Consider the following 71,738-nt stretch of genomic DNA (forward strand, 5'->3'; position numbering starts at 1 on the left):
CTCAACTTTTCAGTGATGTAAGGAACTATTAGCTTTTGGAAAGATGCATGACTATACATTTTTATAACAAGAGAGGGCACTCCCACTTGGAGCATAAATCAATCTGCTTTAATTATGGTCAGAAATAGAGTTTATAATCAGGAAAAGACCATGGCCTGCAGTGGGCAGCAATGTCCAGAGACGGGGGTCTCTAGCAAATTATTGATATTATCAGTGTCTCACAACAATTAAAACATTAAACAATTTTTGAAACTTTAAATGGCATGCTCATGCAATAGTGCAGACCTCGAAAAAGGTCACATTTTTGATTTTATTAGCGTATGTCATTCAGACAAGCTCAGTTTGGAGCCTTCCTTCCTTCGTGCTAATGAATGAGCCAGGTCTACATGTGGCTATATACTGCTCTGAAGTGTTTTTGTTGCCAATGGGTGGGAGAAGCCATACATTACTTTCCTGGCATTGTCCAATATGACAATTTGAAGCTGGGAGGCCCGAATCCTACACTGAAGCTTTCACATTGTAATTCAGGAAGGATTCATGCATCCAGTTGGCTGCATAGTGGCCCAATTCTGTAATATGGCAAAGAACAGCCCTTGCTTTGCTTTAAACTTTTCCAGGATATCTAAGAAACTCGTAGAAGAGTGAGAGTTTTCCAGAGTCAGGAAAACCAAGCACCTTGCACCAGCTCCAGGCACTAAGGAGCTGTGTAAACCAGCCTTGTACTACCAAAGGATTCTTACGCGTTAGTGGTGTACTGCATCTCCAAGTGGTATAGCTTTTCTAAACCGGTAAGATGCATATCATATAGCCTAAGTGCATCCTACACAACAGCTACAACGGGAAAGCCTTTTAAAAGCAACTCCTGGTACTGAGTAAACACCGCCCTGATCAGTTAGTCTCATCCTGTATTTAGAAGCCCTTTGCGTTCATTATTCATGAATGCAATATGGTATGAGTGATCTTTACAGACAATAAATTCTGAACTCCCTGAATGAGAATATTTCACAAAGAAACCTGATTTTGAGAGCTGAACTCCTCCATTTGGGGAAGGCCCACAGAAATATTCTCTCCTTTCTAGCTGCAGCTCTGACAGTCAGAGAGCTTGTTTACCTAATCTGAATATTCAACCTTTATACTTTTTGGAAATGGTATTTTTTACTCTTAATTATGTGGAAGGAACACTTCCTTTCAGAGCTCTGATGGACTTCTCTATAAATAGCTACTTACGTAGCAGAACTTCACACTGAAGCCTTCAGCAAAGTCAGCATCCCTAGGACTTTTTAAGCCTGAGATGGGAACCACGTGGAGTTTAATCATTAATCACCAGTCTTTAATTAACAGCTCTGGGCTTTGAACAAAAGGTGCTTACAGCAAGGCTGCTGAGGGGCTCTGAACTCTTCAGTGTATTTTCATTCAGAGGACCCAGTGGCCTTCAGAAGGGGGCTGGTGGAGCAACCTACTCCTCGTGTTAAGGGTCGCACTTCTAAGGAAGAGCAGATGTTTGTGGCCTCATCTTCATTTTCACAACTGTCCTGTTGGCTGCCTGCAGGTCTGAGCTACTCAACTCAGGGAGGCTGCCAGCTCCCCGCAGCAGGCAGCCCGCAGCAGCCGTGTCGCGCTCAGCCATGGCCTAGTTTGCTCTTGAAAGGACTCAAGCCTCTCCAGAGCTCTATTGCCTCCATCGGTTGAGGTGAGTCTTAAATGGACAAAGGAGGGAAGTTGCTCCAGGCTTGGAAAATTTTATAGGGGAGTGTTCAGAATTGAGCACTCGGGAGAGAAAGAAAAGATTGCTATAAAAGTTGACTCAGCCAATACTTTTCTGCATTCCTGCTGCTGTGATTGAAGATATTTGTTTTTAATATAGGTTTCTCCTATTTGTAGTCTGGCTTTCCTGTAGTAAAAACTAAAGGGCTCAGATACTCAGCTGATATAAATTGGCTCCACTGAGGTTAATAGAGCCGTGCTGGTTTGTACCAGCTGAGGGATCTGGCTCTTGCTGTAGTGTTCGATACCCTCTTTATATTGCTACGATTATGATGTTAATTCGATAAAATGGCTTCACAGTGTAGTAAAACCATCCCAGAGAATAGGGGATGAAAAGGTTCATTCTCCAACCAACATGGTATTTTTCAACAAGGTATTTATTTTCTTTTTTGCTAGAGAATGCTCTAAACCAAAACTCTTTAGAGCAAACGTTATCAGCTCTGACAAAACTTTCCCCAGAAAAGGCTTCTTGGCTTCAGTGTGGAAGTCTGCTCGCGTGCAGAAAACGCGCTTGGCATACTCAATGGCCTGGGGTCAGGGCCCACGGAGGCTTGTGCAAGAAAAAGAATTTGATCTTCAGAGGGCGGGGGTGTTACTACAGAGCGGTTAAAACCCTGAGCTAACCTTGACTCCTGAGAAATAGGAGTTATCATAGTAGCGGGTAGAACATTGATCATTTTACTCATTCTCTGCCCTGTCTACTTATTCTTCACCTCTCTGAGGCAGTAGAAACAGCTAGTGGACTTGTGTAAAGCTGTATCTTTCCTGGTCCCAAGGGTAAATGACGGTGGTGGTTTACCTCCTTGTGATCTGCTCTTTAGCAAACAGCAGAAGATGCCGCGCAAGAGGAGCGGAGAGTTTGATAAGCTGTGCAGCCTTATTGCTTGGAGCTGTTGAACACCGAAGGGAATAAAAAGACACAAAGGCCTAAATAAAGGCAGATAGATGCATAGCTAGATCCCTGGGATGAAATGTGGTGTTTGCCATCGCACTGCTGAACTGCACACAGGTTTTTCTGTGCCAGGAGGGATTTTTACAGGGACATTGCTAAATGGAGGCAGTAAATTTAACTTTAGAGGCCCATGAATTGAAGCTTTTGGCTAAAAGCTGAAATGCTGTTACTCTTTACTGGGCCCTTTTAACTTCGCTTGGAACAGGATAGTATATCTTACTTCTAAGGCCTTTGGAAGTTGAAGGCCCTGCCTGTGGCAGGTCTCGTTCAGCTCCGTGGGAGCTGGGACTTTGTGAAACAGCAGTTGAATGCTGCAGTGGACCTTTCAAGGTGAATATGAACCAGTCCAGCTTATATGGGTAAGGGTGAGACACAAAAGGCTCTCAGGAAAGGGCTCAAGAGAGTTGTGGGTTAAATATCTACCTGCTAGGTGGGAGGCTGTGCCATTGCAAGATTAAATATTGGTAAAATTTTAAGTGCTGGAATAGCTGAAGGGCCACGTAAACAGAACAACCAGAGTCCAAAGGTTGTTCACCTGAGCTGGCAAGTTCTGTTGACTCCTGCTTTCAGACCTATGCTGGTCCCTGAGCAGTAGTCATGCTACTGCTTATTCAAAGAACAGTTTTCCTACGTATTCAATGCTCTGAAACAAACTGAACCATTTCTGACTTTTTGACCCTTCCAGTGAGATGATCCAATTTTAGTCTATCTCTATCTTCGTTTTCTTTTAAAGAAAAATTTGTTTTGCCCTAAGCTCTATTAGAACAAGCAAAACTTTTTCTTGCTCAGATCTAGTAGCAACTCACTGCAGCAGTCTTTAAACTTTGTGTACTATATTCAAATTATGCCTGATACTGGGCTAGTCAGTATGTACATGACAAATTGCAAGTCCCTGTTAAAGGTGGGATTTGGCTGCCTTTAGCAGCCACATTCTTCTCTTCCAAGCTTTAATGAAAGATTAGAAATTCTTGCATTTGGCATAGGCTGACTGTGGAAGACGTTCTGGCTGTCTGCTTAAAGGGAACCCCTTGGACAGAGAGCGAACTGTTTCTCATATCACGAGAATCATCTTTCTGGGAGCTGCATGGCACAGCAAGGGGAGGCTCTGGTTCCCTGAAGAGATGGGGGATCTCATGCTGGCAGCTGGCATTTACAAGGAGGTCTTTTATTACTTTATCAAGGAGGCAAGTACATGGAGGCAGAAAAGATTTTAGTTTTATTAGAGAGTTTTGGATTTTCAGGGCTCACGAGTAAGCAGGATGAGGGGATAGGGGTATGCATGCAGGTCTTCCTTTTGCGGTAAATGAGTCTATTTCTTGCATTGAGGGAAGGACGGTTTGTTTGGAGACCTTTGGAAAACCCATGTGTGTCTGATTCCATAGCCAAAGATGTCTGTGGCCAAGTGACTACCTAGAGGCCCTGAAGGACCTTAGTGCTCCTGAGCTTTAGTGCCCCGTCTCTGAGAAGAGGAGGCAGAGCCTATCACCACAACTACAGCAGTGGGGTGAAGAAAGACATTGCTAGATCTGGTCAAACAAAGAAAAGCTTTGGAGCATATGGACCCCAATGTGTGGTCCAAGTACAACAGCTTGGTGAGTGTCCTGCAGGGAGACTTTTACTAGCGCTGCAACAACAATTCATCATTGCCTGAAGGTTTGATGGCTCTGGTACTCCTTGTCTTAATTGACCTCGGCTGGAGACCTGCATTTAAGTCCAGCTTAGTCACAAAGGACTTGGTCTGTACTTGGGGCTTAAAGAGGATATTTATCAGAAAGTCACATGATTAATGGAACTGAATGGTCTCTGTTCAGGAGTGGCCAGGAATTGAATTAACAGAACAGGGATTTTGGCAGGTGTGGAGTGCTGGCAAAGCTGAGACCTAAGCCTGGGGAGTTAGAGCCGGAGTGAGGTGCACTGCTAGGATGTGGGTGGCTGTGGGGGCTGGACTGGCAGGGCATGCTGGGGGTCAGGGAGGAGGCAGTTGGCTGGCAGAACGGCAAGGCACAAAAATGTGCTGGGCTTATGTCTGGATAAACCAGTGTGCATATTATTAACCCTTCACACACCAGTGCCAAAATAAGGATTGCTAACTGTCCTCTGGTAGAAAGGGCAAAAGTAAACAGGAGGTTAACAGAAGCTGATATCCCCAAGTAAATTGTGATAGAGGTGAAGATTTAATGAACCAGTAAATAGAAAATCATCACATATTTTCCTTTTTGCTTGCTTTTTCCCCATTCTTGCTTCTTTTTTCCCTCCATGTCAACCCCAGACAAGACAGGACTAAAATTAATGGGGAAAGCAGCAATTAGCAAATTAGGTTAGCGGCGTGTTGCAGTGTGCCATGGCTGCCAGGTGTGAGGGGCTCTGGCAGTATATTTATTAATGGCTGTCAGAAAAGTGACACTTTGATGAATGAAGCTGGGTAATCGGCACCCTCCGACAGTAAGCACTGAGAGGCCTCAACATGCTAAACTGCAACATCAAACCTTTTTTTTTTTAACCCCCATACAAAAATACAACAACAAAAATCACTGCACGAAGAGCGTATTTTTTCCATGAGGAACTGGAATTCACGTTCTCCTCTAAATACCTCTTTCCTGTAACTTACTGGGGAAGAGTTGTCTGCTTTGAAGATTTTTTTCCGTTCTTTAAGATATGGAATACAAAAATTCATAAATTCAGGCAGCTTAAAAATGCATGGCCTGCTTGTTGTTTTGCCTACATCCTAGCAGCACTATCAAAGCCAATGGTGCATGCGCACACCTTCGTGGGTTTAGCCCTTTAGATATAGTGGTGTTAATAATCCATAGACTGAGCTTGTGAACTAATTCACCATATAAGATATTAATATCTCTTTTGACTGGTGGTCAGCAATTACACTGCTCATAATTAATACCTCTGACATGTGACTTCTAGGAGCCCACGTTGCGTATAGGAACAGATAATTAATCTACGAGTCTGTAAGGTGGAACATGTCTGACACAAAGTTTCACCAGCCGCGTTGTTGCATGGTGACGTTTCCACTCTTTGTAATTTTAGCTTTGAATGAGCCCCTTCTGATGAATGTGTCGTTACGGTCGGAAATCAATTATGGTAGTGATCATTTAGGAGCTAAGCAATAATTGATAGGCATTCAGAACATGGTGCAAGCGCATGGATAGACTGCTAATTCTGCACTGTAGATGGGTATGTAAATTCAGTGCTCTGAACTCTTAGCCAATATTAAGTGAGTTTAAGGGAAGTTTTCTTTTTAAAAAAAAAAAAAATATTTCAGGACTGAAGTGCTTGAGGAGATAAATCTAGCTGCTGGGATAGCATCTGGATAAAAGATTGCTCTGCAAAATGGCAGAGTACATGGAATTTTTTTCCAAGGTTTTAGACTTTGTGTTGCGCACGGCTGGTAAGTTTTGTGCAGCACTTCAATAGCTCAGCGCAGGGTTGGTCAAATCCCCCGGTTCCGTGGAGAAACTGGATACATTTTTATAAAAGCCTAGTTCTGGTTTTGGCCGGCTAAAAGAACTGTGTAAGTTTTGATTAAAAACATGAGAATAAATGTAAATCATATCCCAGGCACTCATCTGTTCTTCTAGTTTGAAATGAAGCTGAATGATCTTTCTGGAATTATTCTTCAGGAACTGTGGGCTTGTTAAATTTGGATTGGCACTTGCAGCAAATCTGAAATTGTTCTCTTATGCTTCAATAATTGTATTTAGTTTCCTAATTTGGCTGGTAAGTTTATCAGAAGATAATTGAACTTTTAAAAGCATAATCTGACCAGACTGCAGGAAATACTTCAGAATAAACTTTCTTTCTGAAACTTTGCTCTGTTCTTGCTCGCTCTCTAGTGAAAACAGCCTGCGCGCACGGCTCCAACCTGCATAGGTGCACGTTCCTAAACCAAACAACTCCTGAACTGAACCTAGTTATTCCCTTTATGTGGTAGAAATCGGCAGATCTCTGCCAAGAAAAATCAGCGGAGCCACCGAGCGCTGTCGGCTACTGGTGTGGGCTGGTGGCGCCAGCCCAGCTCCAGCGCCCTCCAGCTGGCCAGCCTCTGCCACGACCGAGCTGCGGCCACCCAACGCCGCTAGTGCTGTTGTTCAGGGCCTGGCGGTTCCCGCAGGGTGCTCCTGTCGGTGGCCTGGCCTCCAGGACTGGTAGGCACAGCTTCGCTGGTAGGAGCCCCGCTCTGCCCCCTCTGCAGGGATGAGTGCTGCCATGGCTTTGGACACCAAAGGCTGAAAGCATTTTTTTGTGATTTCAGGGCAAGGTGGTTCTTTAAGTCAGGTATTGCTCTGAGCAGCTCTAAAAGCAAAAAAATATTGCTTGTATGCCAGTGAACTGGCATAATTATGCCAGGTGAAACTGTTCTCAAATTGCTTTGGTTTCTTAATGCAACTTTTATTGTTGTTAAGGGGTGCGTGAGGGACTTGCTCCCTTGTGCACAGGAGGACTGAGCAAGCGGAAACAGGCTCTTTCTTGTTTTACTAACTCCAGCCAGCAGCTCACTGACCTCCAGGCCTGTCAGCTATGCACCAGCTCCTCCAGGTTCCTGCTGACTGCCTGCTCTCGTCCGCTCTCGTTCCCCCTCTCCGTGGGCAGACGTGCAAACGTACCTTGTGCTCAGGCACCGCCTAGCTATGTCCATCCGTTGGGTATCTCATATTCCAAGCTGGTTCGCACACGCTGTTGTTTCAGGTGACTCTGAGTTTTCCTGCCTTCTACAATTAGCTTCAATGAAGTGAGCATGTTTCCCAGTTTCAGTGAGATTTAGTCTAACTCCTAAAGTTCCTATAAGTCGTCCCTCAGTTCTGGGGTAAGTACAGCTCTCCTGTTTCACTGATGGAGTGTAGAAGTTTATGGGTCCGTTGCAGACCTGTAAACTCGGGTTTTCAAAGTCCTACATTAGTATGTGAGCCACCAGACTGTTCCCACGCAGGCACTCACACCATAGTTTCCTTCCAATTTGGGAGAGGATTTCTCTCCATGTTCTCCATTATATGGATTTGCAAAGTCTTCTGTCACTGTGAAAGCATGCACCAAATATTTTTCTCACTTATTTCAGTGCTTATGGTTTATATTTACTCAATATTGACTGCACAGGAGTCAGCAAAGGGAAGACCTCTGACTCTCCTGTTAGCCTTGTGTCTTGATTGGGAAGCCTCCCAGCTCCAGTAATCAATCATCCTGCACTGATGGAAACTCATCGCCTAAGCAAAGATAAGTGGCTTGTCCAGGTTGGGCTTGTCCTGGCTTTAAAAGGGGAAATGTTACTAGAAATCCTCTCTGCGTGTGTTGGCCTGGTGTGACAGGACAGTGCCTTTACCCATTGCTTACTCTCCATTTGCTGTGGCTCTGCTGCAGAAGTGGACCGTTAGCATCAGCGTTATTCCCACTCCTCACTGGGCTCTGGTTATCCTTGCCTGTATTAAGATGAGCATTTCTTCATGAGAGTGTGCTTCGGTATCCACCTACCCAAGTTGCTTTCTGTTTTCTTTTTACTGTCAGCTCCAATAGTGCTGTCATTTTCCAGATGCATGCTGCATAAATAATGAGAGTGTCATTTCCACGTTGTTTTCAAAGACTAGATTGAGAGCCTGAGAAATTATTTCAGTGAATACTTAGGTTTTTTTTTTCCCCCCCATTAGTTGCTTGGTTTGAGGATACTTCTGGAGGGAAATAACTGAAATAACTGTGTAGTGCAGCTATACTTGTGTTTAAGGAGCAGCCAGACTTGCCGTTTGCTCTGAAGCAGAGCACAGGGCACATGCTACAGGCCAGGAAGGTCACGGTGGGGTGCATGTGCCAGGGCAGGGGCTGACTGGCTCTTTCCCAAATTGTGGCAATACAGGTAATACTCCACCTTGCTTGCAGACGATCATGCTGTGCTGGTGCCGAGAGGGTTGTGGGGCAGGATCGGACCCATAGAGCCAAAGGAGTAGAAGGATGCGATGGGAATTGGCCTGAAGGCCTGGAGTCCTCCTCGCTGCTCCTCACTGCCCGTAAGGGCCTGCTGGGCAGAGGTGTTGGCTGGGATATTATGTATTTTATTATACCTGTTATTTCTTTCACAGGAGTAATAAGTCTGCTTTATGGGAGACCCTGAGACCCTGTAAGGAGCACAGAGATTGGTTTTAGCCACCTTTGCTCCCCAGGACATTTCTGTCCCAAAGGCAGGGAAAGCGTGCCCGAGGCTCAGCCTCTGATGATGCATAGCACAGTGGTGGGTGCAGAGGGGCTGTAGCAAGGATTACTGCTCTTCCTGAAGACCTGCTTTTGGGCTTGTTCTAGGGTTGCTAATCTTAGCTATTCTTCTCCTGAGCGAATATCCCCACGTATCTCCACTGAGCCTTGTGTTACTATATATTTTAATTTCCCTTTGTTATTTGCGAAAGCGAAGGGGGGAAGGGAAGGGCTCTCGGGCAGCAAATGCTTCTCTTTGCCTCCTTTTTGCCTCAGTTCTCTAAAACTGTCAGCCTGATTCCCTGCACTGAGTGTACGCCCACGAACTACAGCGCTGCTATTTTGCAGTAAGGGTCCCTCACTGGTTGGGGCGTATGGGCCAGCCCGGGCAAGGGTGGCTTTCCTACACAACGGTGTCCCAATTCGTGCTTTTAGGCTGCTGCCTTTGTCTGGGAAGGTGGCACATTCTGCCTTATCCTTTCCAAATATTGGCAGTGTTTAGGTTTTGATTTTTAGAGAGGATGAATATTGGGAGGGGAAGAGGAGAAATTACTTTTGCTTCAGTGGATTTTCTGAGCGTTGGGAATGTTTTGTTCCCAACAGTCTGCAGGTGCCTGTTGGGTGGGTGAAATGCGTGCAAAGCTTCGTACGTGTATGTATACGTGTCTCCTGTGATATACGGACCTCTAGCTCTGCAGCTGCCATTAGTGTTAATGGGCTAAAACCCTTCACATCAAGCTGAGAATATACTCCTGCTAATTGTGTACTAGCTGTCCTCCGGGACCTTCGAGAGAATGATGCATCCGAGGAGAGGCGCTTCCAGCGATACAATGCTTTGGGCTAAATAAATAAGGGGCTAAAGTTAGACACTGGTTCAGTGAGGCTGATTCAGTGCCAGCATTATTACACTGGGAAATCAGATAGCAATGATGCCAACCTTTATCCTCTTGGTCCTGGCCTAGTCCAGTCCTGCACGGTACCATCTTCGGAGTAATACATCACCGCTCGGTCTCACCTTGATGATGTATGATGCCCATAGATCCTTATAGCGGGAGTGCACTCTGATGTATTGCGCCAATACATCATGGACAGAGTTCGCCCGGGTGATGTATTAGTGCCCTGAGAATGTATTACTCAAACGGAGGTATTGTTCAGGGATAAAGCCAAGCGAAGGAGTGGATTCAATTTAATTACAGTGCAAATGATAGTCCAGCGCCAGCAGCACTTTGATGCTGAGACACTGGCACCCTGTGGAAATATGAGCTGTGGCTCCGGTGCTGTTGAGTTACATCACAATGTACCAGGAGAAGATGTGCCATATTTTACAGGAATGGTCATTTTTCAGGGAAATATAGGAGGACAGTTGTGAGAACTCTGTAAAGAGCAGTATCACAATGTGCAAAGGCCTACTGAGCAGACTGCGCTGGAGGGCAACAGTAGAAACAAGTCACTTCTCACTGTCTATGAACAGTCAGCTCTCTCAATGGGTGAGGAGTGGTTCAGCTTTTTAGGAAGTGTGAGGCAAAGCGATTTTTCTTTCTTTTTTTTTTTTTTTTTTTGAGTTTCTTTTAACACTAAATTTGCTGCCCCTCAAGAACTGGATCCCTCCTAGTGGTGTGAAGTCCACCCAAACAAAACTCTCTTCCCCAACAAGGAGACAGGCTTTGAATCAAACCTCGTGTACAAACATTTTCTCCTGTTGCTAGTAGGATGTTTTGTCAACAAATTTCATGAGAGGATTCTGCAGTTCTCTTGGGATCTCCTATGCAGATTTGATCAAAAACTTGAGGAGAAAACACTTAAATCCTTAGTCTTTCATAGGCTAGGCTATCCTTGGTGGGAAACCACCAAGAGATAGTGTCAAAAGAGGAGTAGCATTGTAAGCAGTCCAAAAGTAAGAAAATAAACCTTGTGAAAATTTACTTTGGATATTTGTCTCTCATTAACTGTCCCCTCCTATTTGCATCTCTTTCCATCTCTCAATATTCAGATAAAAATGTACGTCTGTTTTCAATCAACTTTACTCCCAAATAAGCCTTTGTAAGATTGTCCCGTTGTCCTGTAATTTTTTGATATGAAAAAGACGTGCGTGTATTGTATCTGCTTGTCCAAGAATGGCATGTCTTAAACCAGCCCCTTTTTATAACATCCTTGCATATAATGGAAGGCACTTTGGAAATATGTAGACACATGAGATTTGAGTTGAAGTTTTAGAAATGATCAGTTTAGTGCACCGAGTGTACCATGTTCCTCTGAAGGCTCAAATCGATGTTATTTTCACTTTTAACAGGATAGGGAAATGCCTTCTTTTTGGATACAAAGGTTAAAATCCTACTCCCATTGAAGTCAAGAGGATCTCTGTGCAGTTGGGATTGGATCCAGTCCCTCCCAGGAGGGTTTCTGATTGTTCTCTATTAGAAATATTAGATTATTCTTCCAGAGAAGTGTTTACACTGAACTAGGGGTAGAAAGGTGGCAGCAATACTTGGCTCTTATTCAGTGTTTTCTATCTATAAATGCAAGCGTTTTCCAAGGAATGTAAATATAGGTTTGCAGATGAGAAGTTTGCAGCACAAACAGAGAAGGTGACTTGTGCAAGGTCATGTAGCAAGGCGGTGGCAGAGCTTGGAGCAGAATCTGGTTGGTCTGGCTCACCCCTTATCTGACACCTTGTCACTATTTCACTCCTGCTATTACTTTTGACTCATTTGCTGCATTGTTTCAAGTTGAATCTGCTGCTACCTTCCTATAGTGTGCAGCTCTGAGGCTGCAGGTTTTGGTGCTAGTGTAACAGAGAGATAAAAGTGTCTCCCCCTCACCTAACAGTTTCACTGTACCTTTAAAACTCAGTGCTGTTTTCTTTTTTTTTTTTTTTATTTTTGTTTTGTTTTGGGTCACAGAATAGGGAAGGCTCAGTGAGATAAACAGGAACACTGGATGCACCCAAGAAAACAACTTTTTTGCACAGCAGTACGAGAGTCCCTCTCGTAGCTTTTGGACTTTTCCTCCCTAGCCAGGCCAGCAAGCAAAATGGCACAGATACTCTTCTGTTTGGTTGTTGCTTAAAATATGAAAGAGAGGTGGCATGGCTCAGGACAGCAGGTATTTACACTGCCCCTTGGAGCTCTTGGGCACGCTGTCTTCGGAGCATGCAGTGCTCCTGGGTATGTTCCTTCAGGGCTAGCCCTCTGCTGTCCCACAGGAACACACTGGTGCCCCAGTCTGTGCATGACCCTTGAAGCGGTTTGTCCCTTCTGTGTTGCCTCCTCCCGCGACTCGTTCATCGCCATGCCACTCCTCAGTGGAGCCTATGGTTTGTAGTGATCCCTATCTTCTTGTGATAACCGTTGTAAAAGTTTCTATAAATAGAATTTCCTCTTGCCCATGTCTTCTTGCTAACTCAGCTGTTTTATTTTTAACAGAAAGGCATGTTGATGCTAAGCAGAAATAATTTTTTTTTTTTTAATCTCTCTATTAAACATAAAAAGATGCTGTGTCTGAATAAAAAGGAAAGGTGCCCCTTGGATATTTTTAAAGTTTCTAAAAATAGTCTCAAATCTGTGACAAAGCTTAGCGAGCTGGAATAGTTGTAGGCAGCACTGTGCAATGGGAAGGATTATGCCTCCTAGTGCTTCTGGCTGGGATCTGCCGGAAGGGAGACCAGTTGGATAAAGCCCTCTAAAAGGAATTAAGTGAGGGTTGCTCTTTCGAAGGCTAAACAGCAGCAGTTCCCAAATAGTTTTGCTGGTGACCTCATATCTGTTTTGTCTTCTGGGCTTGCAGCTGCCCTTGAGGTTGGGAGCCCATTTCTGCGATCAAATCTTTGTTGGAGACCTGCATCCCCGCTGCGAGAACCGCTGCCATGCAGCGAAGGGGTAATGAGAAAAGGCAGCGAGTTCTCCTTCTAGTGTTTTAAGGTATAGCGAGAGGAGGAGGATTGTTAACTTTGCCTTGTAAGCACAAATGATATTTGGTTTGAAAAAAAGTAAAACTTGGTTATTGTTTGGGCTCTACACCCCTCCACTCGCTGGGTCAGAGCACAACCATATATGCAGTTGATTCAGCCTCCAGCACAACTGAGGAGGCAGAAATTTTGGCGGGGAGGAGGAAAGCAGATGGGAGTGGGACTCTCCAAGGGGATACTGTTTTACATGGTTCCCAACACTTTTTCTGCCCCCTGTAGTGGAGGGTTTTGTCTCCTTGCTTGTGGCAAATGCTAGATCAACTGTTTGTGTGTTCACGCCTAGCGAGAGGAGAAGGAAGTCTCCAGAGAAATTCTAAAAATCGTAAAAAATAAACTGATTATTATTAAAATTGCTAATTGGTAAACTGGTGACAGCTGAGCAGCTTATATGGAGAAGAAAAGAGAGTGTTATAAAAGCAGAGGGAGACCTGTTATTTACAGTTAGAAAAAAATAGATTCAGAAGCAGTAAATATTAGCTTGTTTCAATCCCAAAATGACTGATTAGCTATGCTAAAACAGCCTGCATGTACATTCAAGTTTAATGCTTATTGCAGGTGAATTTCTGCCCATGTGAATGTAGGGTTTTCAGAGGAATGTAACCAGTTTTGCTCTCCCTTGTGGCAGGGAGGTGAGAGGTTGGTCCTTTTTGTACTGCGTCGGTTTTCTTAGCAGAAGGGGATTGGGCAATGGCTTATAATTTGAGGTTCAGTTCTTGTTTCTCCTCTAGATATCTTGAATGCCCTCAAGAAAACTGATTTATTACTTTCTGCCTTGATTCTTCCTCACCTGTAAAAGGGAGGGAAATATTTCCTTTGCTCTCCATTTATTTATATGAACACCTCTTTCAAGGTGGATAGATGCTCTTACAATCTGTCTGATACTGCGCGTGGTGCAGCGAGGTCTGGTTCATTTCTCGGCACTCTGTAGAAGGGTTTATACTGTGGCAAGCCTCATAACTATCAATGTAATACAATTACTAGAGACGGACCTAACCTGTCTGAAATGTTGGTGCTTTAGACAAAATCTGAATGTAAAGCTTGCCTGGGTTTGGTGGCTGTCCTCTGCCCGTAGCTGTCAACATGCACCAGTGACTGTCAGGATGAATGACGGATTAACAAACCGGTAATGATTTAGTCCCTCTCTAGGAACAAGCAATACCGCCCGGGTGACATGCATTCCAGGTATGCAGACAAGAGGGATGAGTGGCATTGTCTCATTCAATAACGGGGGCTCTGGCAACTGGAGAAAGCAACGTTTTTCACTCGTTACAGTGCGCATGTACATGCGGACCCTAGAAAACGTGAACCGGAGAAGAGGGTTTGGTTTTTATTAGTTTTTAATCCAAGGCTCTGCTTTGGCAGGAGGATATGAAACTTCCAAGCGGAAAGGCTTAGTGCTCTGTTTTTTCCAGAGGATGTTAGTGAGGGACCGGCTGGGCTCACTGGACTCCATGAGGTACTTTTGTTTATGGATGAAGCCATGCAGATGGGGATCAAAGGTTGCGTATAGCTGCTGTAGAGCACACTGGGGCTGAGAGAGGTCAGCCACTGGAGATTAATTTCTTGGCTGGTTAGAGCCAAGGTTTAATAGCAGACTTGGAAAGGACAGTGATTGAGTTTACCGCTAGCAGAACCTATAGTTCAGGTCAAGTAAAAAGAAGGAGCTAAGGGGCTCTGTGTGTTGGTTGCAGGAAAAAGTCTAATGGCTTAACAATATGTGGCCTCCGAAAGACATATTACAGTTGCTGCCACTAGTGAGCCCTGCGCTGCTGTGCTGGGGTAGGGGGTAGAGTGAGGAGACGCACCCCTTGCTTCTGGCGCATCACCTTTAACAAACCATGCCTTTCTGGGGCTAGGCTGACGCTCGCAGCGAGGCAAAGCAAACACACAAAGGAAGCCTTGTTAGTTCTGAAGGCGAGCGAGAGGAAGTGGAAGACATCAGTGTTTTCTAAACAGGCAAAATGATGTGTTGGGGAGGCAATCGGGTGGGGATGTATTTTCTTCATAGGTTTGTATGTTTTTTTGGGTTTGTTTTCTGTTTTTTAAACAGCATACTTTCCCAGGATCTGGGCTCAGTGACCTATTTTGGCTAAAACAAGAAATGATTCTGAAGCTGAGATTAACTGATTTGAAGCTGAGGTGCTCTGAACTCTTACTTTTCATGCTGTTATCCCATTACGCTTTAGTTTCCAAGTAAGTTGTCAGATATTTTTTTTTAAATAATTTTTCCTTTATTTAACTAATTTAATAGTTACCTAACCACTCTGATTTTCCCCTCCTTGCCTTCAAAAATTATTTCAGATTTTATTTCCTTTTAAATTATATATTAAGAAAAGGTGACCAGGAGAATTTGCTGTTAGTTTTCATATTTTATTTTCAGTGAGGCAGTATGTTGTTAAAAATACATTGCCTTTCAAGGCCACGAATCTTGCAGATGGTTTTAGGCTGTTATCAATGGAGGGAGCCTGGCTGTATGCAGGAGAGACTTCATGCAGGTGGTCACCCCCACCATGGTCCCGCAGAAAAATCTACACACAGAAAATTTCTTTCACCTGTGATTTGTCCTGGATTCCCAGGGAACAGGAAGGTTGGGAGCACATCACAGGCAGGACACGGCCATGACGCGTGTAGTACTGTCAGAGTTTGTCTCAGCTGTGCAGAAAGCATTACTTGGACCCCAGTTTGGAAATCCTCATTCTGCAGCTCCAAGTCAAGCATCTATTGGATTTGCTTTCCTAAGTAGTCCTGCCTTTTGTTCTGTTTCTTGGAAGTGTCCTAGACCATGTAAAGTTTTGCCCTTGTTCACCTAAGTATGCTTTTTTTCTCAGGAAGGTGACAGAAACTGCATCAAATGTGAAACAGAGTGACATGGATTTGCTGATTAGGCACAGAGGGGATTTCCCTCCCCAAGTGCTCCTGTGTTGTCTCCATTCATTAAACTAGCTATGAAAGCTATTGACATGACTCTGCAGTCTCTCCTGTTAGAGTTATTCTACTCTTTTTAGTGCAAAGAATGACCCTATAATGTAGCAATTAGGATCACCCCTGGAGATTTGGACCTCTGCTGCAAGTCAAGTGGGGAGGGGTCTTTCATGTCTCAGGCAAGAGCTGTGATGAATTCATGGTGACTTGCAGATCTCTTGGAATATTCTTCTGAACAGTCTTTGGTTTTGATCTTGTGTAAAGTGAGGACAATGCTGTTTTTTGCTGTTTTTTTGCTTGTTTTGTTTGTTTGTTTTGAAATTCATTTAAAAGATGTTTTGTCCGGCTCAACTTAGCAAGATACAAGCACCTAGGATGCTTGTGTGGAAGCCATTAATATAACATTAACTCTTGAAAAAAATTTTGGAGAGGATTTTAAATCTTGTGAAGCAGAGCTTGAAACAGTCCCTGACCTTATCTTGTACCAAGGGGAGGGCAAATTATCACAGAGTAGCCCACTGGCTGCTTTGTTCCTCCTCCTCCAGAGCATCCTGTGCTAGCTGCTATCAAAGAAAGGACAGTGGCATGACTGGAGCCAGGTCTGATCCATGCAAACTCTGATTTTTCAGGGCTTTCAGTGTGACATGTCATCTTCAACAGCATTTTTCTTTCCTTCTTCTTTGCCTAGAACCTGTGTTTCAACTGAGTTAACCTAACAGAGATGCCACCGTGCTTTTTCACTAGAACTGTGTGAAACCTCTGAGTCTGTAGGAGCAGGAGGAGCCCTGTCTCGGAGGCAAACAGGCTCGCTATTTCTCTACTTTGCTGTTCACCAACATGTGGTCAGCTGTTCTTCCTTGGATTTTTCACTTTCACCTTGTTTAATTATTACTGAGTCATCTATGCTTTCTGCTTTGCATTTTGTTTTGTGGGTTTCTTTTTTCCCGTGGGGTAAAGTTATACAAGGGGGGTGAAAGATCCTGCACACGCCACTCAAGGTGCTGCCAGGCTCTGCCCTGGGCTTGCGAGAGCATAGCATACAGCCTGGCTGCTGCTTGAACCCTGCATCCTTCCCTAGGCTAACATAGTTATAATAGTACTTAAGAAACTCAAACTATATGAGAAAAGGAATTGAGTTTATCCATAATTTTACCAACATAAGTGCCGAGAACGGCACTGCTGTAAAAAGTTAGATCCCTAGCTAAAGCTGTCAGTGGACCTGATCCTACTGAAAGATGGAGATAGCAGCTTTCTGATCTTGGTGCTAAACCACTTCTCAACCCAAAAGTCGGCCCAGCTTTGTCAGTTTTCTAGCCCCATCCGAGTTAGGCTTTTATTTGATCTGAATTGTGTAGTATTGGCTGCCTCTAAACAAGATAACGCAAGCAGAATTGCACAGTATAAGGCAGAATCAATGTTTTTTTGAAATGAGATAGCTTGCTCTCACTGCCCTGCGGGTTACTGTGCATGTTCTCCCTCTGCCTGCCGATCACCTACTTTCGTGAGCAGGACTCCAAGCTTGGGATTCAGCCCCTTCGCTAAAGTTTTTGGCCACATGAGCGGACTCATTACGGTGCCTCCCTGCAAATTCTCCTCTAATTACTCCAAGTACTGTGGCCATGAAGCAGAAATCCAGGTGGTAAAGTCTGCAGCTTGTGGACAACTTTTCTTGCCAACCATGCATTACGAAGGGCTAATTGTAAAAGTGGTGCACCTGCTGGCTCCCTTGGTGGCTGGAGCCAACAAGAAAAAAAATAGTAATTTATTAATGATCGAGTCACAAATAGTAATGAAAACAATAGGAGCATCTGAAGGAAGCGCTGCCGGGGGCAGAGGTGCAGGTGCTCTGTGCCCTGAACAGTCTTGTCGGCATTTTTATAAAGCTACTTTACAGCCCTTATCAATTTCCTACTGCTTTCTGTGTACCCCCTGCCCCTTTGCAAATGTTTTGCCTGCACAACAGGATCAGCATTTCTTGTTGTAGGTGATAAAATAGCTGTCACCCTGTGGAGGAAGAAAAGAGGCAAAAAAAAAAAAAAGTTAGGTCCAACAAAACAAAGCAGAGCAATGCTTTTTAGAGGAAACAAACGAGTGATAATGGAGCCGCTGAGTCGGCACAGGGAGAGAGAGACAATATGATCTTAGCTGAGAAATGCTGAAAGATTTGGGGTAACAAATGCTGGAGGCCAAGAGAGACTCGTTGCTTAAACTGGGGCAGCACTCTGTGCATAGCCTTGGATTTCAAAGGTGACCGGCACGCATACACACCTCATCCAACATCGTCTGCAAGGAGTTTGGGATCTAGTGTATGCCTCTGAAAATCTCAGCCATAGTTTAAATCACTGCATTACTTTGGCTAGCCCAAGACATTTTTTAAGTAGGCGAAACAGAAGGCAGGTGGACAATGCCAATTTTCACAACTTTCTTCTATGATTTGAGTGTTTTACATAGTCACGCATGGTCATGCAGTCTCTCAAAACATAGTGTCTCTTGAAATATGGAGATATTATGACTTGTAAAATGTTTGAGAAAACAATATGGTGACCTAAAGAATTAACTTACTCATAGTCAGCTTTTGCCATGTAGCGCAGCAATGCAATGTCTATAAACAGGGCAGCTGATCACAGCTTGCAGAAGGACAAAAAAGATAATCAGGTCATGGTAGACTCTCATGATGCCCAGGTGCTAGGTCAGAGATAGTGTGATGTGTGTAACCCTAATGTTTGCATTTCTTCTGTTCTGACCATCAGACACATGGCTTTAACATGTTACTTTTCCCTCAGAAATTGTATTAGCGCTAATAGAAAGCATTAAGGCAGATAGCAGCATGACATATTTTGTTCTGTTGAGTGGTAGATAGTGTGTTGCAGCACTCTTCCAGCGTACATCTGTTACTAGTAGAACTTAATTCAGCTTGCAATGAAGGAAAGCTGAACTAAGTTGAAAATTCTTGTATTGCCATGCAGTTTTCAGGCATGGACACTTACCATGGCTTAGTTTGTATTTGGAAGCCTTTTAGACTGTGGGAATGTGTGTGTCTGCCTGAGCCCGTGAACTGTTTACTGTAGTCTGCAGGTCTCAAAATTATAAGTTCTCAAAATGTTGCAGGTGTAGATCTCTCAGCAGAAAGGGATCAAACTGATTCAGCCTGGATCTTTACCAAATGAGCGTGGGCCCCATGTCCTGCATTTACTGATATCACAAGGCTTAGCTAACACACTGCAGGCATCGTGGAGTGGCTGTAACTGCCCAACCGGTGAGCACAGTAGGCCAAAACTTCCAAAAGAGTCACTGCGTTTCTGTACTCAGGGGAAAAAGAAAACTAATTTTTTTCTTTTAACTTCATTTTAATGAAAACAAGAAAAAATATCTGTAAGATAAAATAATGTGTCTCCCCTTCTATGAGCCAGATGCAATTCTCTCAGTTGAGTGCTGTGCTTGGTGTGTGGGACCTTCTGAGTTAAAGCACTAAAAGCATCGTAGCTCTCTGCACTAGGTTCCTTTGCCTTCTTGGTGTTATTGTTGTTGCTGTTCCTGTGCTTTCATTCCGGAGCAATTCCTCCCTTAAGTACTAAAAAAAAAAATACTCCTTTTCTTCTTTTTCCTCCTCTTCTCCCTTTCCCTTCTCATTCACAGGGACAAAGCTTCACCCTTATACTTTTTTTCCCTAAGGAACTAGGAAGCTTTCTCCGTAAGGTCATCTGAAATTCTTGTGGATTAACATGAATCCAGGAGCTATGCTTTTTAAGTGCTATGTCTTATACTGTGTCTAATACAGTGTTTTGGGCTAATTATTGCCCAAACATTTGAGGAGGGACCAGCATGAAGCGTGGATGCGTTAACATAACTGTGAGGGCAGATAGCATAATACACGAGGAAAGGTGAAGGCAAGGCTGATGTATCCTGTAACTAAGAAAGCATATTCCTCTCTCTAATAACTTACAAACATTCACCTTTTGCCATCTACAAAATTAACCACTCATCTCCTCCGGCCTGCTGACCAGGTGCATAGATATAGGATTTTGAGATTCCCTATTGAAAAATGTCACTGCAAAGCTGTCCATCAGAGCTCCTGCCGCTTTCTGGAGAGTAGTATTAATAAAGTTCTCCATAACAGAAATGGGACCCTTTTAGAGCGCAGATAAGGGTGTGTGTGTCTTCCCCACCCCCCAAGGTTAACCAGCTGGGCTGTTTGGCTGTGGACAAATGCAGTGATGAATGACGGGTCAAGGATGGAGCAGGCTGATTTCTCTCCAAGCTTGACCTTGTCTCTGGTCTGACATCTGAAATGACAGGTGCATTAAACAGTTATTTATTTGGGTGAGCTGCAGTGTGTTGTCCCCTTCGCAAGGCAGCACCTAGTTTTGCAAGGCTGCTGGAATTAAGGCTGCCTGAGCCACCCCTCTCCAGCTGCTGCTGCACGTACTGCCAGCTTCACGTGAGCAGCTGCTGTGAAAACAGGCAGACAAGTTCTGTGCGTTCGTCGGGGAGCGGGAGACAGCGTGTGAATTGAACAGCAAAAAAAGGAGCGGGGTCCTAACACAGTGAATATCCTGCATGTCTGCAAATCTCCCACCTATGGAAAGGCGTTAACTGAGTATGAAAATGCACCTGAGGGTTTCTGTGTGGTTAAAGGCCTAATGTTCTGGATAAAATGAAGCACTGAGGATTAAATGATTTCTGCTGTTCAAGTTCTTCTGGCATCAGTGCTCTCAGGAGACCTTCTCTTTTCTGACTTCCAGCTTCTTTGTAACTAGATGCACTGCAGCCCACTTCAGCGGGCTTCACTTCCCTATAGCTGAAAACTATAGGAACAGCTTTAATTTTTACCTTCATGTTGTAGGGCATGCTGGAGGAATGGTAGCCAAGCTGCATCTTGTGAGCAGCCACACTTCAGTTTTGGGAAATCTTGCTCAATAGCAAGAGACCACAGCCTAAATCTCCAGAAAAAATGCATGCATAATCCATCATGCCTATACATTGATTTGTCTAACCTTCTGCTGCAATTATAAAAGCTGTTGGTATTTTCAAAACCAGACCTTTATTTAGAAAAACAACTTGGCCTATGGTGATGAAAAATAAGAATTAAATGGAAATAATGAGAAAATCCCAGCAAAGAGATGAGACAGAGTGGGGTGAGGGGTGGGGATGAAAAAGTGAAGGAGGCAGTAAACTCCCCACAAGCCCTTACACAGTGAGAACAGTTGTCCCTGTCAGTAGTAAGAAATGCTAGTGTGTGGCCAAGTGGAGATGCTATGTTCTCCTGACAAGAGCGTGTGGATTAATTTGTAGAGCAAGGTTCATGGAAGTGACCATATGCCATGATCTCTGTATCCTTTTGGAGTGTTGATAGAGATCAGATTAGTGAGCAACATGGGAATACCCAAGATCTGTCATGGAGAAACATCGTAACTCTGTTGACCTCAGTCAAGTTACAGCAATTGATATCAGCTCAGAATATAGCCTGTCTGTCTTTGCCATCTCTTCCCCACCCCCCCCCCCAAAAAAAAAAAAAAACACCTTTGAAACAACTGCAATAGCAATTGTAAAATATATGCGATAGCCTGTTTGCATGGTGGGACTGTTGGAAGAGCTGGATGTTGGTGTGTATCCAGCTCATGTTAACTTCAGTGTCAGACTACAGCCATATCTGAATGACTTTGCAAGTCCTTTCTATGACTGTCAATTAAAATTAAAAAAGAGTACTTTATCTCTCTTTTACTTTCAGGGTTTTAGCATGGTATGGTGGATGAAGCTTGCTTGAAGATAGCATCTACAAGGTCTTTTAGCAGGAAAAAATCAATGATCTGGTATAGTGAATGATTTTATATAATATCAAAGGAAAAGAGTATCTGTTGTTAACTTCATATACAGTTCTGATTGCAAGTACGCTTTTACACTTGTTCAGTGGTGTAATACCGAAAATTACAGCCAACATTAGGTGGGCTTAGATTCACAGCTCTCTAATATAGATGTGATTCCCATCGTCTTCAAAGGGCGTTGGATGAGGCTGTAAATAGTGGAAAATCAAACCTGGACTTCTGAGTTCTGTAAGTGCTTTGCCCCAGATGCTCCTCGTTCTTCCAGTGTAATAGGGGAGTGCTGAGCGAAGCAGGAGCTGCTCAGGCCTAGCAACATCTCCATGTGCTTTGACTTAATTGGAGTGGACTCAGGAGTTTGCTTGTGGCTTGGAAAGGCAATTGGAGAAGTCCTGTTTCTGGTCCACTTCTCAAAGGTCTGTGATCTTTGCAACTTCTGGTGATTTAGGGGAACCTGGTGTAAACAGTAGACTTGGGTTACAGTCTCAGCCTAGCCCAATAAACCTGGGTTACCATCTTGTTCCGGCACAACAAAGAAGGGAGGTGGGGGAGGGGAGAGGAGGGCCAAGGTGTATTTTCACAATGGCCTGTTTAAAACATTATGAGCTCCCTCTCTTCCATCATGAGTCCTAGTTTAAAACTACTGCCCTGGGGCATAAAAATCAACTCCTAACAACTTCCAGTGGGATCACTATTCCATCAGTGTTCCCATCAAATGTTGATTCCATGATTAATATTCACCCTCTTTCTTCGTTAATCATCAGTCTTCATTCATTTTTTGTAACCTCCCGCTGACAGGGGTAGTGTTCGTAGCGCAGCTGGTAGGGAAAAAGGAAAGAGCTGAACTGCTGTACACAAGCTGCAAAGGGAAAAAGCCACCTCACTGCACTGTGTCAGCTCAAAATGATTCCAAAGGATGCCTTTTTTTTTTTTTCCCCTAATAGTAGTCCTACAACCAATGGGGCTGCATTTTCAATAGTGAGATGAGACCTTAAAACAATACCTGATTACTGCTGCACTGTTTTACCTTGACTGTCACTGGACCCAGTAATTTCGAGTAGGATCTACGGTAATGAAGAACAAACTGCCAGAACTCGGCTCATCAAATTAAATCTGTACATGACGTTAAAGACAGTTTCGCAATTAACACTTGCACTATAATTTGTGAATTGGAGATCCACTCCCAGCTTTGCCGTTGTCTTCCTGAATGACCTTGGGCATGAGGACCTCTTCCTTATTGCCCCACCTATAAATTGAGAAGAGTTACTATTTTTTCCTTTGTTCTGTCTCTCTAGGCAGCTGAAATTGTCCATCCTGCAGAAGAGGAACTCCCTGATGTTTGTCTGAGATGCTGTATAAACATGTGAGTCCAGTAAGCACGGGGGTTAATATGTACCCCTTAAAAAGATGGTGCATGTGAATCTACTTCCTAGAAAGCATTCCTGCAATTTCTGTGATCCCTCTCAACTCTAGTAACTTCATACAGCGATGCAGAGGCTGCGTTCCTGGACTTAAGGTGGTTTATCCTTTGAGATGCTTTGTTATGTGTTTTCATTTTTTTGATAGAAATGCTGGATGAGATTCTGTCACTGCCTTATCGTTATGATCATAGTAATATAAGCAACAAAGAAGCATCCAAAAGGGACAGACTTGAGCTATAAAATCTAGATCTTGGCTTGGTTTATCTTGCTCAGACACATCAGAAATTCTGCATGAATGAATATTTAGGACAATGAGTTGAACTGTGAGTCAACAAAGTCAAAATTCACAGGAGAGGCTTGCATGTGAGAGTTGTGTTATACTTTTTTTTCTACTGAGTGCTGGCACGTGTCTAAGCAGGTCCCTCCGTGTGGGTTTGCAGGATGTGCAGCTAATAGCTGTGGGACATGGGCTGCTTGAGGACAGCCAACAGGACTTCCCTGGCAGTCTGGCTTCCCCTCCTTTTCCAAGGGAGGAGGACCTGCTTTGACTTCGACTTTTTCCTATTATTTCCCTTTATTTCATCAGCAGTTTTCTGCCTGTTTCCCGTGAATAGCATACTTTCCACACTGGTATCATGAACAGGCTCAGGAGCTGCACTGGAGGATAGTGTCTTGTTAGAGCATATTTCTCTTTTACTTCAGGTAAGCATGGATAGCCCTTGGTTTGGCCAGCATATTTACTTAACATCCACACTTGAAAAATTCTGGTCCCACATGGCTGCAGATGTTTGCGTATTTCCAGATAGGGCAGCATCGAATGCAACTTTTTGAGGGGGGGGAAAAAAGGAGAAGTTATCGGTTCTCTACAGCTAAGGAAACATATTGCTTGAGTGCAGGTCTTGTACTCATTTGCTTGTTTTCTGCCAACTTTTTTAAGGTAATTCTTTATCATAAAAAAAAAAGGATTATGAGAAATAAAGACTTGTTCTAGTGTAAATTACATCTTCTGCAACACAGATGAATGAAGAAATGATTGACTGTGGTAGAGATCTGATGTCATTTGAGAAAGAGTGATAGAGTCAGGAAGGATAAACAAATAGATAGCAGAATGATAGGTGGGTGCATTGCAGAGTTGACTAAGGGGTCCTGTAACTTTTGCTACTAGAGTGAAAGTACTACTACTGTTGCTACTTATGTAGCAACAAACTACTTCTGTTGCACAAAACTTTGATGTTTTGTGGAAATGTTGTTAGAAGGGCAGAAATAATTTCAAAATGGAGATCCATTGTGGCCATGATATTTTTAAACATTTAAATTATTAACTTTTTCAGCTTCAGTGAAAATGTTCACATTTCAGTAAGCCAAAATTTTGCTAGGATGTCCGTTACTTGTTTTTTCTTTTCTTCTGGGGAGAACTCTCCAAAGCAGCAAAAGTCACTATTTTAAGTTTTTAAAAACACTCTCTTTTCACTTTCCCAATATTTTGGCCCCAACTGGCAGTTCTGCAGGTAGTATTTCATATTTGTCTTCCTGGCTTTTCAAGTCTGTTCTTTCACCAATATCTTTCAAAACTTCAACTTTTTGAAACCCCTTTTGGCATAAGAAGAAATGGGGCAGTAAAAAAAAAAAATTGAAACATTTGGATATCATTTTGTCTGAGGGAAAAGGTAATACCTAGGACAGGATTCACTTCACTGCATTTGATGAAGTAAAAGAAAAGATATGAAACACTCAGTATTCAGAAAAAGAATTTTAAAACTTGATGTCAGAAACTTTACATTATTGGTTGAAAGCATTGAAAAGGAAGTAATTTGGGGTTTGTTTTTTTGTTTGTATAAATATGGGTTTTGTATCTTGTATTTTTTTTTAATTCCTACTTCTCAACTGATTACAGCATCAGATGATCTTCCTCTGGCATCCTTCACTTTCCTGTCAATTTTTTATCTTGATGGTTTCAGTTTTCAAAACCAAGACAGGCAAGTTATCTGATATAACAGATGTTCTAGCACATCTCCAGCTCTCTGTATGATCTTCATGAAACCCTTCCTCTTGCCCAGGACAGTGGGACCTTTCTGCGTGGTGCCGCACGGTCTCCGAGTGCACGCAATCACAGCTTTGGATGTGACAGCTGACATCCAGCCACCCTCCTGCTGGCCAGCGCGCGGGGAGCCCGCGTCACGCGACGTGGCGAGCACCTCACAGCCCTGTAGGAACCAGGACCGTGAATCTCGCTAGAGAAGATAGCTCAACGATGGGCACGGCTTTTTGGCTGACAGGACTTTTTGTTCCTCCTGGCACCCTGGGCCTTCCCAAGAAGGTAGTGCACTGGCTAAAGGGTTACTAGGGAGGAAACATGCTCAAGTCAATAAAAGTGATAAGGGAATTAGTAATGATTTTTGTTGGGTATTTATTTTTGGAGCACTGGGCTGTTCCCCACCAAGCTCCTTAAGAAGGGTGGAAAAAAAAAAAAGCCGGTAAATACTTCCTTATCACCAAGAACTGTGAATACAGAACACAACACATCAATGCTCATCAGGCAAGGGCAAGACCTTTGTGTCAATGTTCATTAATGGAACAAAAGTGCTGTGGTATCCTCCCCGGGGTTGTAAAATCCTCATTGTGCTAATGCAGGAAGGGCCGCTGCCCAAGGGGTCTGGGCGGTCTTAATGGGAAACCTGGAGTAGTGTAAATAGAGCCAGCCCATTCCTTCCTCCTCTCCAATCACGCGTTTTCAGAAAACCCAAATACTGCCTAAATATACTGTCTAAATACCATAGTAGAGGCAATCTGGTTGATCACCTGGCACTTCTTACGCTGCTCCTTGCATGCACGCGGGGCAGCAGGAAGAGGGGACGTAGCCCCACTGCAGATGTGGATCGCAGGGTTTGCGGCAGTGGTGCTTTCGGTGGCAGAACCAAGAAACGCAGAGATGCCAAAGGGCAGCAATCCCACCTAGCTGCCTTCGCAGCCGCAGGCCTGAGCGAGCTGGGGAGTGAGTCAGCAGTGTTTCAGCTACATGGATGCTCCTACTTGGGGCAGAGTGGGCTGACGGCAGGAGTGAGGAACCCCTGAGCAAATTCAGCGTAGCCCGGAGAAAGAGCACGCAACCTGCAGTCACTGCGGTTTCGGGGTACCCATCCTTCTGTCTGGGGCAGAGCATCAGGTTATTTTGCTGCTAAACTGCTTTGATCCCAGGTTGCTGCGAGACTGGGAAGCTCTCGTGTTTATCAACATTAAACAAGAAGCAATAAGCTCTTGGCTGCACCATGAAGAGCTTTCCTTTCCTGGGTAGTAAATCTGCAGTAACGCGCTTTTACAGTTTTATTGAGGGTTATCAAGTGTTTATTCAAAAGGCATTTCCTTGCATTCAAGGCTCTTCTAATTGGGCAGTGAGTGGTAATGTTCTCTCCGGACAGACTATTATTGCTGTGGTAAAATTTGTTGCATCTAGTCGATAGACTGTCCACTCTGTTAATTTGCTGGGTGGAGAGAGGAAGTAGGACCGGCCTGGCATATGGTTTCCAATGAATGGAGTTTGAACTGTGCCTTTTATAGATTCGGTTTCCCACCAAACGCTTGTAACACATCCTGCATCGTCTCGAAAACCACACTAAGACAAGAAAACCTGCGTTAGCAACACATCTCCTGCAAAGAGCTCCTGCGTTGCAGCTGTGCAATGTGCAAGGAGCCACGCTGGCGCCCTTCTTGCATGAGATGGATGAATTTCTGCCCTGCTCTCTAGTCCTCAAATAACAGGAACTCCAGAGGACCCCCTTTGCCCAAGCTGGCTCCCACTGCCTGCCGGCCCCCTGTGGCATGAGCACGGGCTGAGGCTGCCGTCGCAGGAGGGTTTAAACACGATCTCTGTAGTCTGGATTCAAAACAGCAATGTTCAATTAACAGGGTTGTTTGGGATGCAGTCCCTTGCTAGGGACATCTGAAAACCTGCAACAGGAACTGGGGGAAGTGTGTGTGGGATAGGTGACCTCTGAGGTTGGCTTGCGTTTTTTGGAGAAAAGTTCATTTTATGTTTTTTCTGCCTCTACTTTTAGCTGCTGGTTGCTGTCATGGAGAAATCAGAAATGAGGTGGCAAAAAATAAAAAAAAGAGCTGGAGAAGGAGTCACCTAAACTCATTCTCCTATTACAGCAAATCACATTGGCAGTGGTGTGAAGCAGGCTCACGTCCGGGTGAGGTGTGACCTAGCAGTGGCTGCGCCCCGCTCACCTCTGCGGGGATCACGCGCCTCCCCACCGTTGAGGCCGTCCGCGCGTGCAGGGTGTCCCTGCTCCCTCCTCGGAGGGAGGCGGGAGGAGGGCTCAGCCGTGCTGATCCGGCGCGTACCTGGGCAGCTGGTGCGTCTCACGGTGCCTTCATTTTAAAGCTATCCATCATGCTCGGGAGACTGCGTCCAGGCCCTGAATTGCAGAACTGGCACCTTGGGAAGTGTTCAGCTGTGAAAACTGACTTGGTAGGACAGCTTCACTGCGGTTTTTTTTTTTTTTTTTTAAAAAAAAAAAAAAAGCTTCAGCTCTCTTATTTTTAAAAGGCAGGGTAAATGGAAGAGGCTGAGTCGACTCGCAGTGCGTTCAGCAGATCTGTGCGTCTCCTGTGCCGTGGTGAGTCTGACCGAAGTAAAGAGATTTTGCTCAAGTGGGACTGGGCAGACCATTGCACCCGCCAGCTGGCCTGTCTGGAGAGTTGTCCGTCAGCACCGCCTTGGGCTTCAGCCTCCCACTGGTGTGAATGAGGGAAAGGAAGCGCAGACTCCTAGGCCTGAGCTGCAGGCTTTGGGGCTGAGGTTTTGGCTACAGTGGGGTACTACCGTGCCCTCAGACGGGAAGTTTGGGTTCGTCTTTTATTGGACACAGTAGGTCTAATTCCTAAATTGTCTGAATGCAGTGATTTGGGATCTGCACTGCCCATTCAGGTGAGGACATCTTTTTGAGGTACCTGCTGGCTTCAACCTGGTGGTTTGGAAGTGAACTGAAGTTGGATCAAGGAATAGTTGGTGAATTTTCCCAGGTTTTATTCCCTGTGCTTCAATTTGCATCAATTTACTAATTTGCAGGAGGAATGGATTGCATAGCTACAACATGAGGCTTAATTAGTGTGCCAAGTGCTTTGAGATCCTTGACAAAAGGTGAAATAGATGCAGAGAGTTATCTCTCCTCCTCCTCAGAGGCTGTATTTCAGTAATGGTTGAAGTGACCCCTAAAATATAATATTAATTCTGCAAAGCACTTGGGGGTTCTTCTGAATCAAAGGTGCTATGCAAATATAGTCTCACTCTCCCTTTGAGCCATCCAGTCCACCATTAGTGGTGATTCCCATTTAATCAGAATTCAGCCTTCAAATTTTCTGCAAGTCCATAGATAAATAAAGCAGCAGCCGTAGTTGATCATTTATTTATAAATCTATTTATAATCTATGTTTTGCATATTAATCAAAACCACTCCATGTGGCAATTCCTGATTAAGAACCATTTTTATGTCTAGTCTCTCTTGCCCCTAGATAATATGCAAAGAATTAGATTAGAAATAGTTTTTATAAATAAATTATGATAAACTCCTGCTTTATTTATATAGCCAGACAAAGGTGCTGCTCTTTCAAGCACTGGATTTCTTCCTCCTTCCCCTCATACTTCCATCTCCCTGCTGCATGGTAAACTGCATTGGTTGTGGCACTCAAAGTCCTTGCTTTTGGATGGAAAAGCACTGCTTCCCACCTAGGTGAGACAGCCTGAGGCCTCACCCAAGGCTGCCATTGTCAGAAGGAGTTGAGGAGTTCAAGGTGCTTTTTGTGCACACAAAAAATAAATGAACTAAAGTTTATACATTCAGGAAGCATCTTGCAAGGTTTCGGGCTGCGCAGTGTGACCCAACCTGCAGCTGGGAGAGAGAAGGAAAAGCACTGGCAACCAGATGGAGAAAAGCAGCTGTGAAAAATCAGGAACTGTCTGAATCTGCACCTGTGCAACAGGACTAAATGCAAATGGTCAGGCTGCAAATGGGCATAAACTGAGCATAAAACAGGTGTAAATCAAGCCGCCTGTGCTTGGGCAGCATGCCCTGCAGCTGGGGCTGTCGCCTGTTCGTGAGGATGTGGCTGGTGGCGCAAAAGTGTCGCTCTTCAGCTGTGTCCTCATGGCGTGGTCGGGCTGGGCAGCAGATTGTGACCTGGGGACGTTTGGGACCTCTCTGGCACTGGTTGAGAGTAAGGAACCATTGAAAGTCCTGAGTAGGAAGGGTTGAGTCCTTGCTAAACAATGCCTTGATGTCATGTAGGTAATTGGATCAGCAAAATAGTTATTATCTCTAAATGTCTTCTCCTAAGGGCTCTGGTTAGGTCTATTAAAGTGTTTGAATTTGAGAAATAGGTGCTAGCACACTTTCTTGTGGACTATGATTACATGTTGATAATATTGCATGTGTAGCATATTTCATGGGACTACTCAAATGTTTAAATAGTTTTAATTTAATCTAAGGGTTTTTTTTATCTAGGGATTTTGGTTCTGTGCATGTTACCTGTCCTGTAAGCATTTTAGAGCATTACAGAAGGCAAACGTGGTGCTGCAACAAGTTGGCAGGTCTGGAGAGAAGTTGTCAGATAGTGTGAGCTCCTGGAGTCGTGTGTATTTGTGATTTAAACTACGTTTCTAGCCTTAAGGGCTGAATGGAAAAGTTTTAAAACAAAAGCTAAGTACATTTTGAGGACAGGAAGAGAAAGAAACAAAGAAAAAAAAATCCCCAAATTTCCTAGGTCATGATGAAAGAGGTCAGGCATTAGAGTATAACTGGGGCTGGGAGGCTTGGCTTCACTTCCCATTCCTGCCACACGCTTTCTGTGCCACTTTGAACAAGACAACTGTCTTTGTCTCTGTAAAGTGGGAATAATAACCATTTCCTATGTTATGGCAGTGTAAGACATTTACATATTGCAGTGAAAACCATAGTTAATTAAGAGGGAATTTCAGACACAAGTGGATGATTTGGAAGATTTTTACTATGCATCGAAGACCTTCCCAATTAGCAGTGAAATGCAGCAGCCTCTGGAGTGGGATATGACTTGCCCAGTCATCCGAGCTCTCACGCTGTAGGGTAAATGTTTCCTAGAGTTTATGGATAGTTTGTGCAACTGCAGCTTGCCTAAAGAAAACAACTAAATGATTTCTATGTACATGCTTGTAGGCACTGACTTGTAAATACATAGTTTTGAGGTGCATGTTGTATGTTTTGTTTCTGTTTTGTTGCTGTTTTTGAATGCCGAAATTTTTGTGTAGTTACCCCTTTGGGAAGTGGAAGCAATACTGTGATAGCTAGTCAGAATTTAGCAGGTTTCTAATATAGAGGAGCAAATACTTGCCGAGAGTCATTCTTCAATCAGCCTAGAATTCATTTATGCAAAACATTGGAATAGAATAATTCCGGGCAGTAAACTTAGGGTAATAAATTTCGTTTTGAATTATTTGTTCAGCTCTAGCTCAGCCAATGCTGAACTTTTATTTTAAATAGGGGTTGTTTTAGAGGAGTGGCGAAATACTGCAATCTGGGCCTTCCACTCATTACTGCTCTGTTCTTCTGGCTTGCAGCCTTCAGCCATGCTACGTGCAGCAGTGCGGCGTTAGCCCTGCAGTACATGATATTGTGCAGGGCAGAGCGGATAGGCCCAGGAATGCATGCCCTGCTGTGCTTTATCTTGCTTAATGAATCCTGCTCTCTTCAGTAACTTTATTGCCCTCTCTGCATTCCAGCCGCCTTAATTACTTTCTGCTTGGCAGCCAGGATCCTTTTATTTATTTTTTATTTATATTTTTAAATATTACCAGGTTCCCAAACCATCCCTATCCTCAGGCAGAACGTCATAATAATCGAACCACAAACAAGGCGTATGAAGACAAAAGGATGAACTTAAAGTCAACCCTTCTTTCACCTCCAAAAAGAAAGAAGTTTAGAACTGGAGGCTCCGCTATATTTTCCTGTTACCTTTAGAAGAAGGACATGAGACATTTCCACATCTGCTGACTGTGTGCACAAGGCCTGTGGGTGCAGACAAAAGGCCAAAGCTGGAGTCTAAATCAAGGCTTGGTGTGAGATTAAACTGCTTGGTTGTAGTTAGGGCCTTTGGCAATAAGATTTGTCTTGAATTATCCTCTCTTAGTAAAAATGTTTCCCCTCTGTTTTGATTGCTAGGTTGCTTCTTAGTTTACCCGTGATGACAATGTTCTCTTCTCTGCTTTTGTGGCCTAGTTTTTACCACCTAAAGCAAACATTCAAATTCAAAACTCAATTGCACCATTGAACTTCCAAGCCAGCCGAGGCAGGTTTCCTCACCAGGCTCAGGACACTTCTTCGTTTTTTGTACGCGTCTGCAGGAACTTCTAGTTTGTTGGGAACTTCTTGCCAAAGTAGAAACAGTCTTGAGTTTCTGCATGCAAAATGTTAACATAAATAAATAATTACTGTGCTTAACCAGGAGGCTAAGTTAAGTGTGTGCACACAGTATTTATTCACTGTATCCGTATGATAGAAGTGTTCATGCTTTAGGTTCATGACTGCACCTCTGGGTCTTCTGTCCTTCTGCAAAACTTGGCCTTCCTCTGTAATCCTCAGGCAGTGATCCCAATGGCCCATCTGTGTGCTGGATTCTCCCTTGCTCTGTCTGTGCTGTAATAAATGACTTCATGAACTCAGTTCTCTTCTTATGTATTCTAATTCCTTTCCTATTTGCTGCCAAATGTTGAGTTGATGGCTGTGATTCCAGTGGCGTCAGTTGGTGCTTTTTTTTCCTTTTCCTTTTATTGTTAACAATGAGTCTTCGTATTTGGTGGGCTTTACTTTCATAAATCCTTCACTTCCAGTTATGGGAGAAACTTAGCTTCCTGTAAAAAGAAGTAAGCGTCTTCCTCCTTTGTAATCCCTAAGAGAAGGTTGAAAACATGATCCACTGCACTCCAAAAGATTCAAAAAGCAAAAATAAATTCCACCTGTGAAACAATGAATTTGATCGTTAATCTGAAGACCTCGTCCTTCATGATCTCTGAGTACTTGCATGTAATGATGCTGATTTTCTCCACCTCTTTTCTTACCTATCCAAAAATGCCTTTCTTTGTCTCTCTTCTGAAACTCAAGGTATGTAAAATAAAAAAGTAACTTTATATTGGCTATTCAAAAGTTGGATTTGGATGACAGTCAGAGTTTAGAGTTTTTACCCTAGAGGCTGCCTCTTCACAAACTAGGTGGAAAATCCTCGGAGAACAAGCTTTCCTTTGAAAGTAGATGTATTTCCTGAATTTTGTCAGACTGTGTAGTGACCCTAACTGGAAGACTGTTGTATGAGGAGTTAGTGATCTGCACAGCGGGTAACCCATGTAGCACTGGCCTGTGTTGTGCCATGCTGGGCTGCATGCGGAGCCCGGCCTCGAGGCCCGTGCCGTGCTACAGCAACGGAGGAGGCAGCAGGCAGCTGCCATAGGGACCGGTGATTGCACCACCTGCATGCCCTTGTCTTCGTCTTGAAGTGAAGCAGCAAGTGCTCATGTGAACATCCTTCTGCTGGAGAGTAGAAATACTGAATAGAACTGTTCTCTTCTAAGGGAATCCTATAAGAGCTCTGTAGACCAAAATGCTGGGGAAGCTCTCCACATCCAGGACCCACATCCAGGGCATGTGCTGTGCTTTGTCTGGAGATCTCTCCGATGCTGCTCAGCTAGGGGGTCCCAGCATCTGAAGGGTCGTAAAATTATCTGTCATCTTTTTCCTTCTTGTGTTAGCTCCAACAAATGGTATTTTAAGTAATGCCTTATGGAGTCTGAGTGCCTTTCTGAATACTTGGCATGATTTTCACACCACAGGGAGAACACAGGTTGACTTTACTCTGTGTTGGATGGCTTGAATTTATTCTGACTTCCACAAAATAAGGACTTGCGTATCTCAAGCAAAGACCCATCACCCTGTACATTCTACCTAACGTTGTGTTAACTACAGCCCGAGTCAACGAGCTGCAGTGAGATTTGCTTTTGCTGGGCAGAAGGTAAAGGCTGGATTCATTCACCATTGCCCAGGGGCATACCAGTGCTTTTTCCATTTCTGTTTAGTTGTTTCCTGCATACTAGAGGCAAATCTAGGGCTGTTTTCTGGCAAGTATATGTGGAACTGAAACGGGTAATGCTGGCAGGGATGTAGTGTACGTTGCTATTAAATAAAAGGGTTGGATTACTTACAAAGGAGGGGGGAAATGGCATTCATCATTTGCTGCTCTCTTGGGCACTCCCAGTTGTTGCCCCTGAGCTTCAGACAGAGACTAAACCAGTTGTAACACTCGCGTCGTACCAGTTAGTGAGCCTGGTGCTGCGGCTTGGTCGCTTCTGGGCTATCTGCCTTACTAAACTGTCTTTTCTGTTTTTAACTTCTGCAGAGGAAAAAGTGAGGCTTGGAAACTGCACGTGGGAGTTAATCTAAAAATGCTATTTAGGTACTTTCTTAAGGCCTTTAAAGGGTGTAAAACACCTAGTAATTACTTCAGCCATGGTCTTCTGAAGATCCTGCATAACAGGCAAGAACATCAAAACTGGTGGGAAACAGAAGGGAAGAGAACAAGAAGTTCCCCGGTGAGAGTCTGTAGTTATTTGACTCTGGAACGTGCTAGTCTTCCATTAAATTAGGATATTATTCTTTGTAGGTGAATTTGCCTCTGGAGTGATCATGATTTATCGCTGTGCTTCATTTGTTGATTGGTAAATGGAGAAAACCAGGTGCTGGGCCAGAGGGGGAGGAAATGTGCTGTTCCCCTAACGCATCCCAACCTTCCCGATACACCAGAAGAGGTCGATTCTGCACCGGCGGCTGTGGGAGACGGGTGCTGGTTTGGAGCAGCTCCCCGGGGGCTGCTCTTGCCCAGTGCCCTGGTCCTGGCTGCCTCCCCTGCACTGCTTGGGAGCCTGAGGGTCCCGTAACTTGGCCTCCCGTGTCCTGGAGAGCCCCATCTTGAAGGGAGGCTGCGCTCCCAGCATATTGATACTATAACATTCCTGCATAGGGACAAAATGCAGGAAACTTGATAGGGCGTTTGAAAGCCCTTCTCTGAAACGCTTTACAGGGTCAAAAATGTGGCTGCCAGGAAGTGACCCAACAGCCTGGGTATTCATGAAGGACCGCTCACGGCACTGCAGTGGGAGAGCCAGGTTCACGTGTCTGCGGCCGCGATCATTTGCCTAATGGAAGTAATGGACTAAAAAGCAGATAGGATGCATTTTTCTTTTGCAACGACCTTGTAGCTAAGCTACTCTTGGGTTACGCTCTAAGCGATTCTGGATTTAAGCGAACATAAGATGTGCGAACAGTGAATTTTCAGCTGTTTGTAGCAAGGTCCAACAGTTTTTTGTCATTTTGTTATGCTACAGATGTGAGATGTTAGACATATGACATGTACTGGTGTGTATGCAAATAGCACAGGACTGAGCACTGCAGGGAAAACTCCCTAAAACGCTATTTTTTGTGTGTAAAGGGCTATCTGGTGCCTCGTGACACAGGTGCAGGAAATATAAGAGCTGACCCTAAGGAGTGAATGCCACAAGCATATTTGCAGAAGTGTCTGCTTTTCTGGTATATCATAACTGACTCGGCTCCAGCTCTCGGGGTTGCGATCTGAATCGAGTCCCGTGGACAGCAGGGGAAGGTGGTCGGAGTGAGCCCTTTCTGACAGAAATGGCATGGCTAATTCTTAAGCTATCCCTGCCCCAGCAGAGATGTGAGAGAAGGGAAGACGTAGCAAGATATTTTTGGGTGGGATATGCCTTCAGTTTAAGTATCTTTCTCTAGAGTCACCTCGACCTTTCTTCACTTCTACCGTCAACAGAGAAAGGCAGGACCTGCTCTGCACAGGGCAAAGCCAGCCCCAAACTGAACTCGGGGCCGCTCAGCCGTACTCCATCCAAGGCCACAGAGAGGCCAGGGGCAGCAGAGGGTCGGCGCCCTCGGTTTGTGCCCTGCGTTCGGACAGGCACCCCTTGAACGGAGGCAGACGGAGAACCCATTGAAGGCTATTACAGGTGTTTTGTTTGGTTTTTTTTAAGCTACCACAGGAGATTCTTGCAGTAGCACTGAAAAAGCAAAGCAAGCCCACAAGCTGCCTGCTGTTTACTGCCAACGGCTCTTGATTACTTCAGCTAATTTCAGGGGCTGGAAACATTGTTGACAATGTGATTTCTGAAACACGGGAAGTGTTATTCGGTCGCGCAATCTGTACGGCGTCTTGTGTCAGGAGTTTCGCTGCTCTCACTTGCAGCAACTTTCCGCGCTCTATCATCATCTCCCAGAACTAATTACCTCAAACTGATGAAAGCAGATTTTTAAAAAGTAACACACTTTTAGTTATTTGCAGGGCTTTTCAGGTTGCTTATGGAGTTGCTTTAGTATGCGCCATTGCGTTGCGTGCTCACCTACGTCAAAGATAGGAACAGGGCCATAGCGAGACGTGTTGGAGGCTGGGGCCAAGGAGGGAAGGATCGTGTAGGCAGCAAAATTACTGCCGACGTTGCCCCTGCCTTGCTGGGGTTCGCCCAGCTCTCTGCGATCTTTGCATCTCCCCGCCAGCTGCTTGCTGCAGCTATGGCCTTTTTTTACTTTTGCCCTGCTTGGAAATAGCGTCCGGCTGCGTCGCTGCTCGTCTCCCCCACCAAAATGGAACGAGGCTCCTGAGAGGGGCTCCACGAAAAAGGGCCTGGCCTTGCTCTAGCGTCGGCTCGTGCACAATTTCCGTGACTCTAATGGGTGCCGTGGTTTAAGTTAATCAGTCCTCGTGCAGGATCTCTGTGTTAGCAAGGGTTGAACTACTCTTGAACTTTAGAGCGTTCAGCTAAATGAGTTGGGGTTGGGGGTAGGGGGATGGAGGAACAACAGCCAGTATCTAATTTCAGAAAAAAAAATCACAAATGTAGTCATTTTGGTAAGATGTTTATTGGTAAGTACATATGCCATTTTACATGAATTCTTGCTTCTTGCTGGGGCGCTATTTAGGCTGAGCTCATAGTGGTGCTCACTAGGGCAAGTTCTGCAGCAGCTTCCTTGCTGCAGAGCTTCCTTGCTGCAAAACTTGAATTTTCAGATCCCTCCTTTTGAAGAAAAGTTATGGAATGTAAAGTGATGAGGTGCTGTCTGCCTGAGAGGGTAAACAGCAGCATTTGCTCACTCCTATTGGATGTTAATCCTGAAGACTACTAATATCCGTTTATGCCCCATGATTAATTTTGTTTCAGTGGTTTGTTTCTGGGTAAAATGATTCACAGCTATCCTATCTGTCTGGCATGTCTAGAGGAGCAGTGTTTTTTACTTTCACTTGAACGCTATGGAAAGGCGTCCTTTCTTCATCCTCACCTAGTTTAAATTATTATTTTTTACTAATACTCTTAAAACTATTTTTGTTTAATACGGAAGCATTTCCAATTACTATTGACAATTTAACGAAGGAGGAAACCAAGACACAGGTATAGGAGTAGTTTGTTTATTTTGGCTCAGTCACCCAAAGATAAACAATGTCTAGAGTAAAAACCAGTTTCACACAAGTCAGGCCTTTCTAAGAGGAACTATATGAAGCTGTGATGAGCAGTGGTCACATCATCTTCTTCTGTCTGACATCAGGGAACAGTTTGCTTCGGTCCTGGGGGTTCTTCCCTTCCCCTGTGTCTTCAGTACAAATTTTCCCTCTCTTTTTCCCTTTTTCGCATCATCTTGCACTCGCCACACCTGGGATTTGCTTCCACTCGGCCAACGCTTTTAAAGGCACCCTCGGTATCAAAACAAATTTTACATGTGGAGAACAGATCTCTGGGTTATCTTACAAAAGGAATCTCTGCTGGCAGCTTTCATCATCCTTTTTTTTTTTTTTTAATGGTTCACGCAGAAAATAAGTGGCACTTTTAGTGTCCATTAACTCTCACTTAACTAATGCTAAATAGCACTTGAGCACCTATGGACACGCTTGTGAGAGCCATGTTAATACCAGACGAATTCATTAGAAGTGGGACTATTACTTCCAATGCAAAATGAATTCATAATGATGGGAAGTGTAAAATAAAGGCTTACCAAAAAATAATTGGTAGTACGTTAAGTATACAACAGAATGACACTCCAGCTTTTGCAAACACGAGTGAAATCCCCGTGATGAAGGGTGATGCAAGAGAGGGCTGAACTGGAGCGAGTTCATCATATAAACCATGGAAATTCATCCCCTACCTATGACCTGCAGTGAGGGAGGAAAAGAAATTAACACACCCCTTTCCCTGCTTAAAGGATTTTTATAAATATTATGAATCACATAAAAAGTTTCCATTGAATTTCAGGATTTCCCTTTCTCCTTTAACAGTAAAAGGCTTCTTTTGTTTCTCTTTTTTTTCAGATGCTGCAAAGGACCAAGACATGAGCGGAACAGGATTCAGAGACGATGCCCGGGCTTTGGGAGGTGCTGTCCCTTGGTGCCATCCAAGGCCCCCTCCAGGGACCCTCCCCTGGCGCAAGGGGGACCTGGTGCAGCACCCGTCAAGTTTTGCTGCTTCTTGTCACCAGTGATTCAACTTGCCAGCTCTGCTCTTCAAGGGCTGCAGCTCTTGCTGCAGCTGAACCTTTTCCTGTCCTTTGCAGATGGCACGTGTCCCCGTTATCCCAGCCTGCCAGTTACCCCAGTAAAATGTTCCAAAAACCCAGTATAGCAAAATACAGCAAATAGCATTAAAAAGGTTTTGCAAACGGGGTAACTCCTCCTGGTCACAATAAGCAGATGACTATTTTATCCTCGTCGCAATAGGGCTGTTGGGTCCAGCCCGAGACCGGGATTATACAGGCAAGTACGGAGAGGGTCCCTGCCCTGCAGAGCTCACTCCCCCTTCTCGTGCCCAGAATTGGTGCAGCGGGGAAGGTGGCCCTTATCTTTCTACAGCACCTGAGGGATGTCGGTCATCTCCCGTCTACCCTGAGCAGACCTAGATACGTTGCTTTGCTCAGCTCCCCACTACCCTAACGTACAGAGGCGAAACCCTGCCGTGGCTCCGTGCCGCAGAGATCTTTTTGCCATCGAACCTCCTGTTGCTCCCGGAGGGCTCCTCTTCTTTGAGGGTTCCTTTTTTTCCCCCCTTTTTTCCTTTCTGCTGTTGCTCACGTTTTTCCCCCTCACGTTAACTGTACAGATGTACTGGGGGCCACGTGCTTTGCCACATCACAAAGGAAACCACAGGACTTGAGATCAGAAGCGCTGCCAGATGTATCTGCCTGGCAGAACAGCACGCCGGGGTCGCGCCGGAGGCTGCCGGCCGGGCCGCCTGCCTGCCTGAAACCCCGTGGGGGCACCACCTGCCTTCAGAAAAGGGGGCTGCAGGAGAAACGAGCTCAGTGCAGACACATCGTAAGATTTGGGGGTTCTTTTTGTTCGTTCTAGTGGTTTTTTTCCTTTAGTAAATGCACTCATTGCCGTGATTCTTTAAGGTCAGGGCCGCCTGTCTTTACTTAGGCTGAGCAGTATCTTATTTCCTGACAAGCCCTTTGTCTCCTGGTGTACGTTGCAATTTTGAGTCCAGAATCCAGACTTTCAGGACTCTGCCTTCTTGGGAAAAAAAGTGTTGTTTTTTGTATGGGTTGTGTTGTTCTTATGTATTTCATTTTGGTGCATCAGTAAAAGTTACTAAAGACAAGGTTTTTAGAGTGGTTGTTTTCTTCAAGTAGCAACGCAGGTTGTACTTTGTCTCCTTTAGCAGGCTTGAAGCCACATCTCTCCAAACAGCCTGCAAGGGATGCTTTCTCTTGTGTGCTTCTAGAGGCGGCAGACAAACATAGTTGGTTTCACTTTTAGGACTCTTGCTTATTTATCTTTTCCCTCTTTGGATAGGTGACTTAAGATTTAGTTTTTTGCTGGAGGAAACAGTTCCCACTGACTTCTCCCAGCAAGAAAGACACCATGTTAATTTGTATTTCTGAGACAACATTTCTAACCTATTGCTGTCCACATGGGGGAGGGAGAGGGAGGAAAGCTCCTATGCTATTTCTATTTCTATCCCCCGAGCGAAATACAAAGGGAAAAGCCAGCCACTACATACATCCAGCTGTGGTCTCTGAATCCTGCTTCTATTCTTTTATCCATTTTCCTTCATTAAATGTGGTTTGTGATCAAGAGGTACACGAAATTAAATCAGGAACAAAAAAAAAATTCCCTTCTACCATGGTGCTATAGATCTGGACTGCTACTCTGGTGAAAGAAAAAATCTCCATTAAAATAACCCTTGGGGTAAAATTTTTAAAGCACTTAAGTGACTCAGGAACTTAAGTCCTGTGTTTTTGGTTGTTTTTTTTTTTTTTCAGAAGTGAGTTATACATTTATGATGCCTGAACATATTCATTTTAGAGCCTGTTTGGACCCCTCTGCTGTTGCTGAGTGAGTAGGAACGACCACCCTAGAGAAATCAGTGGCATACAGAGGTATTGGCTCCCAGAAACAGCATAGGTGCATGTGTGTAATGCTGTATCTTCATCAGCCCAGCAGTAGCCTAGGGCCGGCTTTCTCTTTGGCTCAGGATCCAGCTTGCCCAGGCTCAGCTGGACAGCATCCTGTTTAAATGTTATAGATGAATACCAAGTGCCTAGGAAATCCCTGATATGGGATTAAAAGTTCTGTGGCACTTTAGGCACCCTCAAAATTTGTACCCTTCACCCTCTTAAGAGTGATGGCTTTGACTTTAATTATTCTTGACTGATGTTTCCATTGAGCAGAGCATAATTCCAAATTTTCTAATCTGAAAGTAAATGCGAGTTGCTGGTGGCAAATGGATTTGCAAATCTATTTGATGCATGCAAATACAGGACGTGGATATCAATTCCAATTGTTCAAGAAACACTTTTTCAGTCCATCCAAAATAATTTAAAATCAATGTAATATTTCACTAGTCAAAAAAGTGAGGAATAAATTTCATGACTTATTTTAAAATAGTTTACAAGTCTTTCATATTTTCCAGGTCAGTGAAATATTGGTAATACGAGATTTGTATTTTGACTGTTTTTGGAAAAATCCACTGCTGTCTTTTGCTACTGGACAATGGATAAATGAAGATCAATTCCCTATCACCCCTCTCAGTCATGTAATCTGTGATCTACAGAGTTTTCCTCCCATAAAAGAAAAAGGAAAGCATGAGGGAGAATCCTCTGCAAGACACAGATAGAGAAAATGATTTCCTTTTCTTGCTGAAAATGGTGCCTGTGGGAATTCTATGGCGTGTATTTAATGGTGTTGCCGATCTTCCCGTAATTTCACTTGAGCCTTTGTACGAATCAGTGATGAGGTATTTTATCTTTCATTCAGAATCTGTAACCTTGTGTATTCTTAAAGAATAAAAAACTCTTCATTTTCATCTTCACACGTAAGCCTTAAAGAATGCTGCAATCTCACTGTAGAGCTTTCCTTTCCTGTGCTCCTTAAAAAAACACATTTAGGAAAAGAAAACTAACTGTTTGACAGTATGCACAGGAAAAAAAAAAATCCAAAATCATCACAGACCACAGGAGCAACTTTGGTGCTATTTTTACCTTTACAGCAGAAAGAGTTTGTAGTGAACAGTGTTGCTTCTCCATCTGATTACTACCCAAGGAAGCATTGGGACTTGCAGCTCATGTTGCCTATTTTGCACCTTGGCCAGTTCAGGATGGGCACTTACAGCTGTGTTCCACAGCCTCTAAGGGCATGGGCAACCACCCTGCACCACCGCTTCCCCTCGCACCCCACCTTTGCTGACTGCCTGGTTTCTGCTAAGTGGAGCCCCTTGTTAAGGGCTTTCTCTCAACCTGCTGTTCTGCAGCTACCTCTGAACTGGGCAACGAGGAGCAGCTGAAACCATTTTGTAAATGAGTGTTTCCTGTCCCAGCTCTCTCTCCTGGCTCCTAGGTGGAGTGGTGTGCTGGTTAAGCTTTTTCTCAGTTATTCTGTCCTGGGGTAAGTAATATCTTCTTTATTACTAACAAAAGGAAGGAGTTATTTATGGGTAGGTCATGCAAAATGTTGTTGCAATCTCTGCTGAGTTCCCGTTTGGCCTCTCTGGCTGTCCAACGCCAGGACAGATGCCTCTGCGCGTGCCAGCCCCAGGGAACTCAGGACGAGCCTCTCGGTTGCTTTTCAGCACTTTGTCCTCTGACGTTGCCGGTGCAAAAGAGACTGAAGTGAAGAACTGGGATAGCAGTGCTGAAATGCCAAGCTGGCGTATTTTATCAGCACAAAATACGTTGAAAACCAACAAAAGAGGAAAGCAACAATTCACCTTGTTGTAGATTTACACCCCCACCCCCCCCATTTTTTTCTGTGAGCAGGGGACCAGCAGGAAGCACTGCTGCAGTTGAGTCTTGCTCTGTGTGGGCTGTGGGCTTGGACCCGATTACAAGGGATGGCTGTGAGCTGAATGTAGCTTGTTTCAACTGTTACTGCTTTAAGTGCTCCTGGCTGAATTTCGGTTACTTGCCAGTATAATTTGTCTGCCAGAGAGGCATTTGTTTGTGAGCTTACTCAGCCTCTCCCATGGTAGGAGAAAAGGCTGGGGTTGTCGCTCTTTGGGGATTTCCCTGGGGAGTTTTGGCATGTAACGGATTTAATTACTTAGTTAAGAGAGTTTCTTGGGTTCACCGATGCAGGCTAGAAACTGCAAAAGACAGAGAAAGTGAGACAAGGGGTGTGAGAGAGTGAATAAAAAGGAAAGAAACTGTGATCTCTCCCAGATGTTAAAGACATTTCTGTGCAGCTGAACAAAGGTGCTGTCTGTCCAATATCATTTTTATTCCAAACCTTCAATATTGCAGCTGACGGCAGAAAATGTGCAGTAAAACATGGGGAGGCCACTGGGTAATATCCACTGTAAAGTGTTAATTGCCTATTGAGGCTGTAAACTATGTCAATATGCCTGGATCCGAGTTATTGACAGACTCCTATTTATTCCAGCCTCACAAAGCTGGGCTCTTTAGAACTGGGCTCTAATCAGTCATGCTTTACTGATCCCACCAAGAAGCACCAGTCAATAAATGCGCTTGCCGTCTTAACCCTTTGAAGTTTGTAAAATTACAAGTAGGATTGATAACATTGATTTGGGGAGAACTCCTGACTCCTTTGGAAATAAAAGCTGCCTGTGGGAAATAACACCTGCTCTAGACGGATGGTCGCTCGGGGTACGTGGGGCTGAGCTTAGGTTAGGCCCGCAAAGGAGCCTGAGTTGTCCTGCCAGCACCTGAGGTCTGCCCTGAAGGAAAGAGCTGGCCTGAGGTTGAATCTTGACCCTCTGCAGCGATAGAGGATGGCAGTGGCTAACACCATTAGTATTGCATTTATTAAAATTCTGACATTGGTGGCATATTGCTTCTGATTATGTAACACTGTGCTGCTGCAAGAGGCATAGGGCTAAAGCCATTAAGCATCCCACTGTGTTGCTTGCAAGAGAAGGAGTATTATCCCATATTCGCTTGCCTTAAACTGTTACCGAGTCTTGTCTTAAACCGAGTGTTGGTGTACAGCGGCTGTTGCGTTCACCCCTGCGGCAGTGGTCGCGTTTGAGGTGTTGCATGAAGCATCAAACAAAGGGCCAAACTCTGCTCTCTGAGGCTTGTGCAGGGCATGCCTTTCCCTGCCAAGTGAGGAGTCTGAAAGCTTCAGAGATGCAGTCTGACTTGCAGTGTGCTGTGAGATGCAAGATGCTCACTGACGCGAGGGTGAGATTTTATTGGTAGACTCGGTGGAGATATTTCTCCTTCGAGTCACCCCTTCCAAACTGATGGAGTTTCCCTTAAAATACAGGATCATTTTCTGTTCCTCTTTAGACCCCAGCACTACCTGGAAAAAAGAGGAGTTTTTAGCAAACTTCTAACACTATGCAGTTCCTGGTGTGAGTAGAAAGAGTGTTAGCTGGTCCAGGCTTTGTGAGACGCAGTGATTACCATGAGCAACTAATATGGCCTTTGCTGTTGTTTTTATTTAAATGTGGTGTTTGCCTGTACTTGGTGCTAAGTGGCATTTTAATAATACTGATTAATTTGTGCTTGCTGAACTAATGTGCATCTAGGTTTTTAAGCAGGGAGGTTAGAGTCAGGTTAACGGCTTATTCTGCTCTCTCCTACAGAGTAATGCAAATCCGTCTGTCAGAACGTAGCCAAACACCTTGCTATTTGTGGAGGGACAGATGCAACTAAAATCCCAATTTTGTGCCTGAAAACATACACTTGCCAGGTAACTTTCAGGGGTCTGTTCTGGAAATGATACTGACTGCGTATTGCCTACAGTACCAGTGCCTAGTGATACCGTACAATCGCACGCTATTTATGGCAAATAGACACGCTTGCAGATCAGGCTATTATGCATTTATATGTCAAAGAACCTGTGATTTAAGCAGGCCACAGAGTTGGGTCTAGTTTACTGTCTAGGTGAAATAAGCAGCTCTTTTAAATACATACAGTATGCAAAACAACACTTAAATTAACCACTCCTAAGCTGCAAAAGAAAATAAGAGATTAATTCTCCCCCCTCCAGCTCTTTCCAGCCCGTTTTCTTTCAGTAAGTCTATATAGATTTTAATATAACTTAAACTTTTTCAGAGTGGTGGATTTAGGAGGATTTTGACTAGATCCTTCTGTCGGTATCGAACAGCTCGAACTTGGTGACTGGAGGTGTTGCAGTCCATGGCTTGTGGAGGAAGCGGGCTGCTGTTGTGCAGAAACCCGTCAGTAGATTTGTTAATTGTTCCATGGGGAAAACAGATCGGTTCTTGCACACCCCACTGAAAGGTATGGGTGCGTTTTGGGGGAACGGGTGCAGGTTCTCTTCCAGAAGTAGAGAGACAGCAGCTCTTCTTGATTCAAAGACTGCTGACTGTAACATAAAGCTCAAATTAAGAAGGTGAGAGCAATATTGCTAGAATAGTGGGTTTCTTTATCCCACTTGTGTTGCACTTCAAAACGCGTGAGGTTTTTGTTGTCATTGCAAAAGAGAAAGATCCAGGTTAATGGTAAACGCAGCTAAATGAAAAGCTTTACATGTAATGCAAGCAAAATGCATAAAACTACTCAGACTTGCCAGCAACCAGCCACAGGTCAAAAAACTCCAGGACTGTTGGGTGTTTTGTTGCTTGCTGTCATGGTCAGCGTGGTGTGTAGATTGTATTTTGCTCCATCATTCACAGCTGCTCGTGCTGATTGGCACAAAGTGCATTTAAATTGAAATAGCCCTCAATTCACTGTACTTTCCTCTGGTGCCAAAAGCAAGAGTGCCAATAAGAAGAAACTTGGGGGGGAAGAAAAGCTCTAAGTTGCAGGAGCAGGGATAAGCATGCATGGCTTTTGCATATCCTTCCCATATTTGTTGGAGAGGAATTCAGCTGCAGTTTAAGAAGCTGTCGGCTTTTTCTGTGCTGTATTGTCTGTGTGGAGCGACCACTAGAGAGCAGACTTAACCTAGTAACAAGAGCTAATTAGTTCTTGGCCTCTTCATTTCCTCCTCTTCCCCCATCCCCCCTCCCCTTTAATATATAGGTAGAGGGGATGTAGATGGTTCTTAGCTTTGCCTCCAACGCTGTGCAATCTTAGGCCTAATTAAAACGCCACAGACGGCCTGAACCCCACATTAAAATTTGATGAGGAATTGATCAGCCAAGCAAACAGGAAATTTAGCTGTGTGAGTGAAGGTAATGTTTGCTCAAATGTGTAATGAGGTCCATGGGGAATATTTATGGGGACCTTAGTGACGGCTTCAGCACTTCCTTCTCCTTGAAGTCATCTTACCTGCCTGCCCTCTCCTTCACGAGGCCGTAGGCACCAGGTAATCGAGAGCTGCTGTGGCCAGAGGTGGGCAGGGTGTGGAAGATGAATTCTGTTTGGTTAAGACAGTACCATTTAATGCTTTGCAAGAGGAGTTGGGGAACTGCAACGCAACTCTTTTGTGGCTTTGTCCTTGCCTTTAATACAAGGAAACGCTGGTGTAATGTAATCACTGGTGGAACTCCTTGCAGCACGTTCTCAAACTAAATAGCTTGCTTAAAGAGAGTCAAGCGCTGTGTTACAGCTGATGTCGGCCTCATCTGCATAGGCTTTAGGATAAGCTATCAAGGCTGTCCGCGCATAGGTTTTTGGAGACAAGGTGGTATGCTGTCAGAGAGGTGGGGAGCAGTGTTTTCCTCAGCAGATTTTACCTATTTCTAATAATTGGCCAATATAAAGTACAAATACTTTCCATATGTGGCAAACAGATAAGTTTACCTGCTTCTTATTTAACACCATTCTGTTCAAGGTAAACCAGCACACGTGAGCCTGAACTCTTAGAGTGAGCTTAGATTGGTAGATGATGTCACCCTCAAACCTATATCCACGAGTCACTTTTACTGAAAAATCACCAAAGCCTTGTCTCTGGCAGCAGTTCAGCCTAACTCTGGAATCTTTTCCTCTTTTTGCAGAGCATTTAGCAGAGCTCACCCACACTCGTGAGCCCCAAAGCACAGCAAATCTGCTGGTACCAGCTCTTAAACTTCCCCTTGTTTCCTTGCTGTGCCCCTTACAGCTACTTCCAGTTTTGACTGCCTATGGTTAGAGGTGAGACTGATATCTAGAAGAGCTCTGTCTTAAGGAAAAAGAAGCCACGTGGATAACAGGTCCAAGCCCTGTGATATAATAGAGGAGAGATAGCCCATTTGGTGTAAACAGGGTGAGAGTAATACCCAGCGTGAACCCTACAGATGAGAGTAGACGCGCTGGTAATTTGGGACTGCGGTTCCTGCCACTGCACGGGCTGTTGCTTTGTTCTGCAATGGCACTACAAATATCTTTTAACAGCAGTGCTGTTTACAGCAGTGCTATGTATTGTTGTGACTGAGTACAGTGTGAGAAGTTAGCAGAGCCATAGCGTTTGTATTATTTGCAATAAAAAAACGGGGAGGCTTAGTGAATTTAAAGTGCGTATAGAACAACGGAACAGCACTGACACTGGGCAACTCTACATCTTTCAAGTATTGTAGCAGCAACAGTGATGAGATGTGTAAGAGAAGCAACTGTTTTTACTTTTCCTCTGAAAATATTGAGGGGAGAGATTTTGGAATACCTAGCTATATTCATTCTTAAATAATTACTGAAAGCTGCAGTAGCATAATGTCTAATCTAAGGTTTTTATAATAGGCCAAGGAAACAGGGTTCCCAGTCTTGTGCTTGGTGGCTTTGAATAACATGTTTATCTTAGATATCTAGGTTACAGTTTACAATAGCATCTTGGACTGTTTTTGAGGAGGACTGTAACAGCAGTGTCAGCACACTGACTCGCTGTCTTGTTACTGCGTGCTAGTGTCTGCATGCTGCCGCACAAAGCCATGGGGACACCTACCCTGGTAAAGCGTCTGTATGGTACTCCATTAGGCTATTTAAACATGCATTTACAAGTCTAAGACTCGCCAAAACCAGCTGAATTGAATTCTTGTCTGCACTGGATCGGAAAATGTTTAAACGAAGGACCTGGCAGGGCATACCACTTGGGCTACAACCCACCTCCTGTGGAGGCTCAGGCCGCTCAGCCTGGTTTGGTTGCATAGGAAGAAGTGTTATGGAAAAAGCTAGAATATGACCTTGAAGCTGAATCCAATTACATATATTGCAGTTGTAAGTCACTTGTTTACATCCAGCTTAATGTCTATTACTGAGCAGACTGCTTTCAACCTTGCCGGCACGACATTCGACTTACAAGATGAAGATTTGAATCAAATATTAAAACTTCAGGGATTGTCCATAGATCTTATTTGGTGTTCTTCCATCACGCTAATTACCAGGATTGTTCAGAGACCCTGGGAGGGGACACCAGATTGTATGAGCATACATTAAATAACCAAGCAGTGAAAGCACTGATCCACAAAAGCGGGGTAATTCATGGTGTAGGACAGTCTACTGGGATTCTTCTCTCTTGAGTTTATTCATCTAGCCCTTGTTCAGTGGGAGCATTGCTAAAAAGGGCCAAGGGGTCCTGTAAAGTGCCAGCAGTTCTGACCTGGCTCTCAATCCAGAATCAAGAGGCGTATGCTTTAATCGCAAGAATATCTGCGTGCAGGCTGGCTGGCTGGCTGCCTGTTGACGTAGGCCTGTATAAGCAAGAGTTTTCTCCGAAAGAGTTTTGCCCTGAATAACTCCTATTTTGCTTTAATGACAATTGTCTTGTCACTGCTTACACTGGCCTTTGAAGAAGCAGAACAGCAGGAGCTGGACAAAATCAGATGTGCAGGAGGGTCACAGTGCATTCAGGAATCCACGGCCAAAGCCTTGCATCTTCGTGTGGTTCTGTTCTGTGAAAACTGGGAGCTCAAAACCTTGTATTGGAAAGGAGTATCTTGAGGCTACAGAGGGTCAGAAGTACTGTTATTTACCATCGAAATTTTTAGTTGATTTACAACGTCTTTTTCTATACCAGCTTTCAAAGCAAATACTTCTTACCTTGTAGGTATAGCTGGCATTCTTTTCATGTATTGTCTTGCTTTCTGTACGCTAAAATGCAATTTGACCATTTAAACAAGTGAGTCAGGCTTCTCCATAACAGTAACTTCCTCCTGTGATTTTTTTTTTTTTTTTTTTTGCAGCTCCGGTTTCTGTCATCTGTTAACTTTATTAGCAAAGAAATTATGTTACCACCTAGATCTTTAACAGAATGCTGAATAGGGTTGGACCAAAACCCAATCTCGGTGCCGTTGCTGTACTCCCCAGTAGCTCTCCAGTAACAGCTACAGTCTGCAATCAGTCACTGAACCACTTATTTAATCCATTCAGTGTGTAGACTGCAAGGCTTTAAGTAAGAATTTAGGTACAGTTGAGTCAGAAATATTGGAGAAGTTCAAGTCCACTTTATTATCACAGCTGCCTCTATCAATCAGACCTGTAATCCTGCCAGAAAAAAATAAGTGTGGTTTGTTTAAACCAATTTTCCATGAAACATCACAATTGCAGTTCTAGTCTGCAATTCTTTGTTAATAGTTCATGAATAAATCTTTTATTATTTTGCCAATTATTAAGCCTAGGCTAGCTGGTCCTCAGTGCTCTGGAGTCATCCCTAACTCTTTTTTTTTTTTTTGTTTAGGTTGAAAGTACATTGGTAATCCTGCAAATTCTGGCATTTACGAGGCTATTTTCCATGATGTACTAAAAAAATTAACAGTCCACCAGTTTCTTTAAAACTCTTTGGTCTATGTTATCTTGATCTGATGATTAAAAAAGATTTTTTTTTTAACCTTTGACAGGCAGCCAAAAGTAACGAGGGCAACTTAGTTGCTTGATCACAAGTAGTATAACCAAGCCAAGTTGTCCCACAACTCTGTGTTAAACTCCCTAATCTAGCTATCGTGTATGGGGGATGTATATATTGATATCTTTTGCTTCAAATATTGACCAAAAGTATCTGTGAAACATTTCTGCCTTTTTTATGTTATCTGTGGTTTTACCATCTGCATTTAGCAATGGATATATGCTGGTATATAGGTTTTTTTTGAAAAATACATCGCTTCTTGTTAGTTATTGTCTGTTGATATTCTATTTATTCCATTAGCTCCCTCTTAATGTCTTTTTTTAAACTTGCCACTTGTATTAATTGCCACATTTTCATGTTTTATGGAATATCTTGCTGCTTTGTGTGTGTAGTGGTGTGTTTTTTTTTTTTTTTTTTTTTTAATATTGCTTTCTACGTCTTTCAAGCCAGTTATTACTGCTTGTGGAATTACGGCTTCTTCAGCATCCGCTAGGATGTCCCTGAACAACTTACAGTTTCCACGGATGCTTTTCACGTTAAACTTGATGCTCCCCATCAGTTATGCTGACAAACCTTTTAGGCATAGGGAATAGTCCTTTCTTAAGGACCTACATTTGAAAGATGTTATAAGAAATATACGATACAGTAGTTATATTAGTGACTGTTCTCCCGGCTTTAATCCTGCAGGGCGCCGTGAGCTGCAGACCCCTGAAAACACTGGTAACTTCCTGGGCTTGTAAAGCTCCCGTTGGTTTTCAGATACTTCTGTCTCCGTAAGTTTGTTTGAAGGATCTGCCCCTAACAAAGAACCTGTGTCAAAGGAAAGGTTTAATGTCGAAGTAATGTGATCAAGCGCTAAGTTGCCTTCACCAACAATTAAGCGTAACAGCACCTAATGGCAGGCTGGGAAGGATCAGCCCGAGGGCAGCTTCTGCCGCTCTGCGGCATCGCTGTCTAACTTAATAAACTTTTCATGCACAAAGTTTCAATTAAAGGGAACACGTTTTGTATTTAAAATCAAACCAGGCACGCGTTCTCGATGGGCCTGTGGCTGCCTCCGTTACGAGGCCCCTTAGGCAGGGCCGCGGCCGGGCCGTTGAGGGCCCTCTTGAAAACCGGGCCTAAGGCAGCGGAAGCGCCAGGGCGGGCGCGCGTCGCCCTGGGCGGGCCTGACCGGCCCCTGCCTCGCGCCGTCTTCCTTCCCCGCCGTGCCTGCGGCGAGCCGCCTGTGTCTGAAACCCTAGCGCTTCTCGGCGGGGAGAAAGAGCGTGTTGGGTGAGCGCGTTGGAGGAGAAGGGAACGACGGCCCGTAGCTTCACCGCCGTTCCCGGGGCTGATACGAAGGCGTGTATTGTTAAGGTGGAGGTGAAGGAAATGTGCCCACCTCAAAGGCAGAGACCTAACTTTCTTCCTGGTTTTTCAGCAGCGTTCCCTTATTGATTGATTTCTTTTTTTCCCCCTCTGCTACTGCTCGAGTTCGGGTTCCCCTGTGGGTCTTACTCCGCTTTAACTGCTCTGAGGCAGAGCAGAAGTGTACCCGCTTGGGATGTCTCTCTGTTTTCCTGTTGTAGTCTCTCTCCCACAAACTCCAGTTGCTCTAGGAACAGTAACGAACGCATCACACCTCCCTGCGACAGTGGCAAATGTTATCCTAATTTTGTAGACAGGGATGTGTCTGGGACCCACAGGATCCTCTCTTCTCCACAATCTTTTTTTGTTTAAAAATAAAATCTCACTTGGGCAGAAGAGCCTGAAGTGCATCTTGGAGGTATTAGGAGACTGAGAGAGGAACAGTAATTGGTGGGACCCAGGTAGGCTGCAGCTGATGATCTGAGCTTCAGCTCAAGCTGAAGTTTTTGCAGGATAAATCCCCTGGTTTTGGGGGTGGGGTCTCTCTGTTCTACTCCCACACCCAGATCAAGGTGGATTCTCACGCAGAGAGAATGCTTTTTCATGCTTTCATGCTTTTTTCATGCTTTTTGCCTTGGCAGCATTGCTAACCAGGATGAGGCTTTTGGCAGCTTGGAATGCTGACTCTTTTTGTGGCCTAAATTAGTATCAGAGCCATGTTTTACAAGCCCCTGTAGAAACACTTTACAGAGGCTTATCAGCTTTTTAGGGCAGCGTGGGTCATCAAATACTGGAACTAATAATGGACTCCCTCCATAATCATTGTTTATATTTTGTATTTTGGCATTTTTAAAGGTGTTTAATACCTTTGTCTAAGCTAAGACATTTGTAACATACTCCTCAGTTGCTTCCGTGGGTGTGTGTGAACACTAGGAGCTCTGTACTGGAAGCTCAAGCACAGCAGCTGCTTCCTTGGCCTGGGAGCAAGGGGCTGGCCGGAAGGCAGTAGTGCAGCCACAGCTGAAGACTGCACAGAAGAGTTTGCTACCTAAAAATCTCCTTGCTTATATGTGTATGCACGTGAACAGAGCAGGTGTACCCTCTACCTTGCAGATTTATCTGTCGTCAGCAATGCCTAAGTGGAAGAAGGGGGCCCCCCACAGCCTCTCCAGTTTCTGGCTGTGATCTCCTGACAGCTCACAAATGCAGACGGGTGGGAAATGTCAACTGCTAATGTACCTGGCGAGTCAGGTAATGCTTCAGAAAACAAAAGTTTAGTCATATTTTTGATAATGATATCAGTAGTAGCAATAGTGTGAAGGGTTCCCCTGCTCCTCAGCCTGCAGAATGGTCTGTCACCTACCCTGTGCGCCTCTCTCCCGTAACCCTGGGCTATGCAAGGAGTTTAAACCCGGCAGTTCAACTTTTCCAGTATTTCAGGGAGTACCTATCTGTGGTGCTCCTTACCAAAAACCTTCAACGTTTTTTGGAAGGACTTCTCTTGACGGAAGGCCTCGAGAGCCCAATCTTCAAGATGATTCCTTATGGAAGTCCTTCAGCATCCCAGGAAACACTTCTTGCAAATGTCCTGTCATCACTTCAGATTCAGTTCTGACAAGAAGCCACAAGGGTCCCATTCATAAAAGCCTTGCACATCATATTATATGGCCACAGTTACTGTAGACATTTCTGGACTGCAATAAACCTGTGTGACAGAAACCATTCTTTCTTTTTACAGGTGACATCCTCAAACGACTAGGTCCTATTCTCCATTGCTTTGTACCTTAGCTGTTCTTATGCAACTATGCAAGCTGCTACCAGATCAGAACAGTAGCATTTCATCCTCCTTCCCAGGAGAATTAATGTCGGCAGAAGTGAAAGGCAATGGAGAGCTGAGTTATGTAGTTTCGCTCTTCTCCTACAGTGAGCGTTTCAAAGTTATTCAGATCCAGGCATAAATGAAGGTGCAGGATTTTAAGATGGCTTGGATAAACGCATTACTGTGTGTGTGTTTGTGTGACCTCTGAAAATGAAGGGACAAACTTGGTGCAATATATTGCAAATTGTAGAACAGTAATTAGCAGGGGAAGGGTCAACCTGTTTGTCAAAACTACAAAATTAGATTAGAGAAGGCATTTTGGCCATGGGGCCTTCCTTAGGCTAAAGAAGAACAGGATGTTGTTTAGTTTTGCTGTGTCCTAGTTTCACCGTGCCCTTAGGAAGACCCCCAAGGCTGAAACCTTGTTTCTAATTGTTTCATAAATGACTTTTTCTTCCCTTTTTAGCATTCAAGATGACACCCATTTCCAACTGGAGCGTTTCCGTTGGACAGGCACTTCCTGACTAAAGTACAAATTGTATTTAAATATTGAAATAGCCACTAGTTTGTCAACACTTTTAGTTTTCTTCCATATTCTCTTTTACCGCTAGGCTGAGCGTATGGCTTATCACCTCACAACTTAATGTTCTGTGCATCCATATGGATTTCTCAGCCAGAGATAAATGCCCCGAAGAAATGGGGAGCATCTTTCAGAATGTGTTTTGTTCAGAGATCTGCCTCAGACTTTTAGGGAGCCGATGAAGTCTAAATCAATGCTGTGCAGGAGGTGAGCACTGCCATCCTTTCAGAAACAAGAAATCAAGGCAAGCCTAATTAAGACCAGAGTTGTCAGATGCTCTAACAGTCCAGGGTTTTGTTTAGGGTTTTTTCCAGCAGAGAGTATGAGCACCCTTTAAACCTACTGGGTAAATTAATTCTTTGGAAAATTAAATTCTTAAGAAAATTAAGTAGCTTAGAGATGGCTTTTGGATGCCTACATAGTAGGCATAGGGCCTGCATATTTTGATGGATAAGGTGAGATTTATTTTGTCTAACAATACTAATATTAAACCATGACAGATTTGTGTATTTATGCCATAAGCTACTTACAATACTTTGTGGTAGAGCCTTAGTCTCGTGAGAAACTGAATGGTTTAAGAAGGTTGAAACGTCCAAACCTCTTAAATCTGCCCTGTGCCTTTTGAAGTACAAACCACTGTCTTCAGCATCTGGTGATAGGCAAAAGATCTAGAAACTCTGAAGACGTGATGGGGGACGACAACAATTCCCTCACTTGCAAAGAAGTTAAGGACAAATACAAATTTGGGATAGGGAAGACATAAATAGCTGCACAGATAACTTATTTATCAAAACCAAGCTTTACGTGCACTTCAGGACTGAGAATTAATAAATAATACTTTGGGAGCATTAATTCAAATTACTCTGAGGTATATTTATGAAATAATTTTTTTCTTGCATAACATTAGATATGGAGCATACTAACATATACAGGAAAGTGGCTTTTGTCTTTCTAAAATAAGAAAAATAATTAAAACATTGAAATACAGTTTCACTGTAAATGACTTGAAAACAAAGAGATAGGTTATATCTGTAGGGCTTGTAAGTAGTACATAGATATAGACCTGGTTTTGCTATCATTAGATAAAATATCTGTAGTTTTAAGACACATGATAAAACTAGCCATCTGAAACATGTTAAATTAATTTCTAACAAACTGAGTGATACTAGTGTAGGTTAATTTTTCTCTTAGGCTATTTTAAATAGCATACATGTTTGGAGGACCTAAAACTTCTCATTTTGAGCTTTTTTTATTTTAATATACATTTAACTGAAATGAAAACTTTTGCAAATTCAAATAAACATCACAATTTTACTTCTCATTTGGAGAAAAAAACATTCCATATACAACTTCATTTTTTTACCACCCATATTTCTAATTTTTCAAGGCAATGCTTTTTGAGGGGAAAGGGGGGAAAAAGGGTATAAGAATAGAATATGAAAAACATTTTTCCCCCCTCTTCCTTCCCCCTCCTTCCAAATTCTGTTTCCAAGTGCTTAAGACCTCAGAAATGGTCATAATTTTTCAGTTGCTGGGATATGAGCTAAGTAATTCAGTGGTTATTGAAACTCTGATATTTCTCCCCCCCATCCTTGCTCCCTCTCCCCAACTGTTTTGTGGATATTTGACAGTTTTTAATAAATGGATCTTTTTAATATATTCTCTCAATGGCTTTTGATAAGGCTTGACCTATAGCTAGTCCTCAGTTAGGTTTTTGTTGCTGGTCACATCAGCTGTGTGAGATATCATGCCTATGTAACAACAGTTAGGAAAATTAAATTTGGAGGGAAAAATGGTTGACTGCTAACTACTATTTTTTTTTTTTCTTCTTCTTCTTGGGCTATGGCTGACCATACTGAAAGGAAGTACACTTTTTCTGACTACAGTTTTTAGAACTGGATTTCTCATGATTGAACCGTAATACTGGCTCTGGGAGCATGCCTTAATTCTTCACTACAAGCCCAAATCTTTTTAAGTAGTGACTGGCTTACGGTGACTCTTTCTGACTACCAAGTGATATTCAAAGGAGAGGCAGTCAGGGTGTCTTAAAGCTAATGCTCCTTGTAGAGATGAAGGTGAGCATCTTTACAAAAGCCTAAGTTGCCAGTTTTTATGTAGGCACAACTTCAATGGGACTTTGCACTGACAAAAGGCAGCAGGCCCTCTTGTAAGATTTATTAAGCAACGTGCAAACATTGCTGCCACCATTACAAGCTGACATAACGCGTAAGACAAATTAAAAGCCAAAACCAGCATAAGTGATGAGACATCAAATAAAAAGCCTTGCATGTTGCCCTGAATGTCAGGCTGTCCTCTTGGAAAAATGACTTCCAAAGGGGCAGGAGGCCTGTGGGTGAAAGCTGGCCTGCCAGCCCTGTGTATACTTATAGCAGATATTTATAGAGTGCTTAGAAATGTAAATAGAGGGCATATGAAAATGCTGAGTATAAAACATTATCAAAGATGACATGAATCCTGATGCTTAATGAATGTAAGCAACCAGCTTTACTACTTTTTTTTTTTTTTAAATATATTTTATCATATGATAGATCTGTAAACGTGCAAGCAAGTGGGAATAAACTAGTAATGTTGCCCCAAGCTATCATGGCAGATCTGGACCGCTGCAGCCTGTCGTGTAAGCACAGGAGGGTTTAGGGGTGAGGGAATGGGTTTTTCATGAGAACAGATTTTATTTGGCAACATACCCTAAGGCATTGCTGACTCTAAGGCCCAGAGAGGTCATTACACTGTTATCTGCTTCCTGTATAACTTGAACCATATAAAAGCCATCTACTTGCTTCATTTTGGGGGAGATGGAGAGGTTTGAAACCTTTTGGAGAGGATCACCCAGCCCTTCCCCACATTGTTCAGAGGGATGGGGGTCTGGCTTGCTCCCAGTATAGAAAATATCAAGTACTATTATACGTCTTATTATTAGGATTGTCTTTTGGCTATTGTTGGTTTGTGATGAATTTGGCAAGAGATTTTATTCAGGGCGATACCAAAAGGGTGGTAACACAGAAATAATACCGTCTTAAATGAAAGGGGAAACCTAGCCCGAATATCAGGAAAAAGCTCTTGGCACTGAGACTTACCTGCCAGCTGAAGAGTCTGCACGAGGAAGCAATGGAGTCCCCATTGCTTGAGATATTTATAGGTAGCCTGGACAGTGTGTGCTGACAGGAACCGTGATGTAGTTGTAGGAAAATACCCTGAATGAGCTTATTTGAAACTAAAAATGTTCAGTGTCCACATGGTGGGAAACAATCCTGCTGCATGAACCCATTTGCAAGCTCTTTTTGATGACAGTGGGATCAAAGAGCTGTCTGCTGGTTGTGATGACTCCCTGATCTGGTCAGGAGAGCCAAGGAGAAGGTGTATTCACTCTGTAACTCTTTAATGAGTGTGTGTCTGGGGGGGGGCATGGACAGCAAGGGGATGACCATCAGCAGTGTTAGGGAAGACCAGGTAGTACTTGCATGTTGGAAGATGGGGATGTTTGGGGAAGAGGGAGCAAAGCGGCTCGTTTGCCCCAAGTCTAGACCCAGTGACACAGGCTAACCTCTAACGATGTCTTGGGTAATACGGCCATCTAATGGCACAGCAGCTCCGTGCTCGTTTTAGCCCTTTCTTTCCAGTGCAGGGGGATAATAAGAAGTGGATTTAGGAGTTTCCTTGATGTGATTTGAGCATCTTCAGAGGTCCCAGTTAGGGAGTTGGGAGCAGAGAGGTGGGAGAGATGGAAGAGGAATGAAGCCACCGGAGGGAGCAGTTTCTCCCCTTTCTCCCCTTGCAGTGGGGGAAGCAAGGGAAAGAGGAGTTAAAGGAAGAGGAAAAAGGGCAATAGCTGGAAACACTGGAGTGAGCCTGGTCTCCAGAAAGTGAAGCAAGATACTGTGCATACAGGTGAACCTACAAAACACTGCATTTCCCATCCACCTTCTTCCTTGTGGTTGGTTTTGTTTCTGGTTAGGGTTATGTACTCAAAAAACCCAATTTCTTGGTTGAACTGATTCAAAACAGTCTTTTTTAAAAAAAAAAAAAAATCTGGGTTAGAGTACCTTGTAAGGATTCATCAGCTAAGAGAAGAAAACGGTGGCTTGAAGTGCTGGCTTGCCTGCTGCTCGTCCCCCGCAGGGCAGCCCTTGGCAAGCCTGGGCCAGGCCTGGTGCCGGCACCGATGCGGAGCCTGGGGGGGGGTGCGTGAGGCTGGGGGTGCTCTCGGGACCTGTTGGCACAGCCCCAGCCCGACCGGCGAGGTGCAGTGGGGAGGCCTGGGCTTGGAGACTGGGTGCACTGGTGACTTTTGCATGAAGGGAAGAGCTGCTGGGCTGCCTCTGAGAAGCATTGCTACTGCTCGTCCCATCCAGGCACCTTTCCCCTCCGCACAGCGCTTAACGCCTGAGCCGGGGCTGCCTCTGTGTCCGCCGCTCCCACCGGCGCGTGTGGGGTTTTCTCGCAAACCCATCCTGGAGTCTCTTACATATTTGAAAATACGGTGGTATTTAGCGATCGTTATGAGTCTAAGCAACGTTGGTAGAGACGTGTCCGTGTTGGCAAGCAGCTCATCTGTCCGGAGGAGCACGTGGATGCAGCGTTCGGCCCTGGATCCGGGTTGGGTGTGAAACGTTGCGATTGCGAAGTGCTGGGCCTTGACCTGTCCTTGTCTGATGTTTGCACAGCGCCCAAACACGGTCGCTGCGACCTGGGTCCTCGCGTGCCGCGGGGGAGCGGGAGGAAACAGTGCACTGCCGCTCTTTGAGACGATAAGAGTTGGGGTGGAGGGGGATCCGCTCGCTAACGTCAAGGCGCAAGCGCCCTGGTGTCGAAGCACAAGTGCACTGTGCGTAATGGCAGGAGGGAAGCTCCACTGCTTGGTGGGAAAAGTAGTTTCCTCAAGGATCGCAGCCTTTGCGGGGAAAAGGGGGGGGGGATTTGGGCACCCGAAGTGCAGCAGCGTCACAGAAGTTGTAATTCAATATTGAACTGCCCCTTAAGCAAGTTATTCTGCTCCACTGGAATACGCTAAAATGTTTAAACCCGCATCCAGCTGACGTGAAACAAAATGCTTCCTTCCCCCTCCCTGCCCTCGGCGCATATGGAAATCTTCCATTTGGCAGAAACTGCTTTCGCTCCCTCTCCCTTTTTGGGGGGGGGTGGGGGGTGGGAATGGGGATTGCTTTTTAATGGGAGATTCCCAAGCTGTTTACAGTCAAATACCTAAACTATACTAAAGGAAATAGAGAATCGATGTGTGTATCTGTTTGGATAATCTCAGTGAGAAGCGGGGTTTGTTTTGAGGGCTGAGGGAAGATGTTTGGGCTGCCAGCCAAAAATAATAGAAAAGTTCGTATTTTTCCAGATTTGTGAAAAATGAAAAATTTTATGCTTCTGCCTCAATTTATTTTTGTTGCTATTCATCACTAAAGCAAAATGTGCTATTTATTGCCTAAGAGTGTTTTTCCTACCAACATGGCATAATGTCTTTACCAAAAAGTTTAGCATCTGTGCGTTAAAAATGCTTGTGAGGATTTACTTTTTGTTGCTTTGCTGAATGCTGCTCTTGTTCTTATCTGAAAAAAGTGCTGTTTGCATTGACAGAAATGGTGAAAAATGACCCAATTTCAGATTATTTACACAAACTAGCTTTAGTTCCACACTTCACTTACAAACATAGATCACAGTACCACAGTATTTAGGCTCAGGCTTAACTTTACACTTGTGAATAGCTTTATTGACTTCAGTGGAGCTACTCATGTAGAAAGCTTGGTATGTAGTTATGTGTTTAGCAGATCGGGTTACAGAAAGCCAAAATGGTCTTGCGTGGAAGTCACTGGGCTGGCTACAGACTTACCTCTTGGGTTTGCAACAGGCTTCATTTATCTTAAGCAAGTTGCTTACTCTGTGTCACTCGGTTCCCACCTCTACCTCCGGCCCCATTTCCTTCTTGCTCATGTCTGGTCTCGTGGCTCTTTTGACCATAAATCTTTTTCAAGTCAGGGCTTTTCCGTGATGACTGATACCTGTACGTGCTCAATACCTGCAGCGTCAGATGAGCCAGTGTGAAGTGTGGCCCGTCCCTGTATATCCCTGTATATCCTGTATCTCTCTTCCATTTCCTTTCCCACGAGCTGTGTGCGTACCCGTTCCAAAGTGCTAAGGCTTATCAGTACACATGGGCTCTTTCTCCCTTCCAGGTATAGGTCTGATACAGTGCCCAGCACAGAGGAACCCTGCTCCCTGCTGAGGCCCAGGCACGCTTTCAGGTTTTACTCTCTGAATGTCATTAACGTGGTTACGATTTTGTTTTTTAATTAATTACCAAATTTAGAAAATTAAAGATTTTAATAAAATCATAAATCTAGGTCAAACTGAGCTTGAAATACTGAAGTGCCTCTGCAATGCTTTCACCCACATGATCTTTTCTATTAATCGAACAAATGTCTTCCTTCAGTAAGCAATTCTGTTTGCTGTTTTTCACCCTCATCCACAATAAGCACCTACATTTGTTTCTTCTTTTTCTTCTAGCCTAAAGATAATTCATTAAAGTAGCTCTCCCTCCCCCTTTTTTGATCCACCTCTCCACCTCCTTGCACCCCCTAAAAAACACCATCAATATTTCATAAACTTACAGTGACAAATGTATTTTAATGTGGTCCACAGAGAACCCGAGATTGATTGGCCTCTCAGAAATATGACACGTTTCAAAGCAGGATATTCATGGAGTGTTTTAGTGCCTACATTAGTCAGAGAGAAGCAGCGCCTAAATTTATCATAGTTATGGCTTTCTCGGTATCCATTTTCTTTTAGCCGCTGACAGCAAGTATCTGAATGGTCCCTATTGATTGGCTTTGTGGTTCTGTCTTTAAAATGCATTGGCTGTGGGGGTTTTCAGATCAAATTAAGTCTGGGCTTCCTGGAGTTTGTGCATATCTACAGCGCAAGTGCAGACAAAGCTGGCTTCATTCATGCTGATTTTCATTCACAAGGGCATGCATGTTCGGGAAGGGAAAACCGAAATCGCCACCGATGTTGCGGGCAAACTAATCCCGCTGCTTTAGAAGTAAAAGCTTTGTAGTCCCCGAAGGAAGTAGCGAGGATGGGAGACAGGAAGGGCTGCTCGGGTGCAGGCTGCCTGGTGTCTCCGCGCCCCGGCGCGGGGCCGGGGGAACCGCGGCTGAGCTAAGGCACCTGCGTGTCTTAAGCGCTGCCAGGGAGTGTTATCTAATGGGCTGTGCAAATAGTCTGCGCTGCCCTGCTCTCGTTCGACATAGCGGGAACTTCTGCACCATTTAATCTTCTTCAGTGTTGCAATCCTTCATCCCACGCGGAGGATCCCGGTTCCATATAGTGGTGTGATCGAGTTTTCAGCGTGGTGGCAGAATTTTAGAAAGATTAGAGATGCTGGTTTCCTTGCCAGAATAGAATATTAAAGTATTTTAAAGGCTGAGTCAAAGAATATTCCTTCTTTATGCATTTCTTTTTAAACTTAACCTTGTAAATCTCAACTTAGCTCAAGTGAGTTCTACAAATTGTGCAAGACAAGACAAAGTACCTAGAAAGTATTGAAAGTTGTCACCTATTCCACAACTCTGTTTTTGCCACAGGTATTGGCTGTATTTGTGAAAAGCTTAGAATAAACAGTCTTTGACTTCTATGAATTTATTTTGGTAAACACACAATTTCTTACTATACCCTTTTTCTGGAGTTGAATCGCAGGGCTAGGGTGGAATGAGTGTGCATGATGAACTGCATCTTTTAATTTTACAGACTGTTCCTTCAGGCATCTTGTTGGGATGAGGTACTTCGCATCCTTGTACCATTTTAATTTCCTTTCTTCTCCCCCCCATACAATTTACCAGTGTCATCAATCTAATACTCCCTGTGAGTCCCAAACTCATTTTTAAAAAGGAAGCAAAATAAATTAGCTCTTGGTTATGCCTTAGCATATAGTTCAGCTTGGCTTCAAATTTTACTCCAATCTTTTGTGCAGTGCTGTTGTAATGCACAGGAGTTTTCAGCAGTGACAGTGTGTGGGTGGAAAATCGGAATGATTGGAGTCATTGGGGGGGTAGAAAGTTTTTTATTTTTTTTAAATTATTATTTTATTTTAGAGTTCACAGACTCATGGAGTTTAAGGCCAGGAGGGACCACTAGACTGTCTGTCTTACTTACTGTATGTTACTGTATGGCCCTTACTTTTTTGCCTGATTACCGCAGTATTGATCCCAATAACTTTTATGCTTAACTACAGCGTAACTTGTGTCTGCCTAAAGCAGGTATTCCAGACAGCATCTATTTCTTGATATGAATATATCAAACGCTGTAGAATACATCATGATTTGAAGAAGTTATGCCTGATTTTTAATTTAAATCAATCCGGCTTCAGTTTCCAGCCATTGGTTTTTGTTATGCCTCTCTCTGATAGATTAATGAGCTGTTTAATAACCTTTATTTTCTCCCCATGAAGGTACTTATACACTAATCAAGTTACCTCTCAATCTTGGTTGATAGGCTAAATAGATTAAGCTCTTCCAGCTCTCACTGAGATCACAATTATTTCTTTTTTCCTCAGTTGCTCAGATCTTTGGGTTTTTTTCCTCAACATTCTTTAGAAAGTTAAGACACTAAAACTGAGCTTTATATGCCTTTACTGGTCTCACCAATGTCATAAATAAAAGAATAATCACTTCATCAATCCTGCTTACTATTCCTCTTGTTTATACATCTAAGACCAACATTAGCCGTTTCTGTCACAACATTGTACTGGGAGCTTACGTTGAGTTGCTTGTTCAGTAAATCTTTTTCAAAGTAATTTATTTCCAGGGTAGAGGTTCTTCTTTAGCAGGAAAAGATGGCATTTCTTTTTCTTTGTATACAGTTGTCACTTCTGGGCTGCATTAAGAATCCACCAGAATTTAGCTTTCCATGAACTACAGAATGTGTTTCATATCCAGGGTTTGCTCATATCCAGGGTTTGCGCCATCCTGGACATCTCCCCCCCCACCCCAGCCCAGAAGTCCATGCACAATGATAGGTGACCCACCATCCTCCACGGGAGAAACCAAAGCATCTGGCCAGGCATTTTACAGATGTGTTCTCCTTAGACTTGGCGATGATCTGCCCCATTCCCAGAGTTTCCAAAACAACTGCTGCTTGGTAAAGGGAGGTTCCTTCACCTATTCCGTGCTACGGTGCAGTCTCCTTTCTAAGGTCTGTTGGTATCTAGATGAGGGAAGTAAAGGTAGAGCAGCTGTAACCAGCTCCACATGATGGGGCCCATACAGACAGTTCAGCTGACTTTGACTTGACTCAGAATCGTAATTTCGTGGGGAGCATTGATTCGTGCAGTCGGATTATTTACATACGCTTCAGCTAGACTAACTCTTTCCTTTTCTTTCTTTAAATACTGAGTTACAGTAACACTGAATGTGATAATTATGCTTCCCTCCTAAAGGAATTCATGCTGGGACTAACATATGCTTTCATCCTCTAGGACAGACTCTTCTGTTAGTCTCTTTTTAAATAAATGATTAGAGCTGGCTGAGAGAAGCTGCAGGAAGGAGTCTGCAGACAGTCTCACAGGCTCCCAGACGCTGTGCAGTTGGACCGTTCCTTGCTCCTCGCTATTTACTCTTTACAAATTAATTTTATTTGTATTGGGGATTCATCCAGAAGTCTTAATTAGGACCAAAATATTGTTGTGTGAAAAGACATCCAACCACAGAAACCAATCTGAGGCCAAATAGTCAACTGAGAAGTCATTTTTGGCATCTAATTTTGCACGTTTGGGAAGGGCTGAGGTGGGGTGTGTGTTTTTATATATAAATATATACACTATAGGTGCCTGGTGGTACCTGATAATCAGACTTTTCAGGAAATCTCATGTTGGCCCCCCAGCAATGGAAGCATCCGATATCGCTTACTTTAAGGCCGTGGTATCCGTTCTGGAAGAGATTAAAATGGAGTTTTGTTGATGCAGATTCTTGGGTATCTGCGAATCCGCATGGCAGCCCTTGTATGCACAAAGGGCCTTGTTTTTTGCATGCCAGCGTTGGCTATTCATGAAGCAACGTGAATGTTTTCCATTCATCAAACGCTATTTGTAATTCTCCTGCTGAAAAAGCTGTAGTCGGTGCAGGGAGAATGCAAGCCACATGTCACTTGTAACATAAGGAGCAGATAAGGAAAACTGTTCTTGACCATGAAGCGAGCTGCCAGCGATTGCTCCAAGCTCTCTGTAAATCTTTGCAAAATGAGAGCTGAGGAAGGAGGGAGGTGGTCCAAAGCAACCTTTGGATAGTACAAAGGGCTACGTTTGGATTTTTTCTTTTTTTTTCTTCTCTAGTTATACAGGTTGGTCCTCAGATTAGCACGTTCTTCCCTTTTGTGCAGGCTGCGTGCAGGGGCTAACAGTTTCTCCTAATGGAGTACTTGCTGCAGAATTCCGAAAAGAGACTGAGTTCATAGGAAAATGGAAGGAAAAAAACAAATTAAAACTGAGTTTTTGGTAGCTCTAACGGCCATAGCGACGCACAGCACTTCATACAAATTGCTTTACGCAAGTAAAGGGGTAGCGGGTACGTCTCGGCTCTGTGGAGGCAGCAGGCACGCGGCGTTTTTGTGGCGTTTTGTTTCGGCGTTTTTGTGAATGTGCTACCGTGAATGAATCTCACCTGTATTGTTTCATGGATGCTTTTTTTTTTTTTCCCCTCCCCTTCTTCCCTCCAATGGAAGCAATGGCCCTGGGAAGCTCTCGCTGTGTTTTAGAAGAGAAACGGTAGAGAAGAATCGGTCCGTAACTCAAACGCTTTACTTGGGCTGGCTGGGAAGAATAACGCTCTTCGTGTGCCGAAGCGTTCTGCTTTTGCGAGCTGTGTCTAGCGTTTATGAGAGGCGGTATAACACGCTCGGAGCAAAAGTGGTCTCCACCTTTGGTACTGAATTCTTCTCTAAATAGTTGTGTGGCTTGTCTGATTAAAACTGCTTGTATTCGCATATGTAACTTCTTGTTAACAGAAGAGGGGGGAAAAAAAGCAGTAGATGGAACCGACCTCTCACTGCAGATGAAAAGCCACCATGTCACCACGGGAGCCGCTCTGTGCTGATGCCTTGCGCCCCACGGCCAATGTACGCTTGCACGGGAAACTGATATTGGTGCATACTTGACTGGTTAAACTTTGTACCACCGGGATGGTGGATGTAAATTTTGTTATTAGAAGTTTTCAAGCGCGTGGGGGTTAGTGATGTGCCTAGGTGGCTTCTGGGGAAATTTATCTCGGTACGCAAAGCTTGCGTGTGACCCTAGTCCCCAGATCACTTCTCATTTACTGCTTTGATTTAGTTACTAACTTTTTTGGGGGGGAGGAGGGAGCAGGGGGAAATTTGGGAATGGGGAAAATCTGAAAGGACATTTTAAAGGGTTTGCTTACATGCAATTTTAATGAGGTGGCTGCACTGAAAACAACCATGTTCGTAAGTAGAGCTGGTTCTCCCAAACTGATATTTTCTGATGAAAACCTTTTAATTGAAAAGTCTTGATCAATGCTACATCTCATCTTATAAATAACTTTTGTCAGCCAAGAAAAGTCCTGTTCGCTCCAGCATCTCTCCTCTTTGACTCTCAGAATTTTATTTGATAAATCTTGGGTTTGATGCTGCTCTTGTAAATACTTTTTGCATGAATTGCAAAGTGTTAAGGAAAATTAAATGTTTTTGCCTATTATTCACCAGGCCAAGCTTTGCTTATACATTTGGCAGCTGTTTTGTCTCTCATTTGTATGCTCTTTACAAACTGTAGAACTCACAGGAGTAGATTTAAAGAGATAGCTTATTAATAAACATAGGAAAACAAAATATATTTCTGGCAGCAGTATAAACTCATACGAAAATGAGGATAAATGTATTCTGGGGGGAAAAAACCCTCTTTCATAACAGAAGAAAAAAACTTAATTCAAAGTACACCAAAAAGATGATATCTTTTTGGGAGGCTGGAAGGAGGTTCATGAAGAAATATCTAGTAATATCAAACTCATCTTTCTAGTATAGGCATGTTCTCTTAAGCCTCTTTCTTGTGAACTATTAAATAGCTGCACTTAGGAAAAGTTCACACACAAATTTGTTACAACTTTGTTATGTGTTTGCACGTTTGTCATATGCGAGGCTGGTGTATTTTATTTGTTAAAGTGCCATTTGCCACAGTTAATATGGTGATGAAGAGCGTGTAAGGATGGAGATGAGCTGGAGAGGAGAAAGGTGACCGTATACGGGGAAAAGGGAAACTTCTGGCAGCAACAGAAGTTGTTAGTATAAATGTTACCTGTCGGAGCTTGATTGCGCAGAGGGCTGATGCTCTTGGGGAGCTGAAGTAAGCTTTCGGTTGTTCAGGGCAAGAACAGATTTTTTTTTTTTCTTTCTTTCTTTCTTTAAATATCATCCATTTGATTAACATAGTAGATTTGAGTACTTCTGAAAACAGCTGTCAAGAAAGTTAACGTCTCCTTAAATGTTGCAGCTTGACGTGTTATTCTACAACCTGATGTGGAACGATTCCTGGATTGGTATATCAATATAGGCAGTGACATCCCGCTGTAAAATACAGGAGGGTTTGCCGCTGTAAAATACAGGAGGGTTTGATCTGTAGTTCTCGCATCTTCCTCCAGGATTCGTGCAGTCAACATTAAGCAGTTGCTGTGAAGCTCAGCTCAGCCAGGAGGAGCCTTGACAACCGCTTCAGTCCCGCTTGGAGCGGTGTTGGAGGTGTCAGAACTAGAAATCTGTATTATGGGTAAAAGACACATGTTCAGTGAACTTCCTAGGAGGAAGTTACAGGAAAAAATTCTGTTCATATTGTGTTGTGATTTAATGAAAAAAAAGCTTTTTTTAATGACTTAGGATTTTTTTTTCAATGTAAAAGGGTCTTTTGGAGCTTTGTGGTTTTTCTCATGGACTTAAACCTTGTTTTGGGGCAGGGGAAAGGTTTTTTTTTTAAAAAAAAAAAAAAAAAAAAAAAAAGAGAAAGAAAAACCTGCCCCACAAGCCAGAAGAGGAAGTTTTGTTCTTGGAGCCAGAAGCGAGCTGTTTGGACTTTTAAGCACAAAGGCTGCAGTGGTTCTCAAATGGCTCCTCTCTGTTTCTTTTCTTTGTTTTTAGTTTTGGTATTTTTGAGGCTCTTAACCTCACTTTTCAGACCTTTTTTATGGTCTAATTAGAAGCATGTGGACATTGAGATATTTCACTAACTCTCACAGGCTTTGGGGCATAGTCTGTGCACTGGTATTGTAGTAGGTAGATTGTGTGTGCATTGGGTGTACAACAAAGTGGTTGACACTAAGTGGGTGTGGTTTTTTTTTAGTTTTTTTAATGACATTTTACATTACTGACACATTGGCTAGGGATGCGCTAGTGTAGATGAATACTTGAATGCAGCCCAACTTTTTGCATACGTTGTCGTTGTTGATCATTGCTCTTCAATGCCTCAAATATTCTGAATTGGTCTCAAACTCTTAAACTTGTTAAATCACTTCCCGGGGAAAATAAATCGCTACGACCAAGTGCTGCTACGGTGGGTGCCCTGTCGTCCTCTGTTCTGTGGTGTTTACGCAGAGGGAGGCAGGCTTTATCGGAGGAGGCAATATCTGTTATTGGGGCAACTAACATAGTTGAGTGCCGGGCATAAGCAGCTGTGCATCTTAACACATGGGCCCCTTCTCAGGATGTCCAAAACTTGTCCATTTTCTCCTTAGTTATCTCAGTTGTCTCCCCTCCTCAACCTGTCTAGCCTCTGTGCTCAGACCATCGTTGTTGTAACAATACCACTGGGAGTGAATTCTAACCATTAGTTCAAGATCTTCCATGTGAGAGAGTATAAATAACTGGTTCCCACCCAGATTGTGGCAGCTGTTGTTCCTGGTGAAAACTGGAAACGAGTTTTAAAATGCAGCTGATGTTGTAAAAGTCCAGCAAATAATGGTGCCAGTAATGTTGCCAGCTTGCACTCTTTGGAGATTATTTTATGTGGGGCTGAGGTGTGACGCCTTGCTCAGAGGCTTCCAGCTTGCCTATTTACAAAGTTTTGTTCCTGCTCCCTGCACTAGTTTTGCCTAAGAAAACTTAGTACAGTTGCAGCAGAACATGCCCTTGTCACTAAAGCCTCTACAAAATAGAAATACACTTTTTCTTACTGTGTGTTATACCTGCTACTTATAAGGTGTGAAAAGGTTCTTAATCATGTGACAGATGAAGTGGAGATGTTTGGACCCTTTTCCAGACGGCACCGTTTCTGCCTCCTCTTTGCAAAGAACTTGGCTCAAGGAATTTGAGGAGTGAAGTAGGTTGACGCGCTTGAAATCTGTATGTGCTTGCGTGTGTGTGTGCGTGCACGCACGTGTACGTGTGTATGGAGTTATTCTTCCCTCTCTCCCCACAGCAGGAATTTGGGGGTGAGGAAGCGTGACAGAGATGTGTTAAGTGTCAGTCATCCCCAGAGCCTCCTACAATGAATGAGGATTAAATGAGAAGCTGTGGAAGAGGAAGAAAATCCTTATGCAGTTGTTAATAATTCATAAACGTTGCATCTATTTTACTATTCTCTGCATTTAAAAACAAGGCCCAAACTATGCCTGCAAGCACAGCTTTCTCTTTATAGTAAGAGGGAAGGAATTCATTGTGGCTAGATTCTGGTTATATCTTTTTTTTTTTTTTAATTGTTATTATTTATTTATTGGTGATGGGTATCTAGTGTTTATGGATGGACCAAACTCTTCTCCAAACCATTCTAAACATCAAGGTTTTTATAAAAATGACATCTAGAGGGAACTCGCATTGAAACCAAAATGATGCCAATTTGCAAAACTGTAGTATTCTGTAGCTTTGCCAATATTAATTTTAATTCACGGGCCAGACAGAATTATTTATCAGTAAGTTCAGCGCTGTCCAGTACTTTGTCTATCCTGGATGTTGTAATGGAGAGACAGATTAGGATTGATCTTTTGAAATCAGTGGGTTTATAGTGATGCTTGAGGAATATGAAAGATGGATTTGACCTCATTATCATCATACGATGCAGCAAAAACTTGTCTCGGTCTGGGATATGGAGCGCAGGGGTCTCTGTCCCAGAGGTATTTTTGGTTTGAGGGCAAACAGCTTTCTGAAGTTGTCTGATGTGCCCCATAAGAAGTTGGGGTAACTGCTGACCTGCCTGAACTGAACTAAATCCTATTCGTGTAGATGAGATGAGACTGCATTACCTGAGCTGTGACTCTGCAGATCCAAACCAAAGTCTTTCCCTTTCCCTACTTGTGTCCCTTTGTTTGCCTCGTGCCCTCCTTCCCTGCAATGCAGGTAATAGCAAGGGCCAATCCTTTTAAAGTTACGTCTGTAGTTTCAGTAATGTAGTAGTGGAAGTGGGCCGTGATCCAACCTTACAAACGGAAGAGTGTTCAGGTTACAGCTTTGGATGCGTTGCTGGGTGGTGGAGCTGCTCATCTAGGTTTACATCACTTGGATTTTCATGATGTGGATCCAACCCCTAGCGCTGACCTTTCTGGGGAGTAGTGGCTTGCAGTGGAAGGATGCCAATGTTGGTCATCTATCTATCTGTCTATCTTTTTTTTTTTTTTTTTAAATCCTGCCAGTCTTTTAAAGCTAACTCTTAACTGTACCTTCTACTTTTTGACACTTAACTGCTGTTATCAGGTGGATCACGAAAATAGTTTAGTTGTAATGACTCAGCAATGCAAATTCTTTGCAAAGTAAACCAGCTTTGATTAGCTGGGATTTATAACCAGGAATATTCCAGCCTGTCCAGATAGCTGCTTCATTTATCACGAGAGCTCTCTGAAACCTTAGGGTAAACGTCATAGTTTGGGGTCGTGTAGCATCTTCTTTTTTTTTTTAATTACTAAGCGCAACTTATACCATCACAAGTACTTACCGGTAGTTCCGTTTCTATCAGCAAATGGGACAACCCTCTTGCATTATCAGAAGTTCATATAGGACCTTCAAAAATACAGTCCCTTTCAGTACAGAAAGAGGAAGTGTTAGTGCGAATGCCTCTCCAAACCTGCAACAAGACTTTTTTTGCACTTGAACAAAACTCTGGTGTCAACCAAGAGGATGTCCCTTGAATCACTCACTGTATGGGTGTTTCTCTCCTGCTACAGGGCTGCCCTAACCGTATTTCGTGAGAGATCTAAAATCTGATTGCATGAATAGTCCAATGAATATTAGTGTTTTCTTGCATCTCAGCTATGGACACTGGCTTAACAAGCATCTTATCTAGTATGAATACAACGAGCTTTGGTATGCTTATGAAAAAGCAGAGATTTGTTGTGGGCAGAATGGGGAAAAGTAACCAGGTGCTCTCCGTTTCCCCTCTTCCTCCTTAAACAAGTCTGTTTAAGCTTCTGAAAATCAAACAAACAAATGCGCAACAACCCAATTGAAATGAGGACCACTACTTTTTCCTGCTAGCATCTTTGGTGACTGACTTGCAGAAAGTTTAAAAGAATTGAAAACATACTGTGTGTTGTATCAACCTGCATGCCCCCTTGCTGGAAATTTCTGTCTGCTCCCTTATGTTCTGAGGCAAGAAACATTTTGGGTGGCTGTCAGCACATGAGCAGCCATGATCTAACCTGCGTTTATGATGGTTCTGAATAGTCCTGCTCCTTCTTCCTTTTAACAGGTCATTCTTACCACTGCTTGCACTGGCCTGGCCCAAGGGATTGGGATTTTTGTTTTCTGGTGGCTGTGTGGTGAATGATGTTAGTAAACTGTGATTTTTTTTTTTTATTTTTGTGGTGTTATTGCCAAGTTCTCTTTTTGCTGGATCAATGCCTGCGAAGTCTAAGTCCTCTATGGAGTGAGGATAAGGTACTGATGTGTGCGTGTATGTGGGTTTTTTTTCTCCTTTTTTTTTCTTTTTGCCATCCAGTGGATCATCTCAAACCACCAAAAAATTAGTGCTGCCTTTTAAAATTGGATGCAGCCTCGTCACAGGTTAATTACCAAATGCGTGAATCTGTAATACTCTTTAGAAAAAGCTCCTTTTTGTAAACTGTATTACACCTAAATTTTGTTGTCTTAAGATCTGCTATGACCAAAATCAGCTGACAGTTTCCCCAAAATAAATTATGCTCCTACTGCTTTACAGTTATATTCCTGTGAGGTAGGCAGGATGGTGGTCTCATAACGTATCCTAGGAAAGCTTCATCTGGTACTGCCAATCTCATCACTTTATCTATTTTCATTGCACTTGCCCCATGGCTGTCCTTCATGTGTTGCAACTCTATTAATAGTTTCAAGTGGTGTACAAATGTAAAGAAAACTTTGTTCCTGTTCCAGAAAAAACCCTTTTGTCTGAAGGAGATTTAAGAACCCCAAAATTATATTTCGGGGCTTGAGTGCACTTCTTCGTAGTACATGACGACCAGGGAACAAGAAAGCATAATACTAAGATGATGACCTTAGTCATAGCAGGAAAGATGATGATTTTTGTTTTTGCTTCCATTTGGATCTGAATTCCTTTTCTATTTTTGACTATATTTTTCACAGATGTGACAAAGTCTTGAAAGACAGTCCTAAGCAAAGGGTGACTACTTTCTACTCCCGTGTTGTCTGTTCCTTGTCTTCTCCCCAGCAAGATTACCATTTTATTGTATTATTTTTAGAAATGCACTATTTTTTCATGCACAAAGTCAAGAAAAGCTTGGAAGGAGCACGAAATTGTAGCTAGAGTTGAATAATGATTCACTGATAATTAATTGATGTCAGGTCTGCAGGGTCTGATTCAGGTCGCTGTTAATTTAACACAGTTCAAATGAGAATGAATACTACTTCTTCACGTACATTTAATCAAACAATCCCTGGAGAAGAACAGAAGGGGAACTGAGCAGAACTGGGGATCAGCTAAGAATCTGCAGAATTTCGAAGTGACAGACTTACTTTATTCTCTCTGGAAATATTAGTCTTGCTCATGCTTTTGTTTTCTTCCAAATGAAAATAGAAAGCCCCCTTGGAAAGAGAGGGAGGCTACTCATCTAGTTCAGTTGTTTAAAGCTTATTTGGATCCTTCTGGTGAGATATTTCCAAGTATCACTGCCAACTCAAGTGTGGCTCTCTTAACACTTGTAGTTCTGAACTTCATGCTTGCATTTTTTTTATTTTGACCTTCCCTGGCTTCTCAGTCATGATTCTGTATTGTGATATTTGGGCCTAATTTACCCTCACCCCCATTGTCTGGGAGGTGTTAAGTGCTGTCTCCTTTTGATAAGGAGTAGGTTTGCACACGTTGCAGAAGTACAACACTACTACTAAGTGCTGCTGTTTGGATCCTTCGCCATCCTAGAGAAAGTATCACAGTATCGCCAAATATACCAAAAAAACATTTGAACAAAGGAGTAATGGAGAACTCTGAACAGGAGTATGAATTTCTCTCTCCCTTTCTCCTTTCCCTGTCCTAGCAGAAGGGACCCTCTTTCCGGGTGTTGTTCCACCCTGGCCCCGTGTCCCTCAGGCCCCAAGTGCAGTGGTGTCCGATCTGCTGTGACTTTTTTTGGTAGAGGGAGAGACAATGTGGGGAGGGGGTGTGAAGTTCAGCCAGCTTTGAGCCCACCCTTCTCCTCCCACTGCAAAATTAGCAGAGTTATGCAGGTAACGGTGCTGCAGTTTGGGGAAGGTGAACGGGACTGGGGCTGGCTGGGGCAGGGCAGGGCTGGGTTGGACCACCCAGGCTGGCACAGAGCAGGGCACAACAGCACTATTCTGGCTGACCAGGAGCAGCGGTATCGGGCTTGTACAGGGTCGTGATGCTGCCATGGTATTGGTGAGTCACCCCATCAGTAACGTTTAGCACCTCATCGGATCAGCCCTGTGAAGTGTAACGTTTCTGGTTGCACGCTGGTACAGGTGTTCTTCTCGTGCCGGAGAGTATGTTATGGGAATTTCGTAGCTCTGAAATACGCTTCAGTGTAGAAGCAGGGACTTGGCAGGGATCATAACACTGGGATTTATACATATGAAGGGATTTAATATATTACTTTGTGCATCTGATCCTAACAGTGAGGGATTGATGACACTGGCTATAACTAGGCCTGGTGAAAGCTTCGTTCCTTCCTCTGTACTTCTGTCAATCTACTTAATATCTTACCTATAGCAGCTCTGTTCTAGGACTCTGCTAAAAGGGATTTGACAGTTGCGCCGAATTGCATGACTGCCAAGTGAACGTGGCTTTGGCCAAACGTCCACTAAGCGTTAGGATAAAATTGTCAAACTCGATCTGGCTTATGATTTCTAATTCGTAGGTCCCACTCAAAACTCGGCAGTGAGAAAACAGTATGTAAGGTCACAAAGCCACGCTTTTTCCATTTGGAAAGTGCTTACTGGAGGAGAATTGTCCATATTGAATGACTAGCTTGAGAAAGTCTGTGTTGGCTGATTCTGGGGCAAACTTCCACCTACCTGTGTTACCTGCAAGTAAGTCTTGAACAAATTATTGCTTTTTCTTGAAATATGTCCAACCATTTTTTCTCTCTACTGTTACATACTGCCCTCAATTAAAAAGGGGAGCTATTTGCCCCCTCCTGAAATGGCAGAAGGAAAGTTGGAATCTGTACGTTAGCTTAAACTGAAGAACTTTAATGAGCGTAGAAGTACAGGCAAAAAGGATTTTGTATCAGACCTTAAAAGTACCTCCTCAGTCAA

The 71,738-nt window shown here is 43.6% G+C and overlaps 1 long non-coding RNA gene across 4 annotated transcripts; it reads left to right on the top strand.

Moving 5' to 3' along the window:
- The first annotated feature begins 1,352 nt into the window (after positions 1-1,352).
- LOC138061547 (uncharacterized) lies at positions 1,353-38,706 on the top strand. 4 transcript variants are annotated; one of them, XR_011135367.1, is made up of 5 exons: positions 1,353-1,690; positions 22,900-23,120; positions 23,615-23,727; positions 25,083-25,342; positions 37,420-38,696. It is a non-coding gene; the product is annotated as an uncharacterized lncRNA (long non-coding RNA). The 4 variants fall into 4 exon arrangements; XR_011135368.1 differs by lacking the exon at positions 37,420-38,696 and adding an exon at positions 24,920-25,001 and having other exon boundaries at positions 25,083-25,413; XR_011135369.1 differs by lacking the exon at positions 23,615-23,727.
- The last annotated feature ends 33,032 nt before the right edge of the window (positions 38,707-71,738 follow it).

Source organism: Struthio camelus, chromosome 18, assembly GCF_040807025.1.
Source record: "Struthio camelus isolate bStrCam1 chromosome 18, bStrCam1.hap1, whole genome shotgun sequence".
In the NCBI taxonomy this organism is placed as follows: Eukaryota; Metazoa; Chordata; class Aves; order Struthioniformes; family Struthionidae; genus Struthio; species Struthio camelus.